Raw genomic sequence first — 65,664 nt, 5'->3', positions numbered from 1 at the left:
GATAAAACGTACATTACGGCTTTACTGGCAGGATGAAGAACGGTTCATATCTAGCCGAGGGACGCATTGACATTTAACAGTGGTTAGATACGTAAAATACAGTACATGCTGTTATTTATTTGTTTAACTATTTACTTTCATTTCTATTTTCATAGGGATAAGTATATAGACTGATTCAATGCAACATACTGGGAAAAACACAAATGTCAATGAACACAAAACTCTTAAAAAACATCTCAACTTTGGTCTAATGATCCTTTTATGTATTCTGCTAAGGGCGATTTACAAAATGGCTTCTTACATTACCCACAAATGCATATCTGAGTGAAACAATTAATGATCTGAGGATTACTGGGTATGCTACAGTAGTTCATTTCATAGATTCCCATTTTTTAACAGAGAAATAAATCTGCTGCTGTAGTGAGACTCTTTATCCTTGATATCGCCCGACAAAAAGGAATTGAAATTCTTTTTCACAGAAGACATCCTGACTTTTCATAGTGATATGGAAGATAAGATAGATCATAAGATTAAAATCTAATAAGATTTAAATCATTCATACCTGAATGAAATGTTTTCACTGTTGTTGCATTTAAGTACCACAATATGTATAGCATATTCATATGTTTCTTTGAAAACCTCCTGTTAATGGGATTTTTCATTCTAAACGTACAGGGTTACACACAAATGTGTGTTTCCTGCTATGACATGTCAAAATGTGTGCTATAAAAAGGTCTGTTGCGAGGCCCTTTTGTCCTGCTGTTCCACTGAATTCCACCAGATGGTGCTACAAACATTTACCGTGATCAGACAGCTTCACACCTGTTAGTTGCTATAACTGAGGATAATTATATGTTTTCAAGCACCAGGAAGTGTTCTCCCTCAGGGTTTACTTTCATTTCTCTTAGATGTCTACATTACATCCTCTCAATATCCCAAGTCACATGCATTTGTCCAATCAGGATGTTTTGATCCCTGAGCAAATACAATCTATGCACTAAGTCTTGGGCAATGTTTTTATAGCGTCTGCCTTCCTCCAGGAGGCACCTGTCCTCCGTGTTTTTTTCTTGCGTTTCCTCACCAGAAACAAAGGTTTCACAATGTTTTATGATCATGGCTTGGTTTATATGGCAACAGTGAGTCATTCAAGCTGGTATGCAGCCTTCCTTTGAGTGGAATTGCAGGAAATGATTCCCCTCACTATCTGAAATATCTGACAAAACATTAACTAGTCTCAGAGGCGGTTGTCTCTCTTGTGTTGTCCATCCAAGTGATCACTTGATGCTCATATACTAAAAATGTATATATAGCTCTCTATGGGCACCGCCTGCATAGAGTTTGACCTAGTATCGTTTACAACACATTTAATGGTTTGTTTTTGCCAGCTTTATAGAACAGATAAATGATTTTTTACTAGCATATGACTGTTAAAAAACAAGAGGCAGAAGTCACTTGGCTGGGAGTAGTAACTTCCACGAGTCTTCTCTGGCAGTAGTTCAGCACATAAACCCTTGTAAATTTTGTTGTACGGAATAAATAAACTATAAATAATGTGTTAACTGGTGAGCTTTTGAGGTGGTGGTAAGATCTGGTTACCTTCGGACAGGAGCAGGCTTGCGGCTTCCCCCCCTGCTTTACAAGCTGCTAGCTGTAGCCTTATAATGAACGGAGAGATATGAAAGTGGTATTAATAGTGTCATCTAACCCTCGGGCCAATAAGCAATTTCCCAAAATGTAGAACTATTGCTTTAAAGTAGACTATTTGAAAGGAATCAACATGCAGCTTAAATTAACTTTTTAAGAATATGCTTCCCTTGTGTACAAACAATATGACATCCTTAATGTCGCATTTAATACCTTTTTTCTTTTTTTATTGTCTTTTTTTTTTTCTTCTCACTCTTTTCAGACAATTGCTCCGACTCTTGTTTCGTTTTTATTTGAAGATTAGTAACTGTAACCCTTGTAACAACAGTTCTAGTGAACTAGCAATGCAGCTAATCTTTGAAATACTGGTCGATCGATAATAGTGCATAAGAGCAGTGCCATAGAATATAATAATGGTAAATGGACATATAAGGGGCTTTTCCCGGGCCTCCAGTACCGTGTGGCGTGTCCATAACAATACGTAGCAACAACCCCAGTGATCTCTGCCACGGGTGCCGTGGAGCCGGCAGCCTAAACATAGCCCTGCTCCTCTGACGGGATCATCTCTCGCTGTGATTGCTGACTGCAGGTGAAAGCGCGCTCGTCACATGCTGCTGATGTTGGACTGACAGTTGACGACAAGCATTTTGTTTTGACTGTCGCATGTTATGGTCATCAGCACTTTTTTGAAACCCTGTCAGTAGTTGTGGTGCGGCGTTTTGAAGTGGAGATCTTGATGGCTGGGTGTTCCCGCTCAGTTTTTCCCTCCTCTCCTTTCCACCTCTCTTACCATCTCATCTCCTCTCTACCTTTCCTTCATCTCATCTCCCTTTAACCTTACTTTTCCTCTGTTCCTGCATGCTTTCCCTCCTCTTCATCTCCTCTCCCTCTCCTTTCCCACTCCTCTCTTTTCCCTTACTTCTCCTTCTCTTCTCCTTGTTTCTTTCTTTTACTCTCCTATCTCCCTTTCCATCTTCTCATATTCTTCTGTCGTCCTTCTCCTTCCATATCTTGTCTTTTCCTGCAACTTTCCTTTCTCTTCTTTCTCTCCGTCTTCCTGCTTCTCTCCTCTCTCTCTTCTCTCCCCCTTTCCTTCCTTCCTTTCATATCTTCTCTCCTCTCCTCTGTCCTACTGCAGATGAAGTGGAGGAGGGCTGCAGGCAAAGCCCTCTCACCTGTATCTTTCTGCTGTTGTATAACCATCCTTATTAAACTTAAATAAAGTTGAGAGTGATTACTCTCCCATGCGTAAAAACAAAAGTCGGCCAGGGGAAAGGGAATCCCTCCTTCTGCCACAGCAAGTATCTGGAACGACTTCAGTCTCATTCTGTATATCTAACTTTTTCAATAGTTTGATTAGGACGCTCTCTACCACAGCTGTTATACAAGACCGCTGCAGTGGAATACTAATGCAGGCATCGTTAGTTTGCTGTAAATGTAAGTTAGGAACAAGCCTTTTCAGACATTTTTCTGAGCTTGGAGTTTGAATCTGATTTCTTTGTGGCGTTAACTCACATTTTTCCTTGTTGAACAGTTTAATCTCTTGAACCTGAGGCCGTTTGTAATTCCTTCACTCTCTTTATCTCTACATGTGTTGCTCCCGAAGGCTTGCCATCGGTGTGGACTGGATGTTGCATGAGTGTTAGTTAGAGTCTGATGGTGGCACCTTGTATGGTAGCCTGTCATCAGTGTGTGAATGGGTGAATGATATGTAATATACTACTGATTGTAAGTCGCTTTGGATAAAAGCGTCTGCTAAATGACTGTAATGTAATGTAATGTGGTTTGTCCCTAATCTATGTGAGCCTGCTGAAATTCATTCATGAAGGTCACACCAGATGTGGTTTGCTTTACAGAGGTGCAAATGATAATAAGGCAAAAGTAAGGCACACATATTTAGCAGGGATTAGGAACTATACAATCAGCTCAGAAAATGTCAGTAGTGTTAAGAACAAACATTGCGTACCCCTAAATGAAACCTGAAACTTTTTCAGTCAATGCCAGTCTCCAGTTTTTAATTGCCCCACCATCTAGGCCTAAAACCAGACTGAATTATGTCAACAACTATCAGATGAATTACCAAGAAATTATGAGCAAACATTCACAATCCTCAGAGAATAAATCCTACTGACTTCACTGATCCTCTGCCTTTTCATATATGGCCATCATCAGATCTATTTTTCTAGTTTATTATGTACTTCAGCCTCAGCTGTTTATGTTTAGTGTTATTTGGTTGATGTTATCAAGCTAACATGCTAAATTAACAAGGTGAACATGGTAGACATAAAACCTGCAAAACACCAGCAGGCTGTCATTGTCACTGTGTGTGTGTACGTGGTAATAACGGGGATTCCATATCTGCTCCTGTGACTTTTTCATCCATAGTGAGAACAGGTTGTCCTGGACCATCCTTCCACTTCCCCGCACTCTCTCTCTCTCTATATATATAACAGCCGCTGCAGTAAGGGATAGGAGGACATGTTTGCGTGTGTGTGTGTGTGTGTGTGTGTGTGTGTGTGTGTGTGTGTGTGTGTGTGTGTGTGTGTGTGTGTGTGTGTGTGTGTGTGTTTTGTGTGTGTGTGTGTGTGTGTGTTTTTATGTATTTGCAGAGGCCCCAGAATGAAAGGGAAGGGTGCTTTGGGTTTAAGTATCCACCCAGTGATATATTATGAACATGAGACATGTGCGCCGCTACCCGTCTATCCTTTTTCTTGGTGTTGTGTTGAATCTAATTTCAATCAGTATGTGGTTAGGAATCTACATGTGTTTAATTAATGATTCCTAGCAAATAGCTCCCTGTGATTTGTGTTGAATTTAAAGGGGCACATTCATTAATGACATAATGATCCTGTCAGATGTTGACACACCCACAAACATATGCAGTACATACCGTCGTTAGGAGCACGTGGTAGCCTCGCCCATCGGTGTTAAATGTACATAATTACCAGTCTCCATTCGCAGAATCTCTTTATGAGGCTGAGCATGGACACCACCACCCAGACAGGAAAATAAACCCCGCGACCCCCTGTGCATTTATAGATTACAGTATCAGAGGGTAGTCATGCTAGTGCTGACGGTGTTGATCAATAACTTGTCAAACCGTATGCTGAGGGAGAGGTTTTAGTACTCAGGGTTCAATATGTCTTGCCTGTTTGGCTGATTTGTGCCTGAGTGGGTTTCTATGGAGATTAGATCAACACAGGCTAGAGATTATCAGAAGATTATTGGGACACCAGGTTGTAATATCCAACAAAACACATTTCAGCTCCTCAGGATCCGTAACACCCACTCCCCCGGCGTGTGAAACTAATTATGAAATATTAGTCCATTGATTGTTTTCAGCTTTCAAAATTGTAAGTAGAGACGGCAGCTTTTAATCAGAGGAGTTGCTATTAGGTATTAATCGAGTAGTATTATGAATCAACATTCATTAATCTGCGAACTAGTTTCTCAAAGAATAATTAAATGTTTGGTGTATAAAATGTCAGAGCATTGGTTTGAAAATGCAAGGTGATTTGTTTTTGATCGCCCAAATTTAAAGTTATTCGTAGAAAAGAAGGACAATGAGCTAAATTTAACATTTGAGAAGCTCAAACAAGATCATAGCTCTAGGGATGACAACATCAGTCACTCAGTCTGCCACTTTGGGCCACACACAAATATCTATTAGAATTAACTATTGGATGGACAACCATACAATTTCAAATTGTCCAATAATTTGGTAAATGAACACATACCTTCAAAACTAATCACACTTCAATCAGCCTCAGCTGTACTTTGTGTTTTTTGACCTCTTAGGACATTTATAGCACGCTAACATGATATACTAAGATGATGAACTGGCTATACAACTGATACGCATCAGCATGCTAGCATTAAGCTCAAATCACATTGCTTAAAATGACTTAAACAATTTGCCTGACTAATTATTCAATTGTTTAAGCACTAAAAATTATATTTTTTGAACAATATCACTTTTATAAAACCAAATTTTAGGTCAGCTGGGATGGCTTGTAGATAAGACAGCAGGTAAAAAAAAAAGCACTAAACTGACCTTCCAGTATGCTGTCCAGTTTACAACCCTAAAACACAAACGACCTAATTTATAAAGCTTTTATTATTTAGTCAGTAAAGAATGTTTTCATTTTTTCCTAGATTTATCTCAAGCACATTCTTTCCCTCTCTCAGTCCAATCAGCCTCAATCAAGAGGGAAACATTTGCTGTTGGCAGCATTGTGAGCTTAAATGGATTTACTTGTAAAACTTCAAGTATTGTCCTGTGAGGAGGTGAGCAAAAGATTTTTACATGCACCTAAACGCCGCTTCCTTGACACACTGTCACATCGTGTGGCACAGTTTGGATAACCACGGAGTCTGGGCTGGTTATTATCAGGTCTTTATGGTGATTATACCTTGAACATCTTGATAAACACCAGTCAATCTCCAGCTTTAGTGTGATTACGCTGGCAAATACAGCACACATTTATAACGTGTGACCTAATTCACAGCCGTTGTTATTTAGCAGCTAACAAGCACAACAAAAACGAATCATGTAATTCACCACACGACGACGTCACTTGAATTGCAGCCATACAGTATTTTTTCTCTCTCTCTCTCTATCTCTCTCCCCCTTCTGTCTGTCTGTATTCAGGTCACCCTTTCTTGCATAAGAGCTCATTCATAAAACAGCACCACACCTCAGGGAATGGATGAAGAAAAGACTGTAGACGACTGCTGAGACATATAAACGTCTACACAGGGAGGATTTTGCTGCAGTGTTAAAAAGCTGTGTGAAGTTGTGTCAGGCCATACCGCAATGTACTTACTGTAACTGTCAGATGAAAAACCTTGTATCTCTACTCAAGTTAACTGCAAAGTTTTTGCAGAATCGGCGTTTCGAGTGGAGTTTCCAACTCTGTTCTACTGTTAAAAAAATACTGTATTTATGAAGGTTTCGTTGTTCTAAACATGGGCAAATAATATTTTCAAGCTATTTGAAGGCTCTATGGTGACCTTGTTTAAGGTTTCATGGGTTCTGTTTCTTTTATTATAAACTGATAATTTTTAGAAATGAGAAAAGCTGAAAAGACATAAATATAATTGACAAATGAGTCAATCTTTTACCAGTTACATAAAGATAGCAAAATCTCTCTGACTATGCTCTATAGCTATAAATGCAACGACTGGACCATCCCCAATAACATTAAAAAACATGAACACAATTAGATATAGTCCACCACGGAAAAAAAGAGCTGTGTTGCTATTTGGAAAAGTAATTACTCAAACTCTAAATTGATCACCAGGCAAGATGCTTCAAGGTCTGGGAGGCCATTACTCCAGGGAACACCCTGAAATTAATCTTACAAAATTGAAAAATGGCTCCTTTTCAGGCTGAGGCATTTCCTTGACCATTGACCTTTTGATCTTTTTTTTTTTTTTCAATCTAACAATATATACAAATAATATGCTTTCTAAGGATTCAAAAAAAAGATTTAGGAAAAAAAAAACTAAGGAGCATTCACATCATGGGAAAAATAACTCAAAAAAGAGGCTAAGGCATCAATAAAGTACTTGAAAAAGTAATCATGTCTTCTGGTTAGATAAAAACAACTCCAGGAAAGCTAAGATAACTAGAACAAATGAGTCACCATGGGCCAGCAAACAGTCATCTGATGGGAAAAAAGGGAGGACGATTAGAACAATGACAGATATATCAATATTTTCACGTACAACGTCGCTACTGTGGCAGTACTTACCTTCTGTTGGGAATACAATGTTCAAAATGCATGTTGTGACAGGTCTGTTTGTTTTGCCCACATGCTGTGAGGGCAGATGTAAAGTTGATGTTTGATTTTCATGAAGTTCATCCAGTGTCACTTAGGCCCTGTCAGAACACACATTATTGAACACAGTAATGGCTGGCTTGTAGATTTTTCCTGCGAGTGCTATTTATGTCAGAAATAATGGTCTCTACAGCAAATCCTTTCCTTTTTCTTTTTTTTTTTACTTAGTTTGGTCACTTCCTGTTTGAGAGTAAACTATGTCAGAAAATTCCATACTAACATACTATTAAGTGTGCTTGCATTTTATGTGACATTTTTTAGTATGTCCAAAACCTTAGTATTAAACAAATAGTACTTTAATTTAATACTATTTCCAGTAAAATATGCTAACACTGGACACTACAACGGTGAGAATATCCCACAATGCAATACGGCAGTGATGACAACATCAATAAGCAACAATGATGGACAGCACTGTAACGACAATGATGCTTCAATGTAAGTGTAAGTATAAGATTTAACTTTGTGGGGTGTTATTTACTTTTTGAATTAACTCAGCTTACAAATCATTGTTGGGTCACAATTAGGTTGGCACGGGTTACCATGGCTACGCATCTCCAACCTGCACGAAGTCTCTCAGGTGGTGACGTAATAACTCCAGATCAGTGTGCCTGAAAAAAGATACATACTACTGTTTATTCACACAAAAGTATGTTGAACGATAGGACACAAATTCAGTATTGAGTGCATAGTGATTTTGGGTGCAGCTCTCAGTTAAGTGTTGACGTTTTCTTTCCAGTCACTGCTACCGGCCCCACTTTGAGTTTTAAACTACTTGTTGAGGTAAATGGTATCGTTTTAGACCTGCTTGTGTCATCATCACTGTGGGGTTTTGTCTCAGACAACTTTCCCACATTCTGGCAATCACACTGTCACCGTCTGGTTTTGTTTATGCCCCTTAAAGCCCAATCTTCACATGATTATAGAGTGTCTGTGTTTTTGTTCTACCTCAAGGAGACAGAGGCATCATTGTGAGGGGAACACTTTCCCGCAGGTAGCCTCAACAGTCTGAGCAGCAGCAGTCAACAACAGGACATCACATAGTAAATTCTAGTAGTCATACTAACGTCATCAAAAATTAAGTTTGCATATATTTTTTATGTTATTTTATGTTATATTTGTATATATTAATCTGATGATAAAAAACAAAAGCTTTGACTCCACCCTATTTTTCCTTGTCTATCTGATTGCATCGGGTAATATCCCTAAGTGTTGTTTATCCATGTTGAGTCTGTTTTATTCACAACTATAATAATGACAGGCTATAATATGCACCAACAAGCACCCATTGTGTCCTTCAGCCCTCACAACCAACTTATTGTCATACTTGCATCTGCAGCCTTGAGAACTGTATTTAGTCTGTTATATAAACTAAAAGAGATGTTGATGTGAGTTTTTTTTTCCACAGTGATCTCAAAGCGATACTTTTTTAAAATGCTGTGAGCATCACAAATGAAATGCCATTCATCTAAAAACCTACAAAACCTTGAAAAAAGTAACTATCTAGATGGATACCACCAGAGCTTACTGAGAAAATAATGAGCTGACCATTAAAAAGGATGGGACTAGAAAGGCCACGGTGTACACAAGGCTACCCCAAATAAAGAATAAACATAATCCCAAATATGCTGTCTGTTGTTGACAAAATATTTTTATAAATTGTATTTTAAAACACTTCTTATTCTGTCACAATGGTTAATCTAACTAAAGTGATGTATCTAAGGTACAATAAAATGGGTTTCCTTATTACCCACCACCTATCAGATGATCCAGGACTGTCATAACCCTACAGGCAAATTGACCCTGGACCAAGGCTACCAGTTAGCTAGCAAGCTAAAGTCAACTGATATCTCTCAGACTGTTGGGCTAACAAAAATGGACTTAACTTGAAGATATAAATGTTTTTTTATTTTATTTACGTTGTGGTGACGCTAACATGAGGCTCAGGACAAAGCAAAAATAGTCCCTGAGCGCTCTGTTGCTACATTGGTTGCCGGTACGGAGCCATTAGCATAGGCCATCACAGACTCTATATAACAGTGACAGCAGCTCACATCCATCTTAGCAGCCTTGGCGCGGCTGTCAGGAGCTCACTTCATCATTGGATGAGCTCCATCCCATGAGAACATCCACGTCACCCTGAAGCACCTGCGAACAACTGTCCTATCTTTGTGTGTCATAGTAAATACACAAAGGAAAGCTGAGTTTACTAAAGCTTAATTTTAAGCTGAAGCGTCTAATAGTGGAGACATTACAGGATAACAGATGGCCCAATCTAAAATTAGCCTGATAGCTACTGCATGATTATGCATGCACTAAATTTAGGAGGGAATAAATGATTCCTCATTGTCGTCATCTTGGTCAGAACATTTATATATTTTGTGTTAGAAGGCATTACAGCTTTTTATGGCTCTAATTTTCCCTGTCTGGCAAGAAGCCATTCCCTACATGCCTCACGTCTGAAGGCTCAGAGATTAGGTCAAAGAGGTGACTTATCGGTAACATAATCAGCTCAGGATTTTAAACATGTAATCGGAGTTGGCTGCAAACACTGAGTGGATCATAGGCAAATGAAGAGGCAGATTAGACTCCCAAGTGTGAGAGTTTCTGTATTTGTATATCTGTACGTATCTACTTTTTACACGAGTGTAAATATGCTGGATATGCATTTGTGTGTATGTTGTGCTTGTATGTGTTGTTGCCACATATGCCATGATGTCAGAGAGCAGATGTCATGTGACGCTCCTGATAAAGTGAGGACAGCGACAGGCAGCCGTTCAGCTCTGGCTCCTCCGTTCCGCCATCTGTCCTGATGCGAGCCTGGAGAAACTGGATCCCCCTTTCGCCCTCACACCTCAGCTAAAAGGGGACCTCTTAATTGCCTTCCTTTGCTACGCAAAAAGATGATGATAAAACACTTCAAGTAGCATGACGACAGAAAGATTTATATTCTTCTCAGGTGACTGATGCCATTAAGATGAGAGGTTAAATGAGCATCTGTTGTTGTATATGGAGCATGATTCTAATTTTAGTCCTTTATAAATTACTTACCATCATATATTATATGCATGCAAACGACATTAACATTACATTAACCCTGATAGCGTTGATACCAACTAGAATCCTCTACAATTTTACTAATCCCATAATAATCCTTCAAAATGGTCAGACTTGCTTGTATAAAAGGATTTTTTCTATCAGTTTTGGACTTACAATACCTATTATCTCATCAAATCTACAGCTACCTGACATAGCACTCTACATGTTTTTTTTAAACATTTGTTATCATCTACTGTTATATTGTATATTCTATAATGCCTTTAACTTGATGACTATATTTTACACTATTTGTTATGGGCTGCATTTATCATTTATGTCCATAACCACATCCTAACCACTTCAGTATAATGTTGGTAAAACCCTGCTAAAACAAGATGATGATGATGATGCAGTCTGACTTCCAGTAACATGGGACATGCAGGCTAATTATATTTCCATCACATTTAGGCGATGACCACTGTTGTTGAAATAATAACATGACATGACCTTAATGATTTTTTCATCAATGCAGGGGAATTTCTGGGTTATCTGGAGAGCAGTTATCTCAAAGATTCACTCAAGATATGAGAGAAATCAGTGGGAAAATATGGGTGATAAGGATTAATGAGGACATTATGTGGGGACATGGTGAAGACAAGTCAGGGGATCACCAACGTTACTCGAATTCATCCTCTGGGGATCATGGATGTCTAAAAAATGTCATGGCATTCCATCTTTGAAGTTATAATTTATGTTTGCACAGATCTTATGTCTCTACTCTTCTGTAGTGACAATTGGTGATCTGTTATGGTTATTTTTTCCTGGCCAATCTGCTTTGATCTATGCTATTCAACATATTCTTTTCATTACCACTTAGCTAAACATTTTAGTTTTTGGGCATTCTTTTACACTAATGTCTCTGAGTGAAATCCTGTGCTCTGTATCGCTTTGTTTTTGATATTTTCTCAATGTTTCTCTTCTTCTCTGAGTGTGTTCTAATTTTAGAGTGTGTGTGGGTGTGTGTGTGTGTGTGTATCTCCATTCTCTTATCCGTTGATAGTTAATTGATGACCTCTGTGTGAGAGACAATATGTTCTGTGCGTATCTCTAATGCTCTGATGAAGGTCTTAGAGACGGAAACCTAAGAAAACAATTTGGTGCAAAGGAGAGAAGTATATAGATGTTTCGATCCTTTTTTTGTGCCAATCCATCTGAAAGTTGTTAAAAGGCAGTCTAATACGACAAAGAATCCCAGGCAGTAACACCTAGATTATCTCGACAAACAAGAGGATCTCGCTCTTTGACCTACTTTGATCAATCCCATTCTTTGGTTGATCTTTGTCTCCTGGAGGTTTTGGCTTTTTATGTTATCTGTGGAGATACTACATGCGAATTCCTCCACAGCCTGCAGGTCAAAGGTGAACTGAACGTGAGGAACAGTATCATCCACAGCCTTAACCATATCCTTTGACTGTCATAGTGGGAATTACATCACTGAAACAGTGAATGCGTGTAATTAGTTAATAAATTACAGCTGCTTACAATGCAATCACAGATTCTAAAACTCCACCTGTGGGGTAGTTACAAAGGGGAAGGGGTGGCAGTCATTCACTTTGAGTTTAACGCGCAGCCAGCGACAACATGGGAGCACCATCAGATATGAGTCGAGACAGATATTACTCTAATGTGTTTAGTCAGGGGGAGCAGTTAGGAGTGGTGCTTATTCACAGTAACAACTCCTCCTAAAACAGGCTGCATTACAGCTGGTATCAGGTTTCAAAATACCTTTGAGCATGAACTTAAATTATTGTGTAAAGTTATGATGTTAATTCAATGACGGATGGGAGTCATAAACTGATTTCTTAACACGCTTGATAAGATGTAACTATCCGATGAACTATTGAACATGTAGCACAGGATATTCTACTTAAAACACCCCAAAAATACTGAAGACTCAAAAGAATCCAGGAGGTATAACATGAAACATTGTAGTGATCCATTTAGTCAACCAGTGGACCTAAGTTAGAAAAAACTTCCAGTCACTAATAAAGGGAGGTAGAATGTACCATTACGTGTTGAACAGGTGAAACATGACACTCCCAAAAGAAAACTGCCTTAAAAGTGCAATAAAAAAAGTAATGTGCTGACTGTTCCATGACAAATACATGAGGCTGGTTTTATTTGTTAGCCTTGAGGCCCGAGGCCTGGCGATGATAATATGGCATTCTTAACATATTTTGGAGTCATTGACTTTAAAATGTACACATTTTTTTTACTTCTTCTTCCTTGATGTCTCCTGATTGGAGGGTCTAGAGCGCCGACCTTTTTCCAACTCACAATGGAAATAAATTGATTCAAAAAGAGATTTGTGTTGTACTTTTAATGTAAATAAGCTGTCAGATTGCATAAAAAGCATCAACATACAATTATAGAGCTTGTTAAAAAAAAAAGTGCCCTAAGCTAAGATTCCCTTAGTATTTTGAAATAATATAATTTAACATCTGAAAGATGAGTTATGGGCCTTTTTAATATGAATTACTTTTTTCTAAAAAATAGTATTCATGTTTGTTTATTAACTGGGCCCCAGGCAAAATAAGTTCAGTATCACTGGTCTTGAGTGACTGACAGTGTTCTTCTCACTATACTTAAAATCCGTGCTTGGATTGTTAAGTCTTGGTAGCATACATATTGATTATGTAAAAGATATGGCTTTTCTTCTTAACATGATTTGAGATACTATACATTTGGTGTCATGAAAACTTATTTGTTATCCTCTCATAAATGAAAGATCATGAATTAGTCTTCCTCATGGACATCTTCACCAGTGTCTCCCCACTCTGAAACAGGAGACTCCTTCTTGTCAAATGGTCCTTACGCTCTGCAGCACCAGTCTGGTGGAGATCAGCAAAAATTACGCATTTGTTTATTATCACTTCTTTGACCAGGAGTGTAGCTCCGCCCACTGGGACAAACCCAACCAATGAGCTCACTCCTGCCTCAGAGGAGTGATCTGTATATCTAAAACTCCGGTCTGCCTGTTCATTGTACTGAGTCAGCGGCCGTGCGCAAATGGAACCAGAGGAGGGCTGTGCTGTGTAGGCTGCAGTCTACTGAAGACTACTGAACATCTCTGCCTGCTGCGGGACTGGAAACCACAGGCTGCAGCTACAGCCTTGACTTCATCTACCACAGATTTGTATGAGGAAAACACAAATCTGACGGGTACCCCGCTTGGGATCTCTCCAACAAACCTCCTCCTCCTCCTCCTCTCATTACTGACCATCTCGGACCACGGATGCAGAGCGCGGCAGCGATGCGGCGGCTCTGCTGTTGACTCCTTGGACCCCCTTTCTTTTTTTTTTCTTCCTCTCTCTTGTGTTTTTTTTTGGGGGGGGGCCGGTTTTTAATCTAAAGGAGGCAGAATAAATCCACCATGAAGCTCAAACCCAACCAGACCAGGACATACGATGGCGAGGGCTTCAAGAAACGAGCAGCATGTCTGTGCTTCAAGAATGAACGTGAGGAGGAGGTAAGAGGTTCCGCAGAAACTCAACCACAGCAACACCATCCATGGGGAGTGTGCATGACTTTGTGGCCTAGTCATCCCCTGTCTGCACCCAGTCATTCAAACAGCACGGGTGGGTGGGGGGTGATCATGAGGAAAAATGAAAATCATATGCAATAATACACATGTGTTAATACGTATGGCGTCTGCTTGTAGGTGTTAACACAGTGTCTCTGTCTCTCACAATGTCACTGTTTTGATTTGTGTTTCTGTGTTGATGCGCCTTTGGCCATCCAGTTTAGGCTAGTTTGAGGAGCGCGTAAAGAAAAGGGGGAAAAGGGCTGTTTGTCAAAGTAGCTACCATAAATAACAAACGACATTTTGGTGACACATTTCAAAATAAAACACCTGTTCGAGCGCCGCATTCGAACCTCTATTGAGTTTAAAGCAAAGCTCTTATTTTGAAGACGCGTTCGCTTAACTTCCGGTTAGCCTTTATTAGCTTGAGGTGGCTAACACGGAGGGGGCGAGGCGCTCTGGGGCACGTTTCCCTTTAACAGCGGGCTTACATCGGCGTGTGTCGAGAGAGGGGGTACTAATAATGGCCCCGAGTCTATTATTAAATATATTTATCCACTGTCGCGTCACTTTACACCACATTAAACACCGCGACCATCCAGGCAGTGGCCATTCATGATTATGCTGCATCTCACCGGCCTTTAGCGGGCAGCTGCGTAGCAATCATGTGGATGAGGATTTAAAGGGGCCCTCACCATGTAAATAATGCATATGGGGGTACGGCGTCATATTGTTGTTGTGTCTTTGATAAACTATGCATTAGAGCAGTGTTTTCCACCCCAAACCTAATTAAATACACATAAACTGTGTTTATTTACACACCAAAAAAACTATAGTAACAGTGACTCCTATCAAAATACATATGCCAAATGAAAACAGTTAAAAAAAACTACAAAGTAAAGAAAATCACCTTTTAATAAAGGGTTATTCTTAGTGACTCAAAGTTTGTCTGAAAATAATAAACTAATATTTGTCATGTATGCATATGACTAGAAAGTCAAACATGTCAAAAAATCAGGACCATATCCCTGTTTTTTTGTTTTTTTTGCATATTCTCTCATGTCTAAATTTAGCCTCCTCTTTCAGCTTAGCATAAACAAACTGTTACACAGTATACAGTCAAAACGGCCCAGTCTGGTGTCCACTGACTGGCACAGGGAGCTCCGCCCCAGCCCTCCAGTGTTTAGCTTCACAACACACATATTGGAAGGGTCACACACACACACACACACACACACACACACACACACACACACACACACACACACACACACACACACACACGTGTAGTATGTCTGTTCACGGCCCGGGGTCATCATTATGTTTGAGTTTTAAGTGTAGTACCATGACATATTTTTAGATTTTCAAAAATGAGTGGTATAATTATAATAAATTAAATAGGATGTGTGTCTGCATTGTGAGTTTGTTGTTTAAACTTGTACCTGTAATGCTGCGCTCTTGCACATTTCTCGCAGAATTTGTTTGTACGTTGTGATTCTTTTCTTATGACTTGCAATCACAGGAAAAGACAGTCATATAACATTGTGACAACAGAAGAGTGTAGGTGTGACCATCACCCTCAGGATTTTCAGGCTTTGACAGGCATGTCTACTCATGCAGTCACACGGATGGCACTGCTTGAAATATGAGAAGCAATCTGGTGATTTCTGATTTTGGGTGTTAACAATGGCCATTTTCTGTCCAAAGAAGTTTGAGATATGGAGCTTTTTGTCCTTAGCTCTCCTTAAACGCATGCCTTTACATACACAATCAGTTTTACAATCAGTTAGACACAGGAGACACAACTGTGGTGAAATCGGAGCCATACATGCTGTTGGACTGTTTTGTTTCAGAGAGGAAAGGGGAAAGCTGAGCCCTCAGGGCGAGGTTCTCTATGACAGCAATTAAACTCCCAACAGGGGAAAACAGGAACCTAACGGTGCAGAGGGATGGCAGTGATAACAGAGGAGGGCACCTGTGTAAATTAACAGCATGTGAGTTGCTTTGGGCCTGTGTGCCAGGAGAGCTTCTTTAATTATCTTACATCATTATAGTTAAGTTGCAGAAACGCTTCGTTAAATAACTAGTCCTAGAAGTCTACTCATTTGCACATTTAATTCAAAATTAAACAAGTGAACTTTATAATTCTTTAACACTTCCCCCAGCTTTATGTTTTCAAACATCTACAGTTATTCTATTTGGATATTGTGAAGGCCACATTGAAAGCCACAAATGTGTGGCTGTGTTTTCAGATAAATTATTTCATCACAACATTCTCACCTGGTTGCTGTGCAGTAATAATCAGAATGCAGTAATAACAAAGTAAATCTGTATGGTTTTAAAATTGCTAGGCTTTCAACATTGTCATATTAACAAAAGATATAAATGACTGTGTGAAATGGTTTGCTCTTAGTGACTTAACAAGAAATGTGAGAATTATCACGTGACTCTACAATGCCCCTCATCATGTTAGCAGCTCGCAGATCAACATAGTGGAGCATTCAGCAGCTTAAGAGCCAATTATTTCACTTTGGGTGTTGGTGAAGACCAAAACTGAGTTAAAAGAAGAATGAATATTGACATGGTTCAGAAACATGACTGCTAATGTTGCTTCAAATCTTCTGGATGTGGAAACCGTTTGCTGACAAGTTCACTATGTCAACTTAATAGGTGATAATATTTCAGTGTTGTGTTTGCGGCTTTATTTCCACTTCCCCCATGTGTCCTTTTATGTTAACAGTTGTCAATCTTAATTTGATCCATTCAAATGTTTTGGTTTGTGTCATGCTTTATGAGCAGACTAAAGTGTTATATACTGTGTTTGGCAGTGTTGAGGCTTTATTGAAATAGACTTAATATAATGTCATGCGTTCATATATTATTTAGAGAACGAGAAAAGATCTGATTGACAGTTTTAACAGCAACCTCCCATGTTTATGAATTTATGACCCAGAGGCTACATATTGAATGAACTGCAGCAGATTGTAAACAATGTGATACGGGGAATTGGAGGGGGAGGTTATCAGAGTGAGTGGATGCTTCGGCAGCGAGTCAGAAATGTAGGTGTTCCAGTTTCTCTCTGTCTTTGCCTCTCCTGCTGTTTGTATCCGACAGTCCTCGATAACGACTCCTCTCTTATTCGTTGATACCTTATATAATGTGACGACTATTTTATAGCTTAGCACTATTGATTCTGCCCCTGGACTTCTGTACTTGAGTGTCTCAGACTTTCCATCATGCTCTCCCACTGTCGCCCGGCCTGGCCTGGCATTTGGTGCCTTCTTTATTTGACAGCTACAGGCGTTCCGCCTCGAGGAGGAGGTGTTAATGTCCTCTCGAATATCCCTGCCTGCTGTTCCTGTTTGAGGCCACGCCAAAGGACTTACTAACATAGCCTGGGTTTTACTACCAGTGGTAGTTCAGAAATCTCAAATTTAAGATATTAAGTTAATAATGATTGATCTTCTTCTTTAAATACAGTAACGAGACTAAATGACTGATTTTTGAATAAGATAAAGGTCAGCTAACTGCGGGTGAGTCTGACATTTGTCCTTAGTGTTTTTCATTATCCAGGGGAGATTTACGGGATGTTACCTCAGAATTTGTCCACCTCCTTTTTTCCCACCGCAGTGTTCCCTCTGAGGTTTCTTCTTCTCCCTGCCGCTCTTTCCAAATATAAGTTGGTTTCTGTGCTCAGAGTTCAGCTGTCAGCCTATGTTTCATGACAGTGTGAGTTATTTAAGTTTACCTTTTCATCACTCTTTTAACTGTTGCCTAGGGAGTATGACCTTTTTTTTTTTTTTTTTTTTTTTTTTTTTAACGTTTGTCCAAAGTAATAGGAGAGTGTGAAGTTCTGGGTAAATGACGGGCCGTCCTCTTGTTCTTCTTCTTAGTCAATGGAGAGATGAATAGAAGCTTGCAGGCTTGGTTTTGTTGTGGTGACAAATGTCTCGTCGAGCTGGAATTTCCTTTTGCAAAGCTTAGAGGCAACACCAAACCGCTGCTGCTCCCTACTGTGAACGTGTGGCTGTAATCGGCTCAGATGCACATGTGAAGAAACAAATTCTCAATTATACACAGTTTGTAATATGTTGATTCAGTGCTCTACATTCCTAAAATCATTAAAAGAAAGCTAAATGTGGCCTGTGCTGTATTTTGACGATGGACAAATATGAGTTCCTCATGGGGCAACAACAAGAAGATAAAAATGGAACAACCAGAGCAGAAATCTGCCTTGTCCTTGCTCTCCCGGAAAGCTCTGTAGCTTTTTGTTTTGTATACATCTCACACTTTCGACTCAAGTTGACACCAATGATCTAGATGAAGGCCTTTCTGGCTGCAATTCAAAACACAGATACAAGCACTCAGTCAGTGGGTTGGTCTCGAACACACCCAAAACACAAAGAATGAATATGTTATTATGACGTATCACTGAAATAGCCCAACCTGCATGGAAGTACATCACCCTTTAATAGCCTGTATGGAAACAGATGTCCAGCAGGTGACATTCATGTTCAAAAAAAGGTCAAAGTAAAAACCCACTGCTGCATATGACAAACACATTCCTTGTCAAAAAAAGAATTACCATCTTTTTTTTCTTATTTGAAATAAGTTCCTCACATTGGACAACAGTTGAGTTTGTTTTAGCTCAGCTCAGTGGCAGCCGGTTCATCAAAGAGCCTCACTCAAACAGGTTACAAGGTTTGACTTTAACAGTCAGCACTCTGCTGAGAAGCCGTCATGTTCTGCCCCAGCTCTGTTTGTACTATAAGTGTTAATGCCCCTTCCTCACTTACTGTACACTATAGCAGACACATACCTGCGTGCACACACATAATCCACATAATCATGCTTGACATGTATCCCTACCCCACTGCCCTTCATCGCTGCTGACATAGTCTGTGAAGAAACAGGTGGCTTAGTTGGATGAGTTGACACAATGGCATTCTACAGCATTCACTGTCAAAGCCCCAAGCATGGGCTGTCCAATCGGGGCCAAGGGCCAAACCAACCGGTTTGGCCCTTAGCCCCGGCCCTTAATCAGAGCCTCAGAAGGCCTCTGGTAGCTACAGCCACACAATCCCATTAGAGAATGTAAGGGAAGATAAACGAAAGCCGAGTTAGGATTAAGTGACGGGCTGAGTCTTCTGGCAGATGACTGGATGTGGGGATCAGATGGGTGGCAGAGCTACATGTCACCGTATGTAGTACAAAATGATTAACACACCTTTCTCTCTCTAACTCATGTATATTTACCTTCACTGATTTGTGTATTATAAAATAATGTCTAAACTGACAACCAAAAGCTGTAAGATTCGGAATATTCAGCTGAATCACAAATAAATGAACCACTGAGGACACGGCACCTGAATTTATAGTGGTTTATACCACTACAATCCCGGTCCTGTCACAGACTGTGTTTTTAATAATGAGCAAATTGCTCCATGCAAATGTGCTAATGTTTACAGCAGGTGTGCTCCTGTCTGTTGTGGTTGCTATATGGATACTGCTAGAAAATGCAGACACAGACGCATCTGATCCGTGCATATCCGTGTACACTGCAACTGTAGTGTAATTCAAGCCCCTGCAGGCCGCTTAGGGAAGCACTGACAGAATTCTATTGGCTCACACTTGGATTTACAAGCATTGTTTGCCAGGCTCAATGTGTGTTGGAACCGCTTTAACGCTAGCTTTGATTGAGCTTCATCACTCTTGAAACCAAAAATGGTTGAAAGCAGGTGAATATTATCACCAAAAGTATAACAAATACATGCTAAGGCCCCCTAAATGCCTCCATTTGTTCCAGTTAGAGTGAGCTAACTTCTTTCTTACTAAAATAACTGTTATCCAGGTTTGTGTGTGTGATATTTTACAATAATTAAAATTACCAGTTGACATTAAAATGAAGTACAATTTTAAAGTGTGTATCATTCCTCATATTTACATATCTATTCCATCAATTCCATGTATTAGTTTCACTCAGAAGACCATTCAAACCATTAAAGTTATGAAGGCTGCGGTGGATTCAGTATCCTGTCTACAGCAACAGAGAATAAATAGCAGAGGCAGCACCAATCATCAGCTATCCAGAGGTCCAGGGTCATGGCTCATGTCAAGCTCCAAGGGACTTCTTGCTTGAATTATGATGTAACACGTTAATCTGTGTCTAAAGGGGCATACTCATTTCATAATAAAATAGAGGAATTAACATGTTATACAATTTTCGTATAACTTTTGCTTTCTGTTTATAGGTCCTGCTGGTCAGCAGCAGTCGGCACCCAGAACAGTGGATCGTCCCCGGAGGTGGGATGGAGCCAGAGGAGGAGCCATGTGGTGCCGCGGTGCGAGAGGTGTTTGAGGAGGTGAATAAACCGAAGAATTCATTGTTTCTTGACTCTAAGTGAGGCGAATCTGTGCGATGTAGAGGAAGTCTCTGTTGAAAACAGGTGGTTTTGGGATACTGTGATAGATGTTAACATCAATCACAGTATCCAAAAACCCCTGTCAGTTATGTAACAGGTATTCAAAGCAGCAAAGAATTTGCTCTTTGGGAATGTTTTGGTGTTATAGCTGCTTTTATAAAAGGTCTCTATCCCTGCAACTGTCCACCCACTCACTCACAACCTGTAGGGTTTTCTGAATTATTCGGAGTTACAGGAAGTGACTTGAAAAGTTTTTGGGTCAGAGTTCGCTCAAAGGCCATTTGATATGACATGCTGCTGCTGAGGACATTACACCTGTGTTTAAGACAGTGAAAGGACATTTCATCATTTGTATTAGAAATCCTGCTAAAATGTCTTAAATGCACATCCGTGCTTCCCTTGGGGTCACACGACTCTCTATCGTCACTGCAGTTGTCCATTTCCAGTAATAAACAGAAGTGGAGGTGCATGATTCAAACAGTTGGCTGCAGTTTGCATGCTAAGGGGGGGGATTTCTGACGGGACACGGTGTCAGTGACTGGGTGAACGAGGAGTGTGCTGGTATTCCAGAGGTCCCCCTGGTTGAGAACCTTGTGTTCTCAGCCACGTCAGCGGTCTAAACTTGGCTCTTCGTTGGATTCCTGTGCATTCAAGGACCCTGCAGCTCAACCCGCTGGACACTTCAGTGCGACAGAGTGACACTTGTGAAGTATGCTGAGGGGGAAAGGACAGATGTCATATCTCCTGGCAGTAATTTGATTCCTGTGAATTAATAAAGCAACTGTCAAGTGTTATGAAAGGGACATAATTACATTTCCACAATAATATTCTTACAGGATTTGTGCCAGGTTTTCCCCATGCCAAGGGACATTACCAAGAATTGGTAATGATACCTTTTTTTTAGAATTACTGTCCTTCCTAAAGGCCTCAACCTGTGTAGATAAATTCCATATAGAAATTATTATTATTATTATTATTATTATTATTATTATTATTATTATTATTATTATTATCTGTAAGAGAAACTGAGATTGTAGCTTGGCTGACAAAACTAAATTGAAGCAGCTGGGAGGCCACTGAGGACAAAATGAACTCGGTACAGGGATTAATTATGGACTGAACATTTTTTTTTTTTTTTATTTTTTTTTGGTAATTGTTCGTCAAGCATAACTACATCAAGACTGGGAGGTTACTGTGGAGTTCAGTACATAGTCATTTAAACATTGATATGTAATGAACAATACCTATTGTTTTGCCACAGAATATAGTCTGTTGTTTGAACAGTTCTTTTCTCATGTTTCCACCCTCTATTCATATTTGGGAGTGAATAGAGGGCACTCAAAACGTTAAGAAATCACACAAAGAAATGTCCTCCACTGTCTTTGTTCTGTTCACTGGAGCCAGTAGGGGAAAAACCAAAATTCTAACAATTTATTTTCATTTATTCTTCAGGCCGGTGTGAAGGGCAAGCTAGGACGTCTGCTCGGTGTGTTTGAGGTGAGCTTTCACGGCTTTATCTTACTTTCGGTTTATTATACCTATGCAAGCATACATTAAAGGGTATTAGATTCTCAAATTACATGCGTGCAATATACATAATTGCGGTGCAATGTTTTCTTTAGAATATTGTTGCCAAGATAAACATCTCTGTTTACAAATTTGTTTGTATGATCATTAAATATTCAGTTTCTTTCCATTGTGATTCCTTTTAGCAAAACCAGGATCGGAAGCACCGGACGTATGTGTATGTGTTGACTGTCACAGAAACACTGGAGGCCTGGGAAGACTCCGTCAACATAGGTACAGCTTCCCTTCACCTTCCCATGAATGTCTGCAGATGCTGTGGTGTATGTGTGTGTGTGTGTGTGTGTCTTTTGTCTTGCTCTGCCAAGTAATAGATCTCCTGTTTTACAGTACACTGTTTTTTTAATTTATGTGGATACCAGTATGGTGCATGGAGACTATATGGGCATTGGGGTATGCAGTGACAACAGGTGCCTATAAATCTAGGCCACCGATCGTAGCTGCAGTAGCTCTTAGCTGCATTACCTTTCAGCTGACAGTAGCCTGGACGCCAGTATCCAGCTGTAATTTGTTATGTGCATCCTCTACCAGTCAGTGTAAACCAGAACCTGCTACATGTATGCACATATGTAGGTACATATGCCATGTTTTCATGTGCATATTAAAGGATTTATGCATGTGTCTGATCCTCAAGATGTAGCATCTACCTTCACCTTGTTTTAACTAATCGTGCTTACCAAACGTATAAATTAGCTGAGGATAAATTTAAATAAACTCCGCCTGTTGTGGTAATTTGCTGAAAAATACTTCAGTTCTGCATCGCACTAGACTTCCCAGTTTAATTTATTACAGTGAACCATTTCTTCCTATTATAGATAAGAGGGAGAAACATGTTGAAATTTATGATTTCCTTGAGCTTCATTGCATATGTACTAAAATAAATGACTATGATACAATGTTATAGAAACCTGTGGAGGAGAAATAAAGTGTCTTGGGTATCTTCTGTTTAGTAATTAGGGATATCATTTTTAAGTTATGGCTCTCTCATTATGGGAACACCCAACATGAGAGCTTCCTTTTAACTCATACATTGTGCTCTGTCTCCCCCTGCAGGTCGTAAGAGGGAGTGGTTCACCGTGGACGAGGCCATCAAAGTGCTGCAGAGCCACAAACCCGTCCACGCCGACTACCTGCGGAGGCTCCAGCTCAGCTGCTCCCCAACCAACGGAAACTCCATCCTCCCGAGCCCACCACCCAACGACAACTACCCCCATTACAGCGCTACGGCGACCTCACCCTCGACGGGTAACGTGTTAGGCTCATCCTGCAGATAGGACTGCACCTAAACCGCGTGGGCTGTCCAGCTTGGACGGTTCACTGAAAGTCTGTACAGTCTTGCATGAATATAATGACTTTTCAGAGTTGCGGGTCTCCTGTATGTATCATTTCTAGTCTTAGCTGCAGGACAGACCAAAGCCATCACCAGAACTGTGTGGGGAAACTCGTGTGACGGAGCAGGAGACGTCTCTGACAGAAAGACTGTGGATATCTTAACAACACTTTTCTTTTGCTGGCACCAGACCGATGAGTTGAAGCTTGGGAGGAGGAAGCTGCAGACTCAGCTGGCGTGAATGACCTGGTGAAGGGATGCCTTACAGAAATTTTGTATGAATGTTGTATTTGGGTTGTTTTATCTCACTAAAGGTTAATTTTTTATTTTATTTTTAGCAGAATGGAAATGCCTTCTATTCAATTAAAGAGTGATTGACCCCAAAACACATCATTGCGAGGAATGTTTCCGGACTTAATAATGTCTTTGTCATCAACCCATGATGATAACAGCATAGAACATATTTTACATGGATCCCCCCCTTTTTTTTTTTTTTCTACACACCAGTGCATTGATCAGGTTTCCTCTGTTGTTAATGTATGTGGGATTTTCTTTACACCATTTAATCATAAATGATCGACATTTTCCCCAACTTTAAGGGAATTTGTCTAAAATGATAAGCAACCCCAACATTAAAAATGGATAATGACATTAAATAAAGATATAAAAATATATTTTACACAATTACAACTAACAAAAACAAAAGAACAGAATTAAATAAAAAGTGTTATGCCAGAAATGGCTTGCAGTGGTAAATGCCAGGGACAAGGGTGAAAGGTCAAAGACGTAATATCTCAGGATAGCGCCAACTGTCAGTGAGTTGATTCCTCAGTAAACTGGATTGGAGTCGTGTCGTTGTGCTTGGTATCCTTTGACACAACACTGCTGTGTTTATAGTTAAACTTCAGTCAGTACCCACAGAAGTTTCCTCTCCACTAACCTTGATTGATCCAACAAACTGGAATGTTGACTGTTTAAAGCCACATACCATTGTTGCGGTTTCCCACGTTTTCAAAGTGAAAGTATTTAATGGTGTAAAGTCTAATCCTTAGGTATGAAGTGCTGCTATAGGGTCAGTTGAGTTTATTTCAACTTAATGAAAGAAATGGATTTTCTTTAAATGAAAATAATCATGGTTGACTGCTCTTTAAAACTAATGTCATTAGTTGAATCAAGTCTGCTTTGGTAAAACTGACCACCAAATGACATCATTTCCATGTATGTGATTCTTTTTTTCCACAATCTGCTTCGAACTGGACTGCAACAAGCAATTATTTAAGTTCTGGATTAATCATCCGATTATTTTGTTGGTTAGTCTATTAATGGTTTGGTCTGTCAAACATTGGGAAATGAGCCCCATCATAGGTTTTAATGCAGTTTTAATATAAATATTTCAATATTTCGTCATGATTTTTTGGTAATTGCCTAAACAAGTGCAATTTTGGTGCATCGTGGGATCTCAGACGCATACCGTGTAACATCAGCATTGTCTGTAGGTCATCCCAGTCTTTCTCTCTCCATGTTTCCTGCAAAAACGGTCCCTTGGGAATATTCTAAATAAAATGGCATCTACATTTTGAATATTAAGACAGAAATCCAAAGAAAAAAGGCCTAAATTGGCAGTTATTTGTTGTTCAGATAACCGTTCTCACTGAAAATAGACACTCACTCACTCCTGTGTTGACAGCTGAATGACTACTGGAAACCATACAGAGATTTGTAAATAGCTTTGAAGAGAAACATTTAACGTGTTTTTAACCTGAATGTACCTGTACAATTTCTCTTAATATTTTATATATTTTTTAACAATGTACAAATGGCAGGATAAAACCAACGTGTAAAGAACCCACGGAGAACAGTATGTACAGTATATTTGTATCGATGACAGTGTGCCAAGGGTTTAGGATTGAAGTTTTTTTTGGTGTAAAATCGAATGGTTGAATTAATGCATTCTAAATCATGATGTGGTGAAATCAATCTTTGACAAGACAATATAGAAATTACCTTTGGAACGGGAAAAAAATAACAGACTTGATCTGGTGTTGGGTAAACTAAATTCTTTTTCTTTTTCTATTTTACAAAATGTATATAGCATCTTGCTTATCAACGTATGTGTGAGATGCACAAGACTTAGTATAGAAATAAATTATGAAATGGTTTGGTTTTTTTTTTTACATTTTTGGGGGAAAAACATTTTTCAAAAGTGAAGGCAGGACAGTAATGATCAGGGGAATGTTTTGTAAGCTTTGGTAAGACGATGGCAAAAAAGTGTCATACACTTTTACAGACATGTTTTTTTTTTTTTTTATTGTTTATTCAACTGTAATGAACACAACTCCTGTTTTTAAGTTTTCCCATGTGACCTAGACCAATACTTCAAAACTCTGAAATATCAAAACCTCTTAAACACCAAATCAGTTACACTAAACTTTCAGCTTTGTTCTAGTGGTAAAGTTAGGACTCCAACCACCTCAAACCTTTGTGTGCGTGTGCGTATTGTGGGTTGATGAACGTGAAATATAATGTGCCAAATTGCAAAATGTGTTTGTGTTCATGTGGGAAGTTTGTGAGGTCATGTTATATTATACATATCATTTTTGGCCAACTGCTTTGTGAAAAAGAATAATGATCTTTAACATGGTAATTTCAGAATATGGTCATTTGGAGATTGAAATCCTTCATTGTTGAAATTATGAGTAAGGAACCACAGGCACTTATTATTTTGCTGAATACTGTTTTTCACGTAACTGAGCATACAAGACTTCACCACAATCAAAAGAACATCAATTTAACATCAACCCATTCATCTCGATGTTTTGCAGCTGAAACACCTTCTTCCTCCACTTCTAGGAGCCCTTGTTTGATGATTGGGTTAAATTCTGATCTGTGAATGCTCCTTTAGGAGTAAAGCATGAGAGTAAGGATAAAAACCCCACAAATGAAATGTATGTGCTCATGTAAAAAAAAAAAAAGTAAGACGGCCTGGACACAAGCGTCCACTGAATGCACGGTGGATTTTGGACAGCTTGATTGTCTGCTGAACACATTGTAATGTCACATGGATGTAACCAGAGCATTTTACTCAAAGCAAACTTAAGCTTTCTCACCGTTTTGTCATGAATATTATGCACTGAAAAGATTAAGGTGGAAGTGATTTTGATGACGTAGAATGGAAAGATTGTTTTTGAGATGAGATTGCATTAAAGGGGAAAAATCGTATTGTATCTGTTGCTGAATTCTCTTTTATTTTAATTAACTGTTTGTGGTGCATATGAGGCAAAATGTCATGAGAGTCAAAAATAAATTATTGGCAAATGATTAATTGGCTTCTAGATGTTGAAAAAAAAGACCTGGCAATAAAAAGGCCCAGCAGCTGATGAGCCATTACTGTCAAATCAAGGAAAACAAAACTTTCAAAGGTTTAGTGTTTCATTATTTTAGGAGTCATGACTAGATTAACCTGCTCTAGGCCCCCAGGGTAAAGATGTGTGCCACTTCCCACCAACAACCCCCAATCGCAGCTGCGATCAGCATCTGTTATGTTACGTGTTTATTTGCTGCCATATTTTGGCTGAGACAGTTTGCACGATATCAAGTGACAAGTACCTTAATCACACTGACACAAATTAATCCAGTTTTGTATGGAAGTAACATAATTGAACACATTATATCTTAGCAATAGAATCGAATAGAAGGAAGTTGGTCAGGCCTATCTGCCTACAGCATAGTGTCAACAGCACAAAGTGCAAATGTGGAGGCCTTAAGCCAAATGAGAATAGACTCATAAATATTCAATATAGATATCATAAATGTCTGGTTTGTGTATAACATTTAATAACTTGTGTGGAGACTGACTGGCTCCTTTCCCAGGAAAAACACACCTGGTGGGAAGTTCCTCCTGTGTCAAGCTTCAGTTCCCCTCACAACTCGAGCCAAAGAGGGCGCGGCTGTGGGCCAGAGTGGAAAGCTGAAAATGTGGGCAACTTCTGACAACTAAAGTTGTCTTTTACTTTTTCGTCACCGGGTGCTACATTCCAAATTTAGATGGTTGCATTTGCAATCATTTGAAGATTTCCCCCATCTTGGCCGTAAATGTCCACCAAATTTAATGTTTTGCTTAATCAAAATGAAATATTGATTCACAAATTAGTTAAAGGTCAACTGTGTGTGCCTTGGACAAATAAGGTGTTAATGATCAAGCAATATATTGTAATCAGAGGTGAAAGCAATATTTAAAAGTAACAATACCACAGTTAAATGCACAAATTTAAAGTCCCTTTTCCCAAAAAGTATGCAAGTTGTATCAACAAACAGTACTTAAAAAAGGTTTTGATTTATAACTATATTTTAAACTGCTTTGCACCTTGCTATATATGTGAAATATTTTTTTTGAATTAGGCCTAACTTGAATTAAACTACAGCTGTTACATAAATGTAAAGGTGTATAGTACAACATTTCCTCCTGAAATGCATTAAAGTAGCAGAAAACATTGGAGTAAAATACAATTAAAGTCAAATTTAAGTACAGCACTTGAGTAAATGTTACTACTACCCAACACCAGCCAGCTGCGACACCTGACACCTCAGGTGCGTCGCCTCTAGCCCCGCCCCACGGGGTGTCAGCTAGTCAGGTCGACCCACCTAATGATCACAGGTACAACAAAGCAGGACTGATCATCGACCCAGAAACAGTACCCATCAGTGAAGCGACCAACGTAGACTCTCCACGGATTATTATTTTTTTTGGAGGGGGTTTGTCCACAATGGAAGAGCAGTTTTTTAAATCAGCCTTACCTGCTCAGGGCTCGTTCGTGCTGGACTACACCAGTCTGGCTCTGCCGGCCGAGCTCACTTCAGGATCCTTGAAGACAGTGAGTTCAAACGACCGCAGTCTGCGTGTTCACCACCAGGTTCAGCTCACACTGGCACAGAGAGCGAGAAAGGCTGCGTCAAATGGTAATGTTCACTTTGAAGATTTCATTCTATGATTAATGTTTGGCTGAATCACACTGAAGAGGCTCTCAGGCTTGTTTGCACACGCCACTCTTATTTGACAGATTTTGTAGGCTACACGTGAAGGGGTCATTTCTTTCCCCAAATCCCTGTAAATCCCTGTATGGTAATAATAATAATAATAATAATAATAATAATAATAATAATAATAATAATAATAATAATAATAATAATAATAGAGGTGGTTTGGCACATGTCTCCCTCACACTATTCCTATTTACAATAGTTTATATTTAATTAAGATTATATCTCAGTTTCACCTTTAGTTTGGGTACCACTGTATTAGACAGTTAAACCTTATTATTAAACAATATTCCAGTATTTTGTGACTGGTGTGACCTCTTTAAATGCAATATGTGTCTGCTTTTAACCCGTTGTCACTGGTTAAATATTTTTCTGATTTGCAGGAAGCTCAGCTTCTCCTATAAACCTCTCGGATTACTTGATTTGATTGTTACATTTTAACTAGCAAAGTCTGAAGAGGTGAAACTATCCTGTATGTTTAGAGGGAAAAAAACCGAAATTGAAAGATTTGAGTAAGAGAACAAAATATTTTTCTTCTTCTTTCCTGTCCATTTCATCATCTTATGACCCTTTATGTACTTCATTTATTATGTTTTGGTAGCTTAAAAAACTACTGTGGTTGAGTCAGCTATGAAATCTAGTCAATCATCAACCAAAAGTAATTTTCAAGACAGCATTGATTTCGTGCCATGAAAGATCAGTATGTCACTATGTATTAATAGGTGTATTATATGCATTAATCCACAAAGGACAGACAGATTTCCCTGAAACAAAGACAATATCTTCAAATGTCCTGTTTTGTCTAATCAATGTTTAAAAAAAAAAGTATAAATGTTCAGTTCACTATCGTATTCTACAAAGAACAGTAGCAAATCCTCACATTTGAGCATTTCTTTCTGTCTATTGACTATTCAGTTAATTGTTTTTTTTAGCACTGCTTAACAATAATACAGGTTTGTGTTACATTTATTTTAAATCACTTATTGTGTTTCTTTCTGTATGTGGTATCCCGTAACACTACACACCGGGAAGATAATGTCTGGAAATAATGGCTTTTGTTGGGCCTTGCTTCACATTGTAAATACTAGGTATTTATGTCAAACATGTCAATAAATTATAAACATAAATAGTAGAAAGGTATAAAGTATCGGTTTTCTCTAACATCTCAGCTTCCCTGAGAGAGCTTCTCCCTTCACCTTGTCAGTCTTTCTTAATGCAAATGAAAACGTTTGGTTTGCATTAGTTTACAAGCACTTTTCAGCACTAGGAGTGTGTACTGTACTTGTGTAGCTCAGACAGCCAGGCTAGGAGTCAGTGTTAGTGTTGCCATGTGTTTAGGTAATTACAGGATGAAATAGTACACTTTAACAAAACCTCCTCAACTTGTTTCAGGCAGTGTCCATTTACAGAAAAACATGGCAAAGAGCTTTGATGCTACCAATGGACTTTTACCAAACATGAAGGTACCCCCGGCTACTTTATATATTTAAAATGTCCTCTCTTTGAATTTTGTACCTGGCCATTATAAAAAACCTGCATGGACGTGTTGTATGCTGTAATTTGAATGTAGTCAAATGGTCTGCTGCTGCTTTATATTCAGAGCCTCCAGGCCTGTCAAATGAATCACTGTGTTCTTTCATTAAGCTTGACATGATAGATAATTTGTGGCTTTTAAACATTGTCAGCTTAAAGTGTACGGAGCCCAGAAACTGTCAAAATAAAATTAAACCTACTGATTAGTGGTAAAATAAAAGTGCCACTTAGCCACTAACCAGTTAATAAAATACATTTGTGTATTTTAATAACTGATCAGTAGTAAAAAGTTTCAGTTTCAGGGCTCCATATAGATATGTCCAAATGTTCTTACTGCAAATCCTAAACTCATTTTGTCAATGCGCATTATGTAAATGTAAAACTCCATTATAGTTTCCCATTATAATTAAATTATATTATTGTTAATATAATGCACATTTTTGTGATACAGCACAGTCACTGTGGACTTTGATGCATTGTATGACTGAGAGTAAGAAAGAGTGCAACACTGACCAAGTTGGAGTACCATTTCAATTTATAGTCCTCCCAGAGGAATTTGAACTGAGAGTACCAGCAGAATAAACAAGTAATAAAGTGTGGATTGTGTTTGCTTTTCACAGGTAAATGGATTGGGCCTCACCCACCGCTCTCTATCAAGCAACTGTGTTCGGGGACCATCCAGGAGGGTGGAAGTGTCTCCACCGTCGAGCCCAGAGTTCCCACGCTTTCGCTTCAATCATAGGCCCTCCCACTATGGGATGTACACTCATCCAGGACCCAGTCATACACACAGGGGGGGCAATGTGCTGGACTTCTCACTTGGTTCTGATTCATTTCGCCGCTATGCCATCTCAGAGGTGCCCTGTGGCACGCGGCCGCTCACATCCACATCTGCCCGCGGGAGCGTCCGCCAGAGGTCACTCAGACAGACAGCAGCACCGCAGCCTGTGATTGCGAACTCAACGTTTCAGCAAAGTGGTGAATATGGCTCCCGCTGGAGTCATAACCAATCTATCGGCAAACAGCAGAAACACACTGTGCAGGGACAATGTGGTGATAACATGTTTGGTGCTGCCGCGCCCGAGGATGGCTTGTCCTGGTTTGCTCAGGTCAGGAGGGATGGGCACAACAGACTGAATTCCTACCCTCCCTCGGTCACCAGCGTGGAGGTGGACATGGGGAGGCAGACAGAAGTAGAACTCCCAATTCAGCAGATACATGCTCAGAATGTCAGGACACTGTAAGCTTGTGTGTTTGTTTGTGCTAATTTAATCATTTGACTTATTCTTGCATTGTCTTGATGTGTGATTTAGGCCATGGCTTGCATTTTGAGACATTTGGGGATGGAGCGTTTTTTTTTTTCATACATAGCTTTTCTCTCACACAGGCAGTCAGGGGAGAAGCGGCCAGAGATGACGTTAGAGAGGGCTGTGAACCTGCTGACCCACGATAATGAGGACACGCTGATCTCTGCAGCCAGCCACGTACAGAATCAATGTCATAAGAGTGCTGATGCTAAAAAGATGGTATGTTTAATCAGTTTCTCACTTAGTCACTGTTAGAGTATAACGCATTGTAACTTAAGGTTTGTTTGCCTGAGTAATGTGATGCCATTGTCTTTGGAGAATTCATTTTTGATACTTCACCAAAAATCTTTGGTTTGTAAAACATTGGGGTCTTTGCACATCAGCCGACTATGCTCAAGCTCAAACAAGTACTCGAAGACAGACAAGACAAGATAATAAGACACGATGTCGAGGGTTTAGGTCTGGACCACAATGTCACACTTAAAGGTTTTAATAAGGTGGAGTTTATTGTAGCACCTTGTTGCTGCAACTGATTACCACAACTCAACCCTCCAGACAGTGTTACTGTTACTGTAACTGCCACTTTTCAACATTTGAGTTGTGAAGAAATCCTACTATTCATTTATATTCAAGCATGTTTAAACTAAGTACAAAATACTTTGGTCCACACCTGATTGAAATGTGTAGTATTAAGTATTTCTTCCTTTCAGCCCAACCCCATAACATTACATTTGGCAATGTTATGAGACACCTTAAATGGGGTCATACATTCAGACAGGGAGGCTCCAGCAGGACCAATAGGGGGGCTTATATAATTTGGCTATGGCTTTAAAGGAGATATCAGTCCTATTATGTGCTGATAAATGTATTTTATACATGACCGCCGCGGTAAATGATTATTGTATAAAACACTGAATGTGATGACTCATGTAGACGCAGCATCTGTGTGCCAATGAATCTGTCGATCAATAATCCACTCTTGTTTTCAGGTGTACTATCTCCGTGGGATTGCAAAGCTCCTGCATCTCCTGTGCAATGACAATGAAGAGGTGCAATGTGTCGCCGCCGGGGCTCTACGCAATGTTGTTTACCAGAGCAGCGAAAACAAGATGGAGGTGAAGGAAAACGATGGCCTGGCCACCATTTTGCAAACCCTGAAGAGCAGCCGTAATCTGGAGGCAAGAAGAGAACTTACTGGTCAGTTTTTTTACTTGACTTTGATATATACTCAAAGCCACCCCAACTGACTTTTCTTTCTTTACTGTGTATAGACGCATACTGTGTACTGTGTGAGTACATAGGGACAGTTTAACATTTTGAGATAAATGTCTTTGCCTGTTATGAAATAGTATATTTCCGTCTCACCCCTAGGTCTTTTGTGGAACCTCTCCTCTCATGACCTTTTGAAGGAGTGTCTCTCCAGAGAGGTCTTATTGGTCCTCACCCAGTCAGTTCTGGTCCCCAGTTCGGGTCTTTCTGAAGGCGAGAACCCAAAACACGAGCTGCTAGCTGATGCTGAGGCTTTCCACAATGCCACCGGCTGCCTGCGGTAGGCTCCTTTTGTCATCTTTGAAACTAGATACTCAGTTAGCGATTGCTGTGTAGATTAATAGATTCAAGCAAACAGACACCACCACTGGTGTCAGATACTCATCTCATGCCAAACTAAATACCAAATTTGAGGATTTATACAAAAATGTCCATGCACTTTGCTAAACATCAAATACATTATTATCATACTTTCTGATCAGTGTGTACCAGAATAGCATGCTTTAAGAAACTGATGGTGGAAGTTTACAAGCTATCAGCAGTGAAAGAGAAGCACTTAGAGCCCATGTTTGGTCACTGTGCAGCATAAGGCTTTCATTTTATGATACCACATAGGTCAAGAGTTAACAGATGGTTTAAGTACTAAGCAATATCACTCTCTGCCAAGCTGAGTTATGACAAAACAGTCTCTTTGATATTATCCTTCATCTAAATCCTGATATAATAAGCAGGACACAAAGACTGTATTATTGTGGAAAGGACTATTACTCACCTATAACCCAATCCAATAAAATATTTTTTTATTGGACACAGCTCCTTGACAATGGGTTAAAGAAAAATAGTTAAAGTGATCACATCTAAACAGGCCAAGAGTCTGCAGCCATGCTAGTGGGAGTCTGAGGTTGTACTTGAGCTAAATGCTAACATGCTGACAATGGCAATGTTAACATGCACATGCAAGTGTGAGTTTAGAATGTTAGCCTGCTAGCATTCGCTTAATAGCAAAGTTGAAGCTGATTGCAATGTCATTAGTTTTGCAGGTATTTAGTCATAAACTAAAGTATAGAACAAATTTAAATCTTCAATACTTATTTCATCAAAAAACAGAAATGTGAACCCGCTGATGGCACAAGAGGAAAAGTGATTACGATACATCAATGTGTATATGTATGAAAACTGCCGTTGCTGTCTCATGAAGCATAGTCATTAAAATAAGATAATCACAATCCTATTTTTATGCATTCTCTCTACTGTCATGGCATTGTGTTAAATCACAATGTATCTACTGTGGTCTAAGACTAAGATGTTAAGATCATCTCTCTGTTTACCAAGCAGGAGATATCAGTCATCACTGCTCCCCTGGCAACTATAGCCGGGTCAAATGAGTGAAAGACTGAATTATTCATGGAGCTCTCTCCTCTCTCTGCTCGGCTGAACTGAAATTACTCAGTCCTCCCTGGTTATCAAGTTCTCCCAAGCATATTCTCAAGCCTTTTGAGGTCCCTGTGGATGAGGAAAATGATGAGTTCCTCTTCAATTTATATTTCATCACTGCACAAAGAAACTATTTTGTGGAGCCCAAATGTTAATCATTGTAATTTCTTTGGGAAGTTGGATTACATGAAAAAATGTTTTGTTATTTGACACGATTGCTCTGGCTTTGGAAAGTCCTGCGATCCAAAACTTGGATGACTTTTTCACGATTATGTGGTGGGCAGAAGGGGACTTCATGTTTTTATTTGTTTCACTATAATGTGGGACTTTTTCTAATATGGTTCAGTGGGAATGAAAACTGTATATTTGATTGAAACACACACACAGAAATGTCCCATTACCTAGATTGTTTTGACTGTTTTTGTTTCCAGAAATCTGAGCTCTGCCGGTCCAGATGGCAGGAAAGCAATGAGGGAGTGTGAGAACTTTATTGACTCTCTGGTCTACTACATCCGCGGAGCCATAGCTGACTATAAGACCGATGACAAGGTGAAATGAAAATGATTATCATTCCAGAGAAAATGTTCATCTTCACAGTCTGTTTCACAACAGACTGCTCAGCAGTCTTATCTGTACAGTTCTTTGTGATGCCCACTGGACAATTACTTCTTTCTTTTCTTTCATGCAAATCAAGTCATTCACATGAATCACGTTGCTTTTCACTGGATTAGAAAAATCCAAACATAAATAGTTCATGGAAACTTAGATCTCACTTGCAAAATAAAACTCCCTGAACTATACTTATCTCTCCCATTCATGTTTCTGTATGTTGTATCTATGTGATTAAACTGCTTGCCATACTGTATTTCATTTGATATTTATCTCTATATCTGCTCTGAAGTCCACAGAGAACTGCATCTGCATCCTTCACAACCTGTCTTATCAGATCGAAGCAGAGCTTCCTAAGAAGTACACCTTAGATCTTCGAGAATCTCTACAAAACTTGGCTCCCAAGCAGAAGGCTGTTGGCTGCTTTGCGTATCGCAGTGCCAAGATCCCAGAGGTAATAGCTTTGGATAATAATCCACATTTACATTACATAAGATGATTTTTTTTTTTTTTTTTTACAATATGATATTTGACAGCAATGTTCTATGAAGACTGCTGCATTGCTGCAGGTTAAATCACCCATAAAACATCGTCTTGGAGGCCAATCATATTTATTTTTCTTTGATATTATGGGCGAGAAGAGAAACATCAACGCAGAGGATACATTAACATTTCTGCTTTGTTGGGTGGGTCTGTGCCAGCAGCAAAAAGACCTGCTGTTATAAACTTGTCGCAATGCTTCATTAAAACTAATCTAATATATTTTAACATTAACAACATATCAAATGACGTGTGTAATATGAAAGCAGTTGCCCGTAGTCTGAAACCGAGAGAGAATTATCATCAACTTTCCCTTACTTGCTTTTAAGTGGCTGAGTTGAAACAATGAAAACTGTCCCAGACAAAGTGACACTAGGGTACTATGATATAGCTCAGTTAGCTACTACCACCCATAAGGTATTGTTGAAGTGTGTCTTTATCTAATGAGGATCTTTAGCTAGCCACACCAGATCATATGTGACTAAGGACATACATATACACACACAAGTTCAAGAATATGCATAAATAACTTTTGATTTCATCGAACACTACTCATAAGTCTTTGCATGTCCATCAGACCCCTCAAACAACCATCTGCAATGCAGCTACTCAGTGACTGCATTGGTAAATTCTTTTAAATGATGTGAATTTACAGCATGAGGATGCTGCAAATTGGTATTTAAGCTCAGCCTCTTCCTGGTTAAGTTAACTTAAAATGACAAAACAAGACAAAATAGCTGCCTCATGTTGAACCCAGTGATAAGAAAACAACTGCAGCTCATGAACTGTTTCTTCCCAGCATCTGAAGCGACAGTGCCCCCTGCTGGAGGAGAAGGCCAACCCCCGAGGCATAGAGTGGCTGTGGAGCACCATCACTATCCGCATGTACTTGTCACTGATGGCCCGCAGTGTGCGTCACTACACCCAGGAGGCGGCCATCGGAGCCCTGCAGAACATCACAGCTGGGAACGGAGCGGTAAGAGGGGATGGAAGTCAACTTTTTATCTATTGTTTTATTCTGAAAGGAGAAAAAACAACAAAGATGTTTACACATCACCACACAGCCTTATACCCTCTGTAGTCTGCTATTGTGTTAAATCTGCTAAATGTTAGTGGGTCACATCTCTCCTTCCAATTAAGTTAGCAATATACTGTAGTTTATTTACCTGGTCTGGGGATTATATGTCATTGTTACTGACGAATGAAACTAAATTGAAGTGATGATAGTCAATAACTTGACAAATGATTTCAGCACTAGATTATGGAGAAATTCAAGTGATGGAAGGATCTAAAACTTGTTCTTGTATATGTAGTTTGTTACAAATTGTACTATAAAGTTACTTGTTTTAAAGGCACACTGAGTGTTTCTGTGACAATTAGTACAAGGATTTAACAGGTTTAACTGAACAAATGGAATTGTAGATAAAAAAACAGATTGTTGTACTGTTTTATTACTGTGTAAATGATTGATGTAAACAAACCTTTAACAGCACCATAAATCAGTTGTTATCATGTATGAAGACCCTTTCAATAAAATTCAAATGAACAGCTTACATTACACACATTTCATCCATTTTTCTGTGGCCTGGCAGGTGACTGAAGCCATTGCCTTCACTATTGTCCAACGGGAGAATGGCCTTCAGCATGTCAGGAAGATGTTAGATGAGGGAGAGAGTAATGTGAAGAGGACGGCCATATCTCTAATAAAAAACCTCTCGCGCTACCAGGAACTGCACCCTGACATCGGTAACTGCTCCCATTACAAACTGAGATACTTTGAGGTTTTAAATATTAACCTGTTATTTACCTCCACCAACAAATTGACTGCCGACCATTTTGTTTCAATTTGGACCGCAAGCTGCACCTTTCTTTTTTTATTTTGCACACTTTCCTATTTGTTTCCTCCTTCTGAAGTGAAGCAGGTGTTGCCAGAGTTGGTTGGGATGCTGCCAAACGACGACACCGCCACCGACCTGCCTACCGAGGTGACGGCTTCTCTGTGTCACACCCTGAATAACCTGAGTCAGACTGACACGCAACACGTCAAAGCCATCGTCAACCAGGGAGCCCTCCAAAAGATCATCAACATCAGCAGCAAGGACAATGGGTTAGTCTGCGCTACCATCCTAATTAAGAGCTCTTCTATCACACTGAATCAATTCCTGTTTGATTATTAGCACTGTATTAGTGAGTTATGACTAATTTATGAGTACCACCTCCCATTTGCATCCAGAAGTAAAAAGACTCAAACGTGATTTATTTGAACTTTTCATTTCCTAGTTATGGACCAACCAGAGCGGGTCAGGCAGCATGCGTCTTGTTGCACACCGTGTGGAAACACAGTGATCTCCATGGGGCCTACAAGAAGGTGGGTTCCTACTACAGCCATGCAGCACATTACAGTATAGCGCATGCTTCCCTAAAGGTTAACCGCCCTGTATATGTCACTCATCTGGGTTGTAGCACACAGTGAGCACAGCTGGAACATCTTTTAAGTCACCACTCGCAACATGTTGCCATCCTGTCTGCACGTGTTCTTGCAGCTTCTTTGATGTTCATCTTTTTTCCCTGCACTGTTTATGAGTCCAGCATTAGAAGCTTTCATGAACGTTTTTTGCAAGGGTCAAGGCACACATAGTCCAAGTAAAATAATTGCTTTAGGTCTATATAGAAATTAATTTGCTTCTTCATGTCTAAGTAGCTTTATTTAGTCGTTTTTGTACAGCATATCATACACAACATAAACATTGATCCGTTCAACATTGATACGTTACATCGTAAGGGTGCTCAGAGTGCACAGTGATTAAGAAAACTAATTTGTTATTTAGGCCTGTTCTTGTCACTGCTACTAGGGGGCACCAATGTGAAACAAATTCAATACATATTGGATTTAAAAACCTCTGCAATACAACATTGAAATGGTGTCCATAATCAATACTTTGTTTCTCAACAGTGTGGCTACAGAAAAACTGATTTCATTAATGCGAGGACAACAAAGGCTGTGAACTCCAGATGAGACTGAACCCAATATCTATAACTAACTCAATATGCACCTGTTTACAATAACGGCATCAATCAACAATCAACAACACTCTTCTTCCTGTAATGGACCGCCTGTGTTTTTTTTCAATGCTGCAAATTTGATGAACTGTTAAATCAATAAATGTTTATAAAATGTGTTTTTGAATGAACTGCCTACTGTAACACACATGAACAACAAGCTGATTTATTGCTGTCTGACTTGATTTGATTCCTCAGATGAATAAACCGTTTTGAATGAAACTTATTATTCTCTGTGTTCTTATAAACTTTATTAAGCACAAAAGCTATGACAAAAACAAGTAGAAGAATTGTTTGATAATGTGCAGTAAATTCTTGTCCGCTAATAAATCACTTTTAACTTTGTAATAAGTGCGGGATAAATGGTCACTCACTGGGAAGGTGTTATTTGATGACAAATTACTTATTTGCAAAGTCTTTTAACATACTGGAAATATCCCTAGATGCTAAATGTTCAGTGAAAAGAAATGTCTGTGAAAAGGTTGACTCATTCATCAAAACTATCTCTCTCTCTCTCTCTCTCTCTCTCTCTCTATATATATATATATATATATATATATATATATATATAATTTCTGACCTTTTACTTTGAAAAACTTGACTTGCAGTGCATGGACAAGATTAAAACTAAATTTAACAATAGTGTTGGGGATGAGGTATATCCCAGTGGATGAGGCTAAGACCTCATCGACCTTGTACGTTCACCTGTCAGGCCTCTATGACTTTGAGGCCCTTGAGCAGCTTTGACCTTGCAGGGCCCTCGCAGGAGCTGCACTGCGATACAGATGAAGACAATTAACAATGCTCATAAGGACAGGGCAGGGGGGACACAGAATGATGCAATGACACAGTGGACTAAGATCAGAAATTGTGTGTGAGAGAAATTTAGCATAAAAATACAGCTCACAGGAACCGGTAGGATCCTCAGAGCCTTGGTGGTTTTGCTCAGACACTTTTTATTTAAAAAAAAAAGGCAAATTTCCCCAGAGACCTATTTTGTCTAATGAAGCCGATCCCAACAGGGAAATCTGCAAAGCCCTCACTTGATTTCATGCGGTGGTTGAATTTCCTAAATCAAATCAACGAGACAAGCAATTACAGCTTTGTATCAGTGATTCTCCTTGTATCTCCCCGTGCTCTCCAGCTGCATCAGCAGGTACTGAGGACATAATGTAGCATGACGTCACAGAAAATAACTTTTGACCACTCATATGGTTTTCTCTCTTCTGGGTCTTCTGGCCCTGTTGACGTGAAACATGTTATAGATCTAGAGGTGGATCTTATATGATCCTAGAGTAATGTGTGCATCTATTACAAGATAGACAATGCAAAGTAATTCACAAAGGAATAACTGAATGGATCCACTTTTAAGATCTGATTATACTCTTGTTAAAGATGCTGAACCCTTTTTGTAGGTAAATAAGGGATGTACAAGTTTGTTGTAAATATATCCTGCAGGGGGCAGTAGTGCAGCATTAACAAAACTGCTCATCAGTCACCTCAAAGAAGAGCAGAGAAAAGATCAGTTTTGATCTGTAAAATTGTCCCCAAGTGGTACTTTGTTTCTCTTATTCATAAATTCTTGATCCCACATGTTTCACAGTAGTTTAGCCCTCAGATTAGAACCCCTAAGCCTTTCTATTTGAGTAACTAGACTCTGCTCTTTCCTCTTTTTTCCTCATAATCTCTAATTCACCCACTTTGTTAACTATTTTGGTGACAAAGTCCTCAATTTTCGAGCTTTGGTATTGGCGAAAGGAGAGAAATAAGCTCTGAAGAAGCAAAATTCCTTTTAACAATAGCCTACTTGTCTCTCTACGTCTTATGTTGCTCTGAAGATTGGTTGAATTTTTAATTTCGAAAAGGGGAGGCCTCGTTCTATATTTCTGGAATTAATTAGGTGACCAGAGCTAAAGACAAAAATTGAATAAAATCAACACATACATGGTCATTTTACCTCAAAAGTGTCCAAGATAAGTTACTTTCCTTGTCAGTATCAGTCACTTTGTGAGGGATTAACGACCCTGAAGCCTGAAGACCAAAATGGAAATATTATATTTCCAAAACACCAAAAATAGCAACAGTAACAGGTGTCAAGACACATGCGAATGGGTTTGTTTTGCTACTGGAGAAGAGTGGAGTGAAGAGGGCTATGCCACATATCGACTGAACATGTTTAGTAGACAGAGTTCAGAGACAAAGAGGCAATTCTTTCACGGGATCAGCAGCAGTGGAAAACAGGCCAACGGGAGGCCAGTTTCACTCTTTTTTTTTTTTTTCATTGCACTGACGCAAATGTCGGCATGTCAGCACTCAAATTGCTTTCCACTGACATAATCACTCAAGAACATTTGGGATCCAAAATGAAGTGATTTTTTTGCAACTCGGCACAGCATGTTCTTGGTTTCCTGGGACTGCATATGTACTTTTACCTCTCTGATCTTATGGGAATGTCTGGAATGAAGTACCACCCTGTAATGTCACAAAGTCAGACACAGCATGCTACGTTTTTACCAGACGGTTTTAAGTACAGAGCTCATTGCAACTTCAGAAGTACCGTAGACACAGCTGTGCGATGAACTTTGGAGGAACTGTGTTAATTGTTTACTGAAGTTAATGGAATATAGATTATTTTATTTGTTTCGGTTTATTCGGAATAAAAATCCAAAAATAAGCAAAGAAAAAACACTTATGCACAACAAAAAATACGCTAGAATTTTTTGAAACAAATATATCTATTTTTAGTGATTCCTGCCCACTGTATGAAGCAGCAACCATTATATTTAAAAAAAACAGACTTTAAGAGGAAGGTTACTGCTACTACTACGGATACTAACGAGCTCAGCTGTGGACCTGCCTGCTCGTTATAGGAGGAATTGCCTTCAGCTGAGAGGAGTTTTTAAAAAGCCTCAATCTGCTGGAGCACATGGTCACTTGTCCTGTGTGTTTTGTTTGCCCCCTTTTTTTAATTTATTTCTGGCTCAAAAAAAATACTTGGCGGCTTTCTAGGCAACCCAAACCAAGCGCCGCTCTCATTTTTGGCTCAACACCGTCTCTTTAGAGAACCCATGTCCCCCCAAAGCCCAGTTATTTTCTTTTCTTTTTTCCCTTATTTTAGTTAATCTCTGTCTTGGGGAACAGCAGAGGACTTGGTCAAAGCACAGCTAATTAAAAACACTTAAGTTTGCCAGATAACAGGCATCCTCCTCTTATTCAGTCATTAACTGGCAGAAACAAAGCAATCACTGAAACAGGGAGGCAGAGCAGTCAGATTGTATGAAAGTGGGACAAAGGTTTCATCTGTTAGTGAGACCCTCCCTAGTTAAAGCGCAAGTTCCCGAGGCTGTGCAGTCACAAGTTTGGAAATCCAACAAGCTGAACTGAAGCTAGACATTAAAGGTTGTAAAATGAGAGCAGAATAATCCCCCAAATCAAGCAATGTAAATTAGAAAGGCTGGGAAACTAGTTTAATTTGGGTTGTGACAAACTGCTTTGTGTGATCCCCCTTAAAACATTGTGCATTTTTCTCTGATAAAATGCATTTATTAAAGTAGAAAACGGATTACTAACCATAAAGTCACAAATACCCAAGGGGTTACAAAATAAATATATGGGGTTGCAAGATCATAGCGAAAGCAAAGCTAAAAAGCATTTAATCTACCCAAATGTTTTTCAGACTTTCTTCTAATATATTTATTTTTCCTTTTGAATAACTAGATAACTTTACTACTTCAGAAAAGCCCAAAAGGCTGGGAACCGCTGGTTTAGAACATACTATATTCACTCTGAAAATGAATGGGAACTTCTATGTGATCAGAACCTCTCTTCACAACTGAAGCCCAATACTTTATGTTGTCCCCTTTTAAAGAGTAGTCTCAGCCTGATACTTCTGAAAACAATTTCATGTCACCAGACAATGACCTTGTGTGTTGGAGGATATTATAAACTGGACTGGTACATGCTTAGATGAGCACGGAGGTCCAGTCCTTCCAGATAAATTAGTCTTTTGCTTTAAAACAAAGTGTGCAACCACAAAATACTGGCACTTAAACCAGTTTTAAAAGTCCTTATCTACTATAAAGACAAAAAAATGAGGACCAAATACTGACTGGTGTTAAAGGAAACGTGGATTTCCCTTGGGAAGCAAAAGTCTTTCAGTGTCCTTGAGTCTTTTAGTAGACCCAATTTAATTTGATGTACCAGGTTCCTCTCCCCCTTAGTTTCAGATGTCTCATGTGTCTTCAGGGTGATGCCAATGTCAAATACTATAGAAGTAAAATATGTCAGCCTGAGACATAAAATAGAGAGAAAATCACTTCACTACTTGAAAAGCAAGGAGGGAGCCAAGGACTGCGCGTTCTTCAGAGGGATTCCAGCAATGAAACCTGATAGATGCAGTCAGCCAGGTAGAAAGACACCGTATGCAGTTGAATTCTCAGATCTCATGGTCTGCAGTGGTGCCAAACACAGCAGACGGGTCAAAAAAAATGAAAAGTCCTTTTTGGGATTCAGAGAGTAAGAGTGCCTGCTTGACTCCTGATTGATTGGGGTCAAGGAGGTTGTGTTGTGTCGGGTGCAGGGAAGGTATTTGAAGAGTTTGATCAAAAGAGTGATAGTCTGAAGGTCCAAGATGGGTCTTGATGGCAATCGGCGACATGGTCATAAGAAAAGGCAGAAGGTCAATGTCATTGTTCTGAAAGAGTGACAACAATGTGGCTGTCAACAGAGAACTTGGGTTGTTCTGCTGGACACAAATGAATTTATCATTGTGGTGAAGAGAGACAAGGAGTTTAACTTACCTGTCTCAAAGTCAGAGGAAAATAAGCAGGATAAGTGGAGGATTCAAGAACCATACTGGGTGTCTTTAAGAGACTGCAGTTGAAAAAGCTATCTTTAACATGATAATATGATCCTTTTTACTGCACCTCAAATTCATGAAGGTCCAGGATTGGGTTACACCAGCTAAATCCAATAAAGTTTGCGTGTAAAGTAGGGCTATCACAAGTGGCAGAACGATTATCGTAATATTTAGAAAAGAGTCTTAAATCACGCTTTTAAATGGGTATCGACTCTCTATACCTCCCTACAAACTTATTTTGGGTGCAATTAACTGGCCAAAAAAGAGACAAAACACGTAATAGACCAATTAAAAGATGAATTTGACAAATTTTTTCCAAATTTTATAGAAATATTGCGGTATCATTGTTATTGTGATTTTTTTGGGGTCACGACAGTCGTGTCGTGATCTGATTCCGTGACAGACCTAGTGTAAAGACTAGCTATAGTATTTTTTTCTAAATCAGGTTGCACCTTTTACAAAAATATTTTTGCTATCAAAGACTTAAATCATGTGTTAATCATGTTGCCAGAAGCAATCAACTACAGAAACAGGAAGTCTGTGGCATAAATTCCCAAAATGATTTATACAGGCCCAATTATGCTATTTTCCGGGTAGCGGATTTTTATCTCAAGTTACACTTAAAACATGTTTACATGCGTTAATGCTCATAATCCACCTTGTTTTTCTCATCCTGGCTGTCCTGCAGCACCTCTCCCTTTTGTTGTTTGAGGGCCAAACTAGCCGGAGAGTTTTAAGTCACTTCCGTAACATTATGACCTCATAAAGTGACGGAAGTGAATGAGATAATTTAATGGAGCCGTTTCAGGCAGCTCAGGAGCTTCTGAGGGGGAGGGTAACTCCTTTTAGGCGTGGACTTCAGGTTTTATACTCTGCGGACCTTTTACATGTAAAAAATATATATAACACACTAAAGAGGAGGGGGGAAAGTGGAAAAGCATAAAAGGGCCACTTTAACAAGAATTTGAAAAAAAATAAACTTATATTTTTGTTTCTATAGATACACATTTGATTTTATTTATGCATTGTTGGAGAAATGTGTGTTAAGTTAGTAGCAATAAAGTGTAGCTGTGGGAAATATGACTACGCTAACCTAGCTGACTTTTTTAGATATTCTAGAAATGTCATTGCTTTACGTTATTTGAGGCATGTGGTGTTATTTTTGATACATGTAGTTCGAAATCTTCCCAGTCTGGACCATTAGTGTTTGGTCAGATGTGTTCCTTAAAGGCCAGCCCAGTACCATGGCACGTCGGGAAATAGTCAAGAAATAGTCAAGAAATGCAATCGATTGGTTTTGTGTACATCGACACTAATTGTTTACTCAACACAAAAACACTGCCAACAGAAAAACATTGAGAATCCATTTTCGTGGTGACCTCGAATTACACGCATCCAAGTGACCGCAGGACTTTCATCCACAAGATTAGCGTTCGACACCGTGTGTCACAAAGTATTCTTGTGGTTCTGTTGTTGACGGATGGTTTTAGTAAACCTAAGTGGCTTTATTGCCAAAACCGAAAGTTGGTTTTGTTGCATAGACCTAACTATATTTAGTTATTTTAAGCCCAATCATGATGTTTTTCCTTAAAACTAGTTGGGTTTTGTTGCCTAAACCCAACTTTTGTGGCACAATTTGTGTCCCTTTACATGAACATAGGCTTACGTCTTTTACTCCTCATTAAAACGGCTCAGACATTAGCAAGCTAACGTTTTTTTCTGTATTTAATTAAGCCACACAAAACTTGCCGGAGTGGAATAAAACTAATCTTTATGACCAGTTTTAATTCAGTAACCGATAAATCTCCACTTTAAGCACTTGTACTTTGCACAGAGCAGGTGCAGCTGCACAAAAACGCAGGTGTTTTCACTTGTCCTGGCTGATTAGACCTCTGCTCTGCTGCATGCTTCGTGGAGTTCTGCAAGGAAGGAGGGTCTAATGAGGCAAAGTGACAACACCTGTAAAGGGACCTTAATGACTTCTGTTTCTTTCCAACTGAAATATGGTGTTTTGGGCTTGAGTCGCTCAAATGCTGTATCTACATAATAAAAGTGCAAATCCACATGCTTTAACTTTCTCTGATGCATAGCCAACCTTCGCTTTGTTTTTAAATTATGACCATGACACTATATAAGCAGGAGCCTGTCAAAAGTGCGCATTAAGTTTTAAAGATAGGGCTTTAAATCCTGAAAGCATCTGTCAAATGTTTTTAATGCTGCCTGCAAAAAAAACATCAATCCCATATGGCTTTACTGTCACAACAGCTGAACCAATATGTTGAGGATTTAATTGCAGAGTTAAGTTCTTAACTGATATATAGGCTGACAACACTAGAGTGAATGAGTGCTTTTAAAATTAAAGCTGGATCGAAGCAGAACCATATTGTGAGTTTTATCAAATTTATGACTCATGTAAAGGCATTTGCAGAGAAAATGGGTTTGCCAGATACTGCTTAATTGAGCGTCAAAAAACAGATTAAACACTAGATGCAGCAACTGTTGTGTGCAAAAAAATACTATTTTTCAGTTTGAACTAGTCCTGCGTCATATCCAACACGTCATATCTGCACGGAAATTTATGGTATACTGAAAAGCTGAAGGTCATCCAGGATTTTGCCTGATCAGCACAACAGGAAGCTGTCATGATTAATGTTGGGAGACATGAAGACACGAGTGTTGGATGGAATTTAAATAAGGACACAGACTTGCAAATGTATATCACACTTTAAAAATTACAAAATCTCTTCAAGTAAAACACATCCGTCACATAAAACATGCTGCTGCTCTGATAAGGCAAAATGATCACAGACGTGCATTTGAAGCATGTTGGTCGATGATATGTCAGGGCTGCGTTAAGAGCACTGAGAAGTGAAGCTTAGTGGCTGTTGCCAGTGAGCATCAGGACATGAAATATATACCAAGAATGGGATTATACACTGCAAACATTGTACTTGAATTAAACATTTTCTTAATCTTAAGAAATGATTGAAGAACTGAAATCTTTGCAGAGCCCCCGGGTAGGACACTCACTTTAATATGTTTCTTGTTTAAGAATACGTCTTTTAACCAAAACTTTAACTGCGTAAAAAAGATCTGTCTTGCTTGTTGTGACCTTGATGGATGTTGGAGCTTCAATGTGAAGAATGACGTATGTGTGCAGAGTTTAACACAATAATTCTGTTTTCACATTCACTTGCTGAAGAGGGAAAGTTTCTCTCTGCACACCTTACCTCTCAGATTTTGTGACATCACAACTAGTTTGGAGCCAATCAAGGTTCAGTTTGCAACTTCTACAAGTTCGATGTGGAAGTGAAGTGAAGAAGAAGACATATGTAGTTAATGTTTGGAAACATATATTAATATGCATGTTATTATGGATTTGTCAACAAGGGAGAAGGAGTTGGGAGTTGGGCTAGATGGAGTTAAAAAACTTGAAACAAGGTCATATATAACTTTTCCTTTGTAGAAAAACTATTCGATAAATTCAAGGCAGTATTTTCATCTTAACTTATATACTAGTATTCATTTTTAAAATAATTTTTAATTGAAAACAGGAAAATTGAACTGCACAAATCTTAAAGAAAAAAAAAAACATACTCCATTTCCCATCGTGATATAAACAACAGTGCAAATAGACAGATGTGAAAATCTTTCATTAGCTGTTTTTTTTTCTTCTTTTTTTTCTTTATGGATACAATGTGGATACCCTGAAATCCTATAAACTGCCTATAAACAAAACCGCTTCAGCTTCTATGTGACTGCAAACTGCACCAGAGCTGAGATCTGCATCTCGGGGTCCATTTGCGTCGCCAGTGCGTTGCAGCTTTAACCGGTCCATCATGCCTTGCGGTGTCCCAGTTCAGTTCCCGACGCAATTTACAACAAGCTCTGTGGTCTTCCCTCACTGGTGGGGCAGAGCGGCAGATGTTAAGGAGCCCCATGTCGGATGTCCAGTAAACCGGCCGGGACGCGTGTTTACATCCACTCGGGGGCGATGCAGGCGGGGATGTGCGCACAGCGTCAACTCTAATGCAGGCGAGGATCAGCCGCATATAACCCGCAAGAACTAGCAGCTGAAGGTACCGGATTGTATCCCAGAGAGAAATACTGAAGGTTCAGCCACAGCAGGAGAGTTTAAATGCTCTGACACACAGTGATCCATTGCTGAATACAGGTATGTTGTTGGGATTTACATTGGACTAAATGCAGTCAATGTCTCTAGCTCAGATTCGTGATCCAAACATTTTTTTAAACCTGCTGCTAATAAGACAAGGTTGTATATGTTATTAAATGACCTCAGTTATATCATTTCATAGTCTATTGCCAGGTTATTTATTTGGAAGACAGGAAAACACAGAGCTATCACTGGACAGCTGTAGTTGCATAACTTTGTTTTGCAATGGGGCCAGATTTATTCATGTATTTCTCCTTATCTTCCCTTTTTTTTTTTTTTTTTTAAATACTACACTAATGTGGCAGACTATTTTATAACGTTTATACTTCACACAAGAATACATCCTTAAATGGGAGTGATTCTGGTGTTCCAAATGGCAACATACCTGATGCATGAGCCAGCAGGAAATGAGTGAGTGGTCAGTGTGTGAGTGGATCTGCCGAGCCCTGCAATGATGAATCTCTTAATAGAGTTGGGCAATAAGCGCTCACTCAACAGTGGCTTTAATCAGAGTTCCTTCATCTGAGTCATACAGCTACAGTAAGAGAGTAGGAAGTCCTTTAAGCACACTTGTGATATGGAAGCAACGGAAAAACTCATTCATATTGTGTTTGTTGCAGAGACACCATGCAAAAAAACCGTACAGGAACACTTTCTTCACTTGTGCACAGGACAATAGAACATAGAAGGTATTTCAGGTATTGTTATGCTACTTGACCTACAATGGCATTAGAGAATTTGGTTTCTGCAAAAAGAAATGGAAGATGAGGAATATCCTGTCACTGCCCAATAGTCCAAGTCTCCTGTTTGGTGGTGTCTAATAGATGTTTAAATACCATTTCTTGTCCAATAAAATGCTAACTAATAGCAACTATGATTAATAAACTTTATCAATATGATTGATCTCACAATGCATGGCTATCTAAACTAGTAAACATGTCAAACATGTGCTCCTAAAGCACAAAACTGTAATTTAACAGTCTTTGCAGTGTAAATCCAGTCCAGACTCCCCCTCCCACCACCTCCATGTCAGCTAAGCTCCGAGTCTTACAGGGTTAAAGGCTTATTGTCTCCACCAAGCTGATTAGTTTTAACTTTTGAGACTGCAAGGTGGCAGTTTGGTCACCAGATTGCAATATAATGATTGATCCCAGCACTTGTGGAACCAGAATGAAAATAACACACAGTTATATTTTGAATGTTTTTTTCCATATGCCTTCAGCAGTATACCAACTAATTTACACACATGATAGTGGAAATTGTGATAAACACATGTCCACTGCCATAAAATAAGTTTTCAGATTAATATGTCCACCAAATGGCAAATGTTGCATCAAAGTTAAACTCCACTGCCTGTTTGTATCTGGCAGGATAGATGGTTGACAGTTCCTGAATGGAAAGCTGTTCTGTCCGATTACTCCCTGAATCTTTTCACTCAGCTTATTCCAGCTTTTTGTGTAACCTGCAGCCACCTCACTCTCCTCAGCTGACGAAGTTGATGTGGAAGTATGACACAGCTGCAGCTAGCAGAGCACTCATGTAGAGATTAAAGCAGAGGTCGTAAATTGAAAAAAATGGTAGGTTGCAAGGTGTCTGTTTTTATCCAATTTCACGTTTGAATCATTTTAATATCTATGTCAGATTTCAGGGTGTACCAACAGTGTGTGTAGTGGGAACAGAGAGGAGAAACAGGAAAGATGAGACAGCGTTGTATGATCTGAGGCTGTGTGCCAATTCAAAATCACAAAGTCATGAGCATATTACGACGAGGGCCACTGAGCCCCCGCCATGCTCCATCAAGAAAAGTGACATTTTGTCCGAGGACACGGGTCAAATCCTAATTTAATTAGCTTTTTACGTTTGAAATACCTGCTGACATGAGCACATCTTGTGGCATGGCTCTATGGATGCCAATGTGGCTCGTCCACTTCATGGTACAGACTGAAATATCTGAACTACTGGATGGATTGCAATGAAAATTTTGTACAGACTTCATGTTCACTCAGGATAAATTATGAAAACTTTTTGTCTTGCATTATCATCAGGTCAGAATTTGTCCAATATTTTGTTTTATGTGAAGTGTAAACTTTACTTTGTGTTAAGTGTTTTTTTTTAGCAAATGTTAGCATGCCAACACGCAAACCACAAAGGTGAACATGGTAAACATTGTGCCTGACGTCAGCATATTTAGCATGCTGCTGTTAGCATAAAGCTCAAAGCAACGCTGGGCCTAAGTAAAGTCTCACAGAGCTTTTAGCATGGCTGTCAACCCGTGTTCACATATTTGCTTTGGCTAAAACATCCGAGGCTTTAGTTTGACAGCACTGAACATACTGCCAGTGTATTTTTTACCCTTTTTTTAGTTTGGAAAAAAAAAAAACTTTTCTTGTGATAAATGAGGTGTGTGTTTATTCACTTAAAGTTCTCGTACAGCCAGAGATGAATTCCCCCTTTTGGAGGTAAACTAAACTGTTTGACGGCTCCAGTTGAAACTCTGGTTAATCTCCAACAACAGACAAACCCTGAAACGTTTCAGCAGCAGCATCCTACTTACTCCTGAGCTTGAGAAACCCTGCTGCAGTAGTAGTAGTAGTAGTAGTAGTAGTAGTATACACCTCCACGTTTTCTCTCGGCCCACATTCAAAGGAAACAAAGAGGAAAGTGACAAGAAAGTAGGGGTTGCTTCTTAATTGTTAGTGATTGTTTGGTCTACTTTCCCAGACCGTGCCCTCCAATCAATCCAGTCATCTGTGTAAGGCCTCGGACAAAGCCAGAGCCTTGTCGCCATGGTGAGGGATTGTTTGCATCCAGTCATGCCGCTAGCCATGTGGGCTCACACACACACACACACACACACACACACACACACACTGTAGCATGCTCTTTTGTCTGTGCACCACTTGTTTCCGTGGACCCCCTCCCTGATCTGCCTCAACCTCCTGTGCTTTAAAAATTTGCCCCTGATTGCATCATGGTTGTTGTTGAACTGCTCAGTGCTGCTGCTGATTTAAAACCCCACGTCTTCTTTATACAAAAGTCACTTAATTAACATTTTCGGGTCTGTTAGTAAGATATAGTTTGACTCCGAAGTGTTCTAGGATTGCAAGAAAATCCATTTTAAATTTGTAAAAAGTTCTTTAAAAATACAGTAATCGGTACCAAAATATGTACTCAAACACACCTAATTAAAACTTGATAGTGTCTCAAAATAACTTAATTAACCATGATTTATTTATTCCTATAAAGCTTGATAATAATAATTAGATTGTACTGTGACACTCGGTAATCATAACGGTATTGTGTTCTGTTTGTTGTTGGCAGACTGCTGGTGAGATGAGAGGGTCAGGGGGTTCAAACTCAATCAATGAGTTTGTTAAAGTGTAATTAAGTGATGGAGTGAGGAAGCACAGGGCTGAAGCGGGACAGTAAATGAACTCGTTGGTTGGTATTTTGAATTTAAACCCATGCTTGTAGTTGGTGTGACATTAAAAGCTTTTCTTTTACATATTTCAATCTTAACATCTTTGTATTTTTTTAATGCTCATCTCAGACATAAAGGGGGCTTTAAATGGTATCTCTGTGCTGATCCATTGAATATATATCCATCCATGTTTGAGGAAATACACAGAAGAAGAAGAAGCACTGACTTGCCAAGGGTGTCCCCTCGCACAATCTGCCTTCTTGTGGCATTCTGAGAATGAAACTTAAGTGGAGGCAGACTGAAGTCACCACTAAGTTTAGCTCAACATTTAAGCAGAGAAGAGACAGTCTTCTTCCTGTGCGAAACCACAAGGCTGAAGCAAAAGTTGTCCTAAATCCCAAATTTCAACCCCCCAAAATACACAGCCTCACACTGATTACAATTTAAGGCTAAACAGAAGCTTGATAAAGATAATTCCACCTGAATCTACCTGTATTAACTGTTAGAATTTACCGTCCTGGATTCTCTATTAATGGATGACTATGTGAAGGATTCAGTAAGCAGTTGGAAAGTGAATTATTGAGTCTGTGTGTTTATTAAACTGTGACTAATGGAAAAGGAAATTCCAACAGCACCTTTCCCACAAGTTCGGAGGTTACTCTCTGTTTAGACTTGTAGCTCAGTCTGACACTAAATATGGAACGCAAACATTTACACGGAAGCTAGACCGAAATAGACTACGAATACACTCGCCATGTAGCATGCATGATTTATTTATTAATACTCTGGGAGCAGGGGGCTTCAAAGTGGCTGTAATTTAGATCAAAGACGTAACAAGCGTAAAAGTATGGCAATAGCATGATGAAAATTCAGAACAATGTAGCAGCAAAGGCTGTCGTGAAAAAGGCACAGAGGTGGCTGAGGCGCAGGCGAGTCTTTTAGTGATTCAAGTGTTGGAAGTTATTAGCAGGGTAAAGGAAAATCGAAGCTCGTTTCCACAAGGAAACAGACTGCAGGGTTGATGCTGCTGTGCAGAGAATTCGATTAGTTTGACATTGACGCACCCGGACGAGTCAGGTCACAGCTTCTATATCCTGTGTACTCCTGCTCTTAGGTACAAGGTTTGCTTTAGATCCCTATGAAGTCAGCTATTGAGTGGTTATAAAAATGCTGTTTCATCATCAAAGATCAAAGTATAAAAACCTATAGGTTGACATAAGAACATCTGCTTCTGCACAGCTGCCTGCTCCTATAGGTGTGTCTTCTCACACCTGCTAGCATATGTTGTTATATTTGTGTCAGAGGGCCAGTGGGAGCATGTGAGTCAAAGAATTCAAGTAAATGTATCAAAATAACAACACAGAAAGGCTTGATAGTGTGGTACGTTGTAATGTTATCTAGTTTTAATGTTCATTGTGTGATTTCTTTTTTTTTCTTTTTTTAGTGTCTGCAATAGTGTAGCCAAGAAGTGTCTCCAAGGATCTGAATCAAGTTTTAAATAAATATAACGGTTACCTTTGATAGAAAAGGTGACTTTTAGGCCTGAAAAGACACTCCAAGCTGTCCTTATGTGGCAACATGCCCTGCTAGACTGGTGTCTCTTTTTTTTACCATTTTTATAATAATAATGCCTAAATCTTCCGCCTTTAATTTATAAGCATTTGCATATTAAAGTCTCTTATAGTTGACGCAATAGGACTTGGATAAAGTGAAATTTCAGTTCGATGTGGCTTAGTCTTCTTTCTGTTTTGATGATAGGTTTATGATGATTGTATCACAGAGTAGTGAATGACTTCAGTATGATTTCGCACACAGATGTGCACATACCGTGTGTGTGCGTGCGTGTGTGTGTGTGTGTGTGTGTGTGTGTGTGTGTGTGTGTGTGTGTGTGTGTGTGTGTGTGTGTGTGTGTGTGTGTGTGTGTGTGTGTGTGTGTGAAAGAGATAGAGGGAGCAGATTCACAAGCTTGTGTCAATACTGGCTCTCCTCCTGGTGAGATTTCAGTATCACCCGACAATGAATAAACATTGCATCACAACTTTTGTAATGCAGCTGCGACAGTTTAAAGGCGTCATCGCATCATCTGTTAGGATATTGTGTGTCATGAAACCATGTCTTGGAGCTTTTTTAATGTTTTTTTTTTATATATCTCAAAAGTTTCTTGTCGGAACCCTTAAGCCTTGTTTTCTACATCGTTTATCCATCTCCCCCTACTTTTTCACCTTCATTCCCCCTTTATGCTTACATATCCCCCCTTTCTTCCCCCATTCAGCTGAGCTCTATTCACCGGCATAGTCTCATTTACTGGCATCTGGGTTCAGATGCATCTTGCAGTAGCTGTCTGCAGTTACAAATCATCCCGTTCCCCACCAGAGGCGGGCCTTGCCCTTACCAGATGCCTCCAGTGCACAGGAGTGAGCAACGTAATGCAGTCTCAGTAGGAAAAGGCCTCGAGGGGGACCGGTAGTTAAATTGCAGGAGGGATTGGGGTCCCATGCCTGCTGTGATGAAGATGGAAGGCGCCTAACTTGTTAAGGGAGGCCTCAAGCGATATGAAAGTCAAGGATCAGAGCTGAACTGATGGCCCATCCAGGAAAACGGAGGGCTGCTGCCCAGTAGGGTTGCAATAGTTTGAGCATTAGGGAACAGCTCCTTCACTGCTCTGTTGCACCGGCCCCGCTGTCATGGCCTTGCCAGGTTCGTAATGACTGCCTCGCTGCCGAGGTGCCTGTGTCAGCAGTTTGTAATGGCTCTCATTCTGCCTGCATGCGACTGCTGTGAGCTCTCCTGCACCGACACCAGCAAATGAAAAATATATTGGATGAGGCCTGTAGACGGTCACAATCACTACACCACTAGTGTGTTCCTGCAGAAATGCATCAGCAGCATTACAGGAAACTACTTCAGAAGAACAAGTGTAGTGAGTTGTTGTAAGCTGTTCGTTTGCAGGTCACTTTGCACAGCCATGTGATTCTTGGTTAATATTTTTAGAAGGAGTTTAGCTCTTTCCATCTGTATTGTAGTAAGTGTGTTGTCTGGTTGTTGTAAAGTCATTGTGGGAAGTGTAGGAAAAGACAAAGGTTGAAAAAAAGGGTAGGAATATTGAGCTTAAGCAGAATTATGTTGATTTTAATGTCATTATTTTACAAAAATCCATTGGCCAAATTCATGCTTTTCAGTAAACTTTAATACAAAACAAAATTAATTGTTGAGCCTGAATTAATTCTTTGGTTTTTTTGGCCTTTTTGGGGTAACGCAACAAGTTGTAAATACAACTATCACCTTATAATGTTGTTATGGCTAATATGTGAACAGTTGCTTATTTACACATCCAGCAGACAATGTTACTTATTGTGTGTTTAGAGCATTGTAACTGAAAACAGCTGCTGCTGCTGCAATGCTGATAAGAGCCATGAGAGTGAACATAAACAGTAAAAATGCGGGCCGTAAAACCAAAACAACAAGCTGATGTTGATGTATTGTTAACATGCAGCGTGCAGCTTTTACAAGTGTTTACAAGAGCAACAAAGTTCACTGCACTTAATATTGTTTTCTTTTGTCCTTTTTAAGGATGGACAGTTAAACATTATTAGCACCCCCTTGTGGTGTGGAGGAATGAGGGCCTCTGGATGAAGGCCATGGAGCTGAAAGTGTGGGTGGACGGAGTGCAGCGCATCGTGTGCGGCGTCACAGAATTCACCACATGCCAGGAAGTGGTCATTGCTTTGGCTCAAGCCATTGGTAAGCTCAAAAAGACTTCCTAGTGTTCATAGGTGATCGATGCTCAAAAAAGATCTAATAGCTCGAGAATATGAGCAGTAGTTGTGAATTATTATTGGCAATATGATGGGGAACTCCCGGCCCAATATAAATACACAAAAAACACCTTATAACATGACAAAGACCACTAACAAGAAGAGTGGATTTAACACTGTGAGATAAAATCTTTTCCATCTGCCTCGTTAAACTTAAATTTAGGTGGTGTAAATAATATTTAGTCCCACATAAATCCTAATTGGGATTTTCTGTTATGTGGGTTGTGTCCAATTTTGGCCGGGGGAGTTTTTCAGACATACTGGAGATGATGAATTGCAGTAAAATGAAAAGTGACTAGAGGGCACAAAGAGATTTTCAACATAAATGGGCTGAACAAAACGAGATGAGTCATGCTGCAGACTTTGGTCTATTTACGTGCTGCAGAGAAATGAGTTGACACTCTTTCTCAATGTTACTTATTGCATGTGTTGTAGTCAAAACCATAAAATTATTTCATCAAATTGAAAGATTAGTACTGTTTTTAAAATGGAAAGATTTCAGGATTTCTCTCTAACCCCCAAACAGATTTTTCTCAGAGCTAAAACACGTCTTTCATGGTGACAGTGTAGCAGAAGTTATGGCGTTCACTGTCCTTTGTGTTCTCTGTGCCTTTTGTCCAGACCAGGGCACTTTGATGTGAATGGCTGTAGTGATGAATGCACCTCTTTTACAAGGACCCTTACTGTGTGAGACGAGGGTGAGGGTGCGATGGGCAGTGTTTTACTCTTATCTTTATGTGCACAGACAAGAATGCAGGCGTACACACACACACACACACACACACACACACACACACACACACACACACACACACACACACACACACACACACACACACACACACACACAGATAGAGCCGTGAACCATTGAACATAGCCCTTTTCCCAACACAATCACTGTTTGTTGAATTGAATGTTCCGAATGTTAAGTTCTTAGAAACTGGCAATGCTGCACAAGCGTGGGAGAGTCTTTCCCCTTATTTTAATGCACTTTGACCTTAATTTTTTTAAGTGGGCTTACAGTTATTTTCACCAACGAGAGTTTAAACCATGACAACATACACAAAGACGTACCAAGCCGTTAAATGATGCAAGTTACTTTACAGGCCAAAAATATCACCATAACAATGAGAGACAATTGTGTTTTTGATTCATGAGTCCAAGGGGGCCGAGAATATATCTTTGGGGTACGCCAAAGGTCAATGGGACCCCCCAAGGAGAAAGCAATACCAACTATACAAAGAGTTTAATGTGTGAGCTGAATCAGCCGAAGCCATCATCTCTGTTCAAACACATTTCCAGAGCAACTGATCAAAAGCAAACAGTCAAGCCAGGCAAAATAATGAAACAACCCCACAGCCATCATCAAGTTTTGATTATAATGTTGCTAAATCATGATTGGTGGATGGAAGTGTATCACATTACCGGAAACCTGCAACTGAGCCATGCCCACTTAAAAACGGGAAGAAGATAACCGAGAAAATCATGAACTCATCAAACCTGTTTAGAAAATGACTGTAATCTGTGTTCCTGTAGAATCCCATCGTTCACAGTAAGAAGCTGATTGCCATCATTTTTTTTTTATTTTGTCCCAGGACGCACTGGCAGGTACACCTTGATCGAGAAATGGCGTGAGACAGAACGTCACCTGGCACCTAATGAGAACCCTGTGGTGTCCCTCAACAAGTGGGGTCAGTATGCCAGTGACGTCCAGCTCATCCTCCAGCGAACCGGCCCGTCTGTCAGCGAGCGGCCCAACTCTGATGGGCAGGCTCGCGTCCCTGAGCGTGGCTTCTACCGCCAGAGCTTGCCGCCTCTGGCAAAGCTCCGCTCGTCAGGGACGGACCGCTCGCTCAGACGAAGGGAACCCAAACGCAAGTCTCTGACCTTCACTGGGGGGGCCAAGGGTCTGCGGGAAATATTTGCTAAAAGCAGAGATGCTGAAGGTAGTGTGTTTTAGTTTGTACAGTATATTCAAGCTTACTGTTGTCAGTAATGGTTATTAGTTGTGCACATACTGTCAAAAGTCCTGGTTTTACTCTCCTCCTTCTGTTATTATCTCCCTACCACCATCAAAAAACCCTCCTTTCATCCATCCATCCAGCAAAACAGCCCCAGCAGCGGGGTGTAAGTCTGAACCTGAGCAGGGTTGGAGGTGTTGGAGTAGCATCTGTGCCTGGGAGTCCAGCCAGAGAGCTGAGCCGGCTGGTGCAGCTGCAGAGAGACAAACTCCAGGCCCTGGAGAGCCGTCTGCTGGGCTGCGAGGCCGAGCTGCAAGACTGGGAGGAGGCCGCTGGCGAGGCCGATGGAGTGAGTAAAACCACAGCTGCCAGTGCTGTTACTTACAGGAAAAGATGATGTGTGCAGATCCATAACACCTACACTCTAAAACCTCATAAATGTATTAAGTTATATTGCATTCACACAGAGTAGTAGACAGTAGTAGTCTCTGGCCTATCATACGCTGCTCCGGCTGTTTTCTGATATAGCTGCTATACTACGCACAAGTTGGGCTGCTACGTCAGGTTCCATTCACAGTAAATTGCAGTCTATCACTGATCGGCCCGTAACATCCCTGGATCATCTTTTATTCCTTTACCATGTTTTTTTTTAAATACGTTTTTTATATTATTTTGGGGGCCAGAGAGTTTTCACATAGAACTATTTTTCCCCTACCAGGGAGGAAACTTGGAGGAGGAGCTGCTGCTTTTAGAGCAGCAGGTGAGGAGGAACGATGCAGAGATGGAGGAGGAGGAATTCTGGCAGAACGAGCTGCAGATCGAGCACGAGAGCGAGCGGCAACTCCGGCAACAGCTAGTCGAGCTGCAGGGTCTTGTACGCGATTGTGAGGCCAAGCTCTCAGAGTACCTGGCACACATACAGGTGAGCTGCTGGGTTTATGAACGGCATGAAAAGTGGACTTACTTTTTCTGTGAAGACTATTTTCACGCCAGTTATGCCATATGATTAATTATCTGTCATGTTCCGTAGAGCATGGAAGGAGTCCTGGAGCAGGAGCGGCTGCAGCAGGAGGCTGAACTCAACCAGAGGGTCAATGAGGAGGAGGTACAATCTAGACTATTTTAGTCTCCAAATAAACACACAACAGAATTCAAACAAAGAGTGTTTTTCAGGTCTCTACAGCTGAGGACCCTTTCCAATGTCTGTCGTACAAAAATGCAACTTCACATGGATGAATACGAGTGAACACTGCATTGTTTTTCCCCAGCAAAGGAACTCAAATTTTGAAGTTTTAAACACATTAAAGCATGAAAGAGCCCTCCTTCATCTCCACTATGAGGATCAGTTACATTTGTCCTTAAAAAAAGTTATGATGAGCTCTGGCTTTCTCTCCTCACTTGCCACTGGATTTCAGGTACAAGCACAGCTGGAGAAAGTGAGGGCAGAGCTTGAAACGCAGAGCCAACACACAGCTCGGCTGGAGAGCAGTTGCAGAGCGTTGGAACGCTCACTTGGCCAATCCAGCAAGAGATTACAGGTCAGATCAGAACCTGCTTTTTATTTTTATTTTGTTTTTTGACACCAAAGCTTGAAATTTGTCAGGAATTTAAAGCACCCTTGGCAGCTCATAATTTGTGGGGAGGATGTTGAAGTTTTATTTTAGAAAATGGATTTAAAATGCTCCTTCAAAAGTTTGAGTGTGTGAAAATGCAGTCCTCTGCACACAGGTGGAACCATATAAATCTAAGCTCATTTAAATTGTGGGCAGTGAAGCGAAGTTTAATCTCTGGCTTGCGGGGATGTGCATTGGATTCTTGGCTGTGTGCATCCTTGTATGAAGTGAAATTCACTATGTTTAGGCGAGGTCCAGTAGGGTGTGGGAAGCATGAGGTAATGAGAAGGGGAAGGGAGTAAGGGTATTACAGCATTCTTGGTCTGATTAGAGAGGGGCCTGAATAAGTATACAATCCCTTGCCTGCAGTTGCGTAACCATCTGGGAGCTAACTCCTCTCTTTAGCTGTCTCAACTGGGTTATGACTTTTGGAGAGATCCTGAGCACAGCGGGATCCCTTATGGATTTCCACACATTAAATCCACCTCAGTTAAAAAGAAAATATATAAATGTAGTTAAGTGAATGCAGAAAATATATCCAACTTAGGTACAGTGGCTGAATTAATGCATGTCATCAGCATCAGACCAATTTCTGTGGTAATTGCTTACAGTTTTAACAGAAGTTCTCATTTGAATGCACCTTGAGTGTATTATTTATTAACCTTGGCATAGGCTTAATTTAGTTGTCGTGTTGTGTGTTTTTTCCATCACAGGAGAAGGAGCAGGAGCTAGAGCAGCTGACTAAAGAGCTACGACAGGTCAACCTGCAGCAGTTCATTCAGCAGACTGGTACCAAGGTCACTGTGCTGCCTGCTCAACCTACAGGAGAAAACAACAATGGCACGTACACACACACACACATCCAATCAACAGAGACTCAGACCCTTACTACATTACCATCACCTCGTTCATAAACTTCAATTTCATAGCTAACCCCATTTGGACTGACGTGCTTTGTATGCATTGTCTTCACATCTGTATGTACACAGTGCCACCTTGTGGTCATCCTGAGAAGGACATGTTGGGCTGTAGACTTGAGCTGCTGAGGAAAGACTGTTGTGAAATAACAGCTTAAGTCTGTAACCCCATTACATGGACCAAATCACTGGCAGCCCTTAATGCTGAAGACTTTCACAGTTCGTCAAAAGGAAAATCCCTTTTTTCATTCTAAAAAAGAAAACATTTGCCAAAGTGACTGAAATGATGTACAAGAAGATCAGGAGCTGGTAGAGCGTCATGTTCCTAGATTACAAGAATATCATGTCAGATTGTAAAACCAAGTTGTGTCCTTTTTTTTTGTTTTGTTGCTTGCTACAGAAGTGTACTCTGGTTCTCTGAAACGACTTGGCTCTTCTCGGCTCTTACCCAACGACCTTCGCGCCCTACAAAGCGGCGTGACCTCCAGCCTGAACCCTGAAGGCATCTACGTTTGACCCCAACCTGTGTGGGAGACATTATTTGAGCAGCAGGGTCGGCCTTATGTTATCACGGCTGTTCCTCTGACTGGAAGACTCCTCAAACTGCAGAAAATGCTCTTGAGTAAGGCACTGAAACAAAAGTATGGAGGATGAGTGGGGTACCACAAAAAAAAACAGTCCTCACATCTGATTAGCATCTTTCTTGCTCTGCCTCCTCTTCCATCTGACTAAGACTGAGAATTAAACTGATGTCAAAATCCATTTGCAAACGAACATTTAAACTGTGTGTACTCCAGTGGGTGGGTGAAGATTCTTCTTTAAGCTCTTAAGTTCCATTTTCTCAGAATAAAAAAACCAACTACAAGCCAGCAGATGTATTTGTGTTGCCAGAGGAGGCATCAGCCAAACAGATAAACTTTTTTTTTTATGTTGTGTATCATAAAGTGGAGGTTGGACATATGTAAACATAATCCATGCACGAGCATGCACAAACACCACACCTGTGCTGTAACCGTAGCCATATCTGATTGCCTTACTCTGGTGATTTAAAACCAGACGTCAATAATGTTAAAAGAGAACTCAAGGTAGCTACTAAACTATGCGCCATATAAAATTGATAAAATACTTGGCACCACTTCAGGTGATGCCTAGTCATGGTAACCGATGTCAGTGTAACTCAACAGTGGCTACATTTTTTTCTTACACATTAGTTATTTTATTTTTAAATATGTTTGTTTTAACCAGTAATGCATTTGCTTCATATTTCCTGTGTTTGACAAAAAATGGAAATTGTTCTCCCATCATATAAATTAAATGATAGAGGAGCAAGTAATGGAGGCACATCTTTTACTATTGGATATTTTTGGTGAAATAGTTTCGCTCCAGGTTCAGTTTGATGTCATATTTTGTGCAGAGCCATTAATCTCCTCTTTGTTTCACTTGAGCACTTTCTCCAAAAGCTTCTGAAATATGAAAAAAGCGATGAGGATGAGTGATGACAGAGGCCTTTGAGCCTGCAGTGTAAATCCAGCTTGGAAAGTTTGCTAACAATTACTTCATACCCAGTTTGACCACCAGGTGGCGACAAAACATATATTATTATATTATTCAGACGTGTTAAAGTTAACTGTGTGAAAGTTGCCTGAGGTCTGATGATATCTGTCTCTATTCATTGTCATGGGTCAAACATGACTGCATATTGTTTTTGTTTCAAAGCGTCAGCACTTTAGCCTAATAGTTTATAATCTGAAGTGCCACTTGGATTGTTTAACATATTTCACTGTGTTCATCAAGCACTAACACACAAACAAATCACACACGTGTCAAAACAGTATTACACCCACATACTGCAATCTTTTGTTCCAGCTGATTTTTATAATGAATTGAAGATGTCTCATATGAACCAAAGCCAGTGTGAAAAACTATAATAGTTAGATGAATGTACTTTTTTTATGTGAATGCAACTTATACCCGTGAAATATACCAACTCGAATAGTAGTCATGCTTTCAGGTTTCATGGTTTGCTGTGCCATATGGTTGAGCTCTGTCTTGTTGCAACATGACACAGAAGAAGTTCACGGGCTAAAACACTTCAAAACAATCCAACAAAATTACACAAAAGCCTGGTTGATACTGCATTTGCCCATTTCTAATTTGACGATTTCTCAACACAGAATATAAGGAAATTTCTATCAGGATATCTAGGATGCAACTAACAAACTGATTGGGAATTTATGGGCTCAAATAAGATTCCATTAGTTTTTGAACTTTTCAAAATTTCAATGTCTGTGGTTGTATGTCAAACCTGTGAAAAAAATTGTGAAATTGTGACTGTAGAAAAGATTTGCACATGTGGTAATGTCTAAATTATATATATATATATATATATATATATAATAATTATAGCAATAGTACACGCACACAAATGCCTTTTGGTCCTGCTTTGGGCTGTAAGAACGGAGCTAAAATTCATTCTTGTAACTAAGATGTGGGTGTGCATGTGTAACTTGAGTGTTAGAATCTGTGGGAATTTAGAGTACTGAGTTTCATTCCTTATGTGCAATGTATCATCCACCCATACATCATGATGTATTATCATGGATTAAGTTACCCAACACTACATCAAGGTTTTAAAATTAGCTCCACCTTAACCAGCTGCAACATTAAAGGGATTTGTTTGTTAACCTATAAACTATAGTAACAGAGTACTTTGCCACTTCTACTTAAAGTATATTCTAATTCTAATACTTAAGCACTTCTGCAATACAGTGGTTATTTCACTCGTTTGAAGTAAATAATTTCCTCAACCACTGACAGATTTTTTTGTAGACATTATCGTCTTCTTCAAAATCTACAAATCTTTTCTACAAACTTTAATTTCTGCAGTTTTTTCACAGGTTTACAAAGCGTGATACACAACCACAAGCTTTGAAATCATTTCACCAGCTGGGTATCTTATTGACCCTCACTTGAGCTCACAGGAAGAAACTTGTATTTGTGCTGTTAGCGATAACAGAGTGAATTCCTCCCTCCGTTGAGAAGGATCTTCGTTGTTTGCTCTGCGGTTCAAAGGTAACTGGAGGAATTCACATCACAACTTGGCAAACTATCCTCAGAAATTGTCTAGAAGTTTTCTTTTCTCGCCTCCTCCACCCTCAGTATGCGGTATTATCGCCATGACAACAACTTCAGCTTTGACACAGAGACTGTAATCCGCTAATAAAGGAATCACAGTTGACTGAAATGTTTTGTATAATGGCATGCCTTACTGGAAAAGAAAAAGTAAATAATGTAAACATATCACAATAGTCTATGGACAATTTTTTAAAAGTAGATTGAAGTCAGAAATATGCAGAATGCTACAGAGGTTAGTTTGAATGATCTCTTTTAATAGGCAGCTGTGTGTGCATGCAATAATGTGTGATTAGTTTATTTGGACTCCCAATTAGTGGCTACCAAGGATGCAACAATTCATATGAGAATTATTTTATTTTCAGTTTGTTGTGTCCCTTTTTGCCTTGCTGACATTTACACTGGTGGAGATTTGAGCTTTGGTAAAGAGCAGACAGCTCAGTGTACAACTAGCAGAAAAAAATGGCAAAACATGCACATTGGTGTCTTGCATTTTGATTTAATTTTTTGATTTTGGCAAAGACAACATCTATGGATGCAAAAGTGATCCGTGTTGCGTTGAAACATGACAGTGAGTTCACAGATATTGCCAACGATTGCTTTCTGTTGTGCCATTAATGATGCTTTTCAATCATAGAGCATATACAAATGATGTGATGGAGCCATTATGGAAACAGCCATCAAGTGGTTTTGAAAGCGAAAGTTGAAATGCTGCGGCTCAGGGATATTTCAAGGCACAGAATCACCCAGACAAGAATGGGCAGAAAGTAATTATGGGTGAATGCTGTTTACATCTCGAGCCATTTGACAAGTTCAATTGTCTATTTGCTCTCATGGGGACTTGAGCATCTGTTTGACAAATATACCATGTAGCATTGGCTCCTAGATACAACATGTCAGATGCAAAAGAGGTAATGATTGGGTTCTGAGAGGGACGTAGCATAATTTGCAGCACAGTCTATGATTTGCAAAGTAAAAGTGTATCGGCCGGCTCAGTATTCATGCTTAAGCTAGAGACAAACTGGGGTTAGCTTTAACAAGAATCATTTAGATGAACTGTGCTTTGCTAACTTCACTAAATTGCATTAACTCATTGTGTAGGCAAATTATTGTATTGTAAAAATATTATGATTTTGGATCGTTAACTCACAAATTCACCAACTTGATGTTTTTAGCTTTCAGAATTTAACATGTTTTCTTTTTTGGGTCATCATCCAACCACACATGTATGAAAGAAATGAAAATTATATACAAGAATAATGTAAAATATACAAATAAATGAATTGAATGAATGAAGTAAAAACATTTTAAAACATGCCAGAAATGAATAAATTGCTTTACAGTGATGAATACTGTTTTTTTGTTATTTTCATATTTCTCATATAGAAAATCTATATGAGAAACATTTGACTGTTATCTAAGCCCCACCACCCATAGTTACTGTTGCTATGCCTTTTGAGCTTTCATTCCCGTACAAATTATGCAGTTTACAACGATTATGGTGATAGCTTGACCACTACAAAATTCTTAGTCATTTAAGAAAACAGCGAGTCTTTGATTTCACAAAGAAGCTAACTGAAACTACAACTGATTCTATCAACCATATCTAGCTAATGTTGACTCCATGAGTTCATTAAAAACAATGTCTTAGTGTTTCCACATCAAATTGTTTTCAAATTAAAACCATATAAAGGGGTCCTTAACATGGATTTGATAGCATGATATTGTACTAAAGGTCTAAGGCTCAACATCTCAAGCAAAGGATCTGCATTTAAAACATGGAAAAAAAGAAACAGGAATTTTTTTGCATTGCAGTATGGAGATAAAAATATAACATAAGACAGCTATGGTCAAACCAGTTGCTGTTTCTATGGTTTAGGAGAGGGTTAAACAGAAGCCACCAACCACTCTTCATAGGCCTATGTGAAGTATCACTCCTAATACTGCCTAGAATCCACATGCCTCAGACAGAAGGAACAAGTTTAAAGTGTGTGGGCTGAAAGCCTTCCAGTATTGTATCCCCAAAATCAAAATACATGTCACCATTTCACGCACAGGGGATATCCGGACATTTAAACTGTAGCTTTATTTTTTGGGGGTCTTGCTTATGAAAAAACAAAAAGAAAAGCTGCTGCTGCAACCTGAAGGAGTCAGAGACGCGAGGGTGACTTTTGCTGTTGTCTAAACGAGATGAGATAAAAGCACAGATGACCTTCTCTAAACCTTCAAGAGGATAAAAACAACTTAATATTTAATATGTTTCTGAATTGCAGGAAGCGGAGTCTCAGCAGCCTCTTTACCTGCACTTCAGAAGTCAAGTAACTGTCAGAATCACTCTCAGCTCTCTGGCCAGTCGGCTTTGTGTTCGAAGACAGACTCACGGACAGAGAAGATCGACTGGAATAAAAGTTTTTTCCAAACAACAACCAGTATCAGATTAATTTTCAACTTTTGATACTTTACAGAGTTGGAGGACTTATCAGACCAGGTGTTTTTGAGGGGAAAACTCATTCGCCTCTCCCCAGTGTATTTCTGCTTTAATACTTTAATCGAGCTCAACAGCTGGGTCAGAGGGGCTCTTATTACATCTGTGACCCTCTCACACCAGACGATACTTGAAGATTTGTAGCCTTAAATGCTGTTAAATTCATCCAACAAGTTTTTTTTCAACCACCATTGTCTCCTGTTGTTTATTAGATGCCATCTTTAGATCTGATAGTTTGTCTTTTTCAAGCAGGCACCACTTTTGGTGATGTAATGCAGTATATCTCATTAGGGAATAAAAACTCCTGAGTAAGTGACAGCAGTTCTCAGCATGCGGGCACCAGCCATGCCTCAAGCCATTATACCACTACAGTATTATTCAGTTTAAAATCTTATTTTTCCAGTATCAGTGTGGTGTGTTAAATGGAGGCTTGTGGCGAAATTGGGATGTTAAATGACACATATACAACTTATTTTTAATACAATATGAAGACCGTAAGTCCCTCTTAAACACAAAGTTGTTACACCCCTATACCCTATACTTTTGTCTTTTTAAATATCCAGTGAGAATTTTATTAATACCCATATGAGCAAAATAATCAATGCAATTTGTATGCTGTAAACGTAAGTGTTGCCAAATGTTGTCAATCAAATTAGTATTATAAATCAAACCAAACCACTCAGAGTCAAATTAAGCTCTTTACTGGCTGCTTTGCTATCAAAATGTTTGTTAGGTGACAAATTACCTCTGTTTCGTACAACAAATCCACTTCCCTCTGAGCTATTATCGACTCCTTTCTCTATCCTGAGCTCTGCTGATTCAACCACAAAGCCGTCTCCGGGATTGCTGTAACATCAAAGTATGTTTGATTTTATCAGAAGGAAATCTGTTCCGTGCGATGGTGTCAAAATACTTTTTTGAGAAAACCGCATGGATTGACATCAGAGATTTTTATGCGAGTTATCTGAAAGTCTTCTAAGCGGCACAGTGTGATGGGGATGAGTAATAGTCTTATACTCATGGAGCCTAATTAGTTAACCTCAATTTGTGAATT

At 39.6% G+C, this 65,664-nt stretch overlaps 3 protein-coding genes across 3 annotated transcripts; all 3 read left to right on the top strand.

Annotated features, from left to right (window-relative positions):
- The first annotated feature begins 13,585 nt into the window (after positions 1–13,585).
- On the top strand, positions 13,586–24,414 carry nudt4b (nudix (nucleoside diphosphate linked moiety X)-type motif 4b). The gene is made up of 5 exons (XM_054624588.1): positions 13,586–14,055; positions 20,361–20,471; positions 21,984–22,028; positions 22,244–22,331; positions 23,169–24,414. The coding sequence occupies exons 1-5, from the start codon at positions 13,960–13,962 to the stop codon at positions 23,387–23,389; spliced, it is 561 nt and encodes a 186-aa protein (XP_054480563.1). The 5' UTR covers positions 13,586–13,959; the 3' UTR covers positions 23,390–24,414.
- A 3,638-nt stretch (positions 24,415–28,052) lies between these two features.
- pkp2 (plakophilin 2) lies at positions 28,053–38,453 on the top strand. Its single transcript, XM_054624670.1, has 13 exons — positions 28,053–28,401; positions 29,875–29,945; positions 30,636–31,255; positions 31,403–31,541; positions 32,312–32,519; positions 32,694–32,871; positions 34,457–34,574; positions 34,927–35,088; positions 35,974–36,150; positions 36,767–36,920; positions 37,089–37,281; positions 37,455–37,542; positions 38,128–38,453. The coding sequence occupies exons 1-13, from the start codon at positions 28,209–28,211 to the stop codon at positions 38,188–38,190; spliced, it is 2,364 nt and encodes a 787-aa protein (XP_054480645.1). The 5' UTR covers positions 28,053–28,208; the 3' UTR covers positions 38,191–38,453.
- Positions 38,454–46,960: 8,507 nt separating this feature from the next.
- rassf8b (Ras association domain family member 8b) lies at positions 46,961–61,342 on the top strand. Its single transcript, XM_054624609.1, has 9 exons — positions 46,961–47,266; positions 54,258–54,428; positions 56,098–56,448; positions 56,607–56,812; positions 57,182–57,385; positions 57,494–57,568; positions 57,879–58,001; positions 58,790–58,916; positions 59,394–61,342. The coding sequence occupies exons 2-9, from the start codon at positions 54,317–54,319 to the stop codon at positions 59,507–59,509; spliced, it is 1,314 nt and encodes a 437-aa protein (XP_054480584.1). The 5' UTR covers positions 46,961–47,266; positions 54,258–54,316; the 3' UTR covers positions 59,510–61,342.
- Positions 61,343–65,664: the final 4,322 nt, after the last annotated feature.

The sequence above is a fragment of the Anoplopoma fimbria genome, chromosome 23, assembly GCF_027596085.1.
Source record: "Anoplopoma fimbria isolate UVic2021 breed Golden Eagle Sablefish chromosome 23, Afim_UVic_2022, whole genome shotgun sequence".
Lineage (NCBI taxonomy): Eukaryota > Metazoa > Chordata > Actinopteri > Perciformes > Anoplopomatidae > Anoplopoma > Anoplopoma fimbria.
Note: the sequence above shows the minus strand (reverse complement) of the source record. Positions and strands in the feature narration are given on the sequence as shown.

Excerpts from the sequence above, each read along its gene's own strand:
- rassf8b (XM_054624609.1), top strand. The coding sequence starts at position 54,317 with ATGAAGGCCATGGAGCTGAAAGTGTGGGTGGACGGAGTGCAGCGCATC. Across the intron at positions 56,449-56,606 it reads TAAAAGCAGAGATGCTGAAG|CAAAACAGCCCCAGCAGCGG; the intron begins GTAGTGTGTTTT and ends CCATCCATCCAG. Across the intron at positions 57,386-57,493 it reads AGTACCTGGCACACATACAG|AGCATGGAAGGAGTCCTGGA; the intron begins GTGAGCTGCTGG and ends CATGTTCCGTAG.
- nudt4b (XM_054624588.1), top strand. The coding sequence starts at position 13,960 with ATGAAGCTCAAACCCAACCAGACCAGGACATACGATGGCGAGGGCTTC. Across the intron at positions 20,472-21,983 it reads TGCGAGAGGTGTTTGAGGAG|GCCGGTGTGAAGGGCAAGCT; the intron begins GTGAATAAACCG and ends TTTATTCTTCAG. Across the intron at positions 22,029-22,243 it reads GTCTGCTCGGTGTGTTTGAG|CAAAACCAGGATCGGAAGCA; the intron begins GTGAGCTTTCAC and ends GATTCCTTTTAG.
- pkp2 (XM_054624670.1), top strand. The coding sequence starts at position 28,209 with ATGGAAGAGCAGTTTTTTAAATCAGCCTTACCTGCTCAGGGCTCGTTC. Across the intron at positions 28,402-29,874 it reads GAGAAAGGCTGCGTCAAATG|GCAGTGTCCATTTACAGAAA; the intron begins GTAATGTTCACT and ends AACTTGTTTCAG. Across the intron at positions 29,946-30,635 it reads GACTTTTACCAAACATGAAG|GTAAATGGATTGGGCCTCAC; the intron begins GTACCCCCGGCT and ends TGCTTTTCACAG.